General features: G+C 35.0%; 5 protein-coding genes across 8 annotated transcripts; 3 read left to right on the plus strand and 2 right to left on the minus strand.

The window, feature by feature from the left end:
• The first annotated feature begins 20,634 nt into the window (after positions 1 to 20,634).
• Positions 20,635 to 23,251, plus strand: LOC139858664 (myb family transcription factor PHL11-like). The gene is made up of 6 exons (XM_071847500.1): positions 20,635 to 20,934; positions 21,481 to 21,557; positions 21,692 to 21,755; positions 21,842 to 21,917; positions 22,412 to 22,481; positions 22,790 to 23,251. The coding sequence occupies exons 1-6, from the start codon at positions 20,778 to 20,780 to the stop codon at positions 23,180 to 23,182; spliced, it is 837 nt and encodes a 278-aa protein (XP_071703601.1). The 5' UTR covers positions 20,635 to 20,777; the 3' UTR covers positions 23,183 to 23,251.
• Positions 23,252 to 24,623: 1,372 nt separating this feature from the next.
• LOC139857063 (cyclin-T1-3-like) lies at positions 24,624 to 29,860 on the minus strand. Of its 4 annotated transcripts, none has more exons than XM_071845771.1 (7): positions 29,727 to 29,836; positions 28,512 to 28,771; positions 27,115 to 27,196; positions 26,497 to 26,631; positions 26,228 to 26,403; positions 26,000 to 26,151; positions 24,624 to 25,913 (listed from the first exon to the last, which is right to left on the minus strand). In XM_071845771.1, exons 2-7 carry the CDS (start codon positions 28,742 to 28,744, stop codon positions 25,090 to 25,092), a joined length of 1,602 nt encoding a protein of 533 aa, XP_071701872.1. In that variant the 5' UTR covers positions 28,745 to 28,771; positions 29,727 to 29,836; the 3' UTR covers positions 24,624 to 25,089. The 4 variants fall into 4 exon arrangements, with proteins under 4 accessions (XP_071701872.1, XP_071701873.1, XP_071701874.1 ...); XM_071845772.1 differs by having other exon boundaries at positions 28,512 to 28,794; positions 29,727 to 29,823; XM_071845773.1 differs by having other exon boundaries at positions 28,512 to 28,724; positions 29,727 to 29,775.
• A 3,070-nt stretch (positions 29,861 to 32,930) lies between these two features.
• Positions 32,931 to 36,333, minus strand: LOC139857132 (protein IWS1 homolog 1-like). Its single transcript, XM_071845861.1, has 11 exons — positions 36,274 to 36,333; positions 35,597 to 36,158; positions 35,039 to 35,158; positions 34,614 to 34,834; positions 34,398 to 34,527; positions 34,250 to 34,312; positions 34,076 to 34,153; positions 33,884 to 33,975; positions 33,731 to 33,796; positions 33,490 to 33,646; positions 32,931 to 33,393 (listed from the first exon to the last, which is right to left on the minus strand). The coding sequence occupies exons 1-11, from the start codon at positions 36,291 to 36,293 to the stop codon at positions 33,295 to 33,297; spliced, it is 1,608 nt and encodes a 535-aa protein (XP_071701962.1). The 5' UTR covers positions 36,294 to 36,333; the 3' UTR covers positions 32,931 to 33,294.
• A 4,688-nt stretch (positions 36,334 to 41,021) lies between these two features.
• On the plus strand, positions 41,022 to 42,762 carry LOC139860374 (putative pentatricopeptide repeat-containing protein At1g10330). Its single transcript, XM_071849137.1, has 3 exons — positions 41,022 to 41,673; positions 41,720 to 41,929; positions 41,975 to 42,762. Exons 1-3 carry the CDS (start codon positions 41,022 to 41,024, stop codon positions 42,760 to 42,762), a joined length of 1,650 nt encoding a protein of 549 aa, XP_071705238.1.
• Positions 42,763 to 45,166: 2,404 nt separating this feature from the next.
• LOC139860375 (uncharacterized) lies at positions 45,167 to 46,123 on the plus strand. Its single transcript, XM_071849139.1, has one exon. It carries the CDS (start codon positions 45,167 to 45,169, stop codon positions 46,121 to 46,123), a length of 957 nt encoding a protein of 318 aa, XP_071705240.1.
• Positions 46,124 to 72,089: the final 25,966 nt, after the last annotated feature.

A 72,089-nucleotide genomic window follows, 5' to 3' on the forward strand; every position in this document is an offset into this window, starting at 1 on the left:
TAAGGTTTAATTTATGTAAATATTAATCTTATAAGTATAGAACAATCGAAAAAGTGCGGGTCATTACAAATTGATAGACATCAAAATTTTCTGGTTCGTAGTAATAGTTAGATTTGTACGTGGACCGGGTTATTGGAGCCAAACAGTCCTCAATTATATTGAGACCAAACGAATCCTGCCCCTCTGCTGCATCTTTTGGCTATTCAAAACGTGGGCAAAATCAGAAAAGTCTATTGATTGGATAACTTATTATAATTTTTCTTTCCTTTTTAAAACTAATAGGATATTCAGTGAATGCACCGAGCAAGACGTTCACCACCTTTTGTACGTTCACCACCTGTAACTAGATCAAGACATTTAGCAAATATAACCGCCGTTGATTTCTCTTTAGAATCGTCATCCAGTCGACCAAGTACTTCAGTTCAAATTTCCGATAATCCATTTTTTGAACCCGACCTCACAATTGAGAATCCGGAGAATATTCAGGAACGGTTCGTAGATCCTGAACCACTAAACTTTTCCCCGGAACCACCAATCATTCAAACAGAGATTGTTGAGGAACGAACCATTAAATCAGAATCCTCTAGTGATTCTGATTCAATAAATTCAATTATGGAGAATCTGGAACCTTTAAGTATGGAAGACCGAATGAGAGCTAAACGCACTGGCCAAGGTCACGCAATTACTCATCCAGACATTAATGCGCCAGATTATGAAATTAAAGGACAAATTCTACACATGGTGACTAATCAATGCCAATTTAGTGGTGCGCCGAAGGAAGATCCAAATGAACATCTACGTACCTTTAATAGGATCTGCACACTATTTAAAATCCGAGAAGTGGAGGATGAACAGATATATCTCATGTTATTTCCCTGGACTTTAAAGGGAGAAGCCAAAGATTGGTTGGAATCGTTACCTGAAGGGGCGATTGATACATGGGATGTTTTAGTTGACAAATTTCTTAAACAATTCTTTCCTGCATCTAAAGCCGTAAGACTTCAAGCAGAAATTGTTACGTTTACACAGAAGCCAAATGAAACTCTATATGAGGCATGGACAAGATATGGAAAGTTGTTAAGAGGATGTCCGCAACATGGTTTAGACACCTGTCAAATAGTACAAATATTCTACCAAGGATGCGACATCACTACAAGGAAAGACATAGATATAGCAGCTGGTGGTTCTATTATGAAGAAAATCGAAACTGATGCTTACAAAATTATTGATAACACTGCTTCCCACTCACATGAGTGGCACCAAGAAAAAGATATCATTAGATCATCTAAAGCAGCTAGAGCCGATTCTAGCCATGACTTAGATTCCATTTCCGCAAAGATAGATGCTGTGGAGAGACGAATGGAAAAGATGACTAAAGATATTCACTCAATACGAATTAGTTGTGAGCAGTGTGGAGGACCACATTTGACAAAAGATTGTCTCAGTATTGAATTAACAATGGAACAAAGAGAGAATATTTCATACATAAACCAAAGGCCTGGAAATAATTATCAGAATAATTATCAACCGCCAAGACCGATTTACAATCAAAACCAGAATTATAACCGAAATATTCCATACAACAACCAACAAGGTCCTAGCAATCAACAAGTATCCAATAATAATTACAATCAGCAAAGACCGAATTTTCAAAACAAACCACCACAACAAACCGATGATAAAAAGCCGAATTTAGAAGATATGATGATGAAGCTAGTTGAAACTCAAACGCAGTTTTTCACCTCTCAGAAACAAACCAATGAACAAAATGCCCAAGCATTTAGAAATCAACAAGCTTCTATTCAAAATCTAGAACAAGAAGTAAGTAACCTAGCAAGGTTAATAGGTGAAAGAAAACCGGGAAGTCTACCTAGTGATACAAATGCTAAACCCCGGAATGAAACAGCTAAAGCCATTACCACAAGAAGTGGTACAACACTTAAACCACCTGAAATACCTGTAACTTCTGATGAAACTATTCCTACTCCACAAGAACCACAACCTGATCAAGATAAGGAAAAAGAACCGGTAGTTGAAAAGGTTAATGAAGATAACACAGTTAAGGATAAACCTTATGTTAAACCATACCAACCACCACTTCCTTACCCGAGTAAAATGAAGAAAGAGAAACTTGAAGCCGAGCAATCCAAATTCTTGGATATGTTTAAACAGATAAATGTAAATCTTCCTTTCATTGATGTGATTTCAGGAATGCCTAGATATGCTAAATTCTTGAAAGATCTAATCTCAAATAGAAAGAAAATGGAAGAGCTCTCGGCTGTTACTATGAATGCTAATTGTTCAGCAGTGCTGTTGAATAAGATACCAGAAAAATTATCTGATCCAGGAAGTTTCACAATTCCATGTTTTCTGGGTAGTCTTAGTTCAATAGAAGCATTGGCAGACTTAGGTGCTAGTATAAATTTAATGCCGTATTCACTATACACTAAACTAGACCTTGGAGAATTGAAACCAACCAGAATAAGCATACAACTAGCCGATAGATCAATAAAATATCCTAGAGGGATAATGGAGAACATGCTAGTTAAAGTTGGTACTTTAGTATTTCCAGTAGATTTTGTTGTTTTGGACATGGAAGAAGATTCTCAAGTTCCTCTCATATTAGGAAGACCATTCTTAAACACGGCTAAAGCAATGATAGACGTGTTCGGTAAGAAATTGACCCTAAGTATAGAGGATGAGAGTGTTACCTTTTCAGTTGATAGAGCAATGCAACAACCACAATCTGCAGATGATACATGTTATTATATTCAAACTATAGATGCACATGCAGAATTATTAGAAGAATTTCCAGAATTACAAGGAACAGGAGAATGTTCTTTAGGAGAAGGTAATGAACCAATTGATGAAGCTGAAATGTTAGCTACACTTATAGCTAATGGATATGAACCAACAACAGAAGAAATTCAAATGCTAAAAGAAGAAGACAGATATCGATACAAATCATCGATAGAAGAACCTCCGAAATTAGAGTTAAAGCCACTTCCAAACCATTTGGAATACGCTTATTTACATGGTGAATCTGAATTACCTGTAATAATATCGTCTACTCTTACTGAAAATGAGAAATCACAACACATTTCTGTGTTGAAAGCTCATAAACCAGCCATTGCATGGAAGATTCATGATATTAAAGGAATAAGTCCTTCGTATTGCACACATAAAATCCTTATGGAAGGAGGTCATAAAACGTATGTGCAACGCCAACGAAGACTAAATCCTAATATGCAAGATGTAGTTAAGAAAGAGATTATTAAACTGCTAGATGCAGGTCTAATTTATCCAATCTCTGATAGTCCATGGGTAAGCCCAGTTCAATGCGTACCTAAGAAGGGTGGCATGACTGTCATTACAAATGAGAAAAATGAGCTTATTCCTACTAGAACCGTAACAGGATGGCGTGTGTGTATTGATTATAGAAAATTAAATGACGCCACCAGAAAAGATCACTTTCCCTTACCTTTCATAGATCAAATGTTGGAAAGATTAGCCGGAAATAGTTACTATTGTTTTCTAGATGGATTTTCCGGATATTTTCAAATTCTAATAGCACCCGAAGATCAAGAGAAAACCACATTCACGTGCCCTTATGGTACTTTTGCTTACAAACGCATGCCATTTGGACTTTGCAACGCCCCTGCAACCTTTCAAAGGTGTATGATGGCTATTTTTCATGACATGATAGAAGAATGCATGGAAGTTTTCATGGATGACTTTTCAGTCTTCGGTGATACATTTGAATCATGTCTAGTTAATCTGGAACGAATGCTTATTAGATGCGAACAATCAAATCTAGTACTTAATTGGGAGAAATGCCATTTCATGGTTAAAGAAGGCATCGTTCTTGGTCATAAAATTTCAAAAGAAGGAATTGAAGTGGATAGAGCTAAAGTAGATGTAATTGCTAAACTTCCACATCCCACCAATGTTAGAGGAATTAGGAGTTTTCTAGGGCATGCCGGTTTTTACCGACGTTTCATAAAAGATTTTTCTAAAATTGCCACTCCTATGAATAAACTCCTAGAAAAGGATGCGCCATTCATCTTTTCAGATGAGTGTATCAAATCTTTTAATATTCTTAAAGAGAAACTCACTAATGCGCCGATCATGATAACACCAAATTGGAATCTACCATTTGAACTAATGTGCGATGCAAGTGATTTTGCAATGGGAGCCGTTTTAGGACAGAGGATTGAAAAACGATTTCAACCTATATATTATGCTAGTAAGACGTTACAAGGAGCACAAACAAACTATACAACTACTGAAAAAGAACTCCTTGCTATTGTCTTTGCTTTTGACAAATTTCGATCATATCTCGTTCTAGCAAAAACGGTGGTCTATACCGACCATTCTGCTCTTAGATACCTATTTTCAAAACAAGATGCTAAACCAAGATTAATCCGTTGGATCTTACTCTTACAAGAGTTTGATATTGAAATCCGAGATAAAAGAGGAGCAGAAAATCTCGCCGCTGATCATCTTTCTCGTCTTGAAAATCCCGAATTAGAAGTTCTAAATGAATCGGCCATACAAGACAACTTTCCTGATGAATATCTATTGAAGATAGATTATAAAGAAATCCCATGGTTTGCAGACTATGCAAACTACTTAGTTTGTGGATTCCTTGAAAAAGGATTATCGTACCAAAAACGAAAGAAATTCTTCAGTGATATAAAACACTATTTCTGGGAAGATCCACATTTGTTTAAAAATTGTCCCGATGGAATAATACGCCGATGTGTATTTGGAGATGAAGCTAATAAAATTTTAAACCATTGTCACACAGGACCAACAGGAGGGCATTATGGGCCTCAACTAACAGCAAGAAAAGTTTATGATGCTGGATTCTATTGGCCTACAATTTACAAAGACGCACACCTTCTTTGCAAATCCTGTGATGCTTGTCAAAGAGCCGGAAAAATAAGTCAACGTGATGAAATGCCACAAAATGTCATCCAAGTATGTGAAGTATTTGACATTTGGGGTATTGACTTTATGGGTCCATTTCCAAAATCTCATAATAATCTATATATACTCGTAGCCATTGATTATGTATCTAAATGGACGGAAGCACAAGCTCTCCCAACTAACGATGCACGAGTTGTAGTCAACTTTTTAAAACGTCTTTTTGCAAGGTTTGGAACACCGAAAGCTTTGATAAGTGATCGGGGTACTCATTTCTGTAATGATCAACTTGAGAAAGTTCTTAAAAGATATGGAGTAACTCATAAAATCTCCACCGCATATCATCCACAAACAAGTGGACAAGTTGAAAATACCAACCGAGCTTTAAAACGTATTCTAGAGAAAACCGTAGGATTAAATCCAAAGGAATGGTCCATTAAATTGGAGGATGCACTCTGGGCTTTTAGAACAGCCTACAAAACTCCGATTGAAACCACACCTTTTAGACTTGTTTATGGAAAAGCATGTCATCTTCCAGTAGAAATTGAACACAAAGTATTTTGGGCTTTGAAAACATGTAATCTTGATTTACATGAAGCTGGACGTCTACGATTAATTCAACTAAACGAATTAGAAGAATTAAGACATGAAGCATACGAAAATTCGTTAATCTATAAAGAAAGAACGAAGAAATGGCATGATAAAAGAATCAGAAGTTCAAAAGAATTTAAAGAAGGAGACAGAGTTCTTCTTTTCAATTCACGATTCAAGCTATTTCCTGGAAAATTGAAATCAAGATGGTCTGGACCATTCATAGTCAAAAGTGTTTTCCCATACGGAACGATAGAATTAATAAATTCAAATGGGATTGAATTTAAAGTTAATGGTCACAGAGTTAAACATTACATACATGGTCCAATGGAAGTCGATAACGAAGTTAATCACAATTTCGACACCACAGCTAACTAAGTGTGGGGAGAATCAAGTCTTTAAAGGATAATATGTATTTCTGTTAGAGTTAGATTGTCTGTTTTCGTGTAGTTCTCGAAAATGGAACCCGAATGGTCTTTCCCTAGCAGACCCTAAAGAACTAGTCTTCTCCCCCCATTCTGAATTTTTATTTTTTTTAGGTTTTTAGGAAATGAAGACTGCCTGTGAACTAAACCATGGTCTAATGCTACACGCTTTGATCACTAAACGTAATAATGACATACTACCGAGTGAATTAGTATCAGTAATCAGAGAAAGAATGGACGGAGTTAGAAAAGAATCTAGATGCGAAGATAATAAGTTACAATTTGGTAAAGGAAAATCAAAATCCGCAGCGAAAAGAAGAGCACGACACCTAGAAAGATGTCACAAATGCGGAAAATGGTCACATGGAGGTAAATGTTCAAATAATCAAACCTATTCAAATACCGAATTTGTTACTTTATGCAGAGACAGACCGTTCATATTTTTAGAAGAAAAGACACTGAATGCTCGAGGTTACGCCTATGTAGCTATGGAAAACCAATTAAACCGACTATCTTATGAATGGGATAGATCATATAACTAAGAAATCTATCTCACAGGTAAGTCTGTACAGTTTTTATTTTATTTTTTTTATTTTTAACCTTTTGATAATAAACGCTAATTTGTTCGCTATAAAGTATTAAATTGGTATTGAATAAAATTAGGTTTGGCGACCGAAATTATTGATATCATTCAAAAATCTATTACATCACTGCGAAATTTAACGTTTATTCTTAAGGCATAAATATCTTTAATCAATCAACCCAAAATATTTCAAAAATTCATCATGAGTTAAATTAGGTCTTGGAACCGAAATTACTTTACCGAAAAGAGGGGCGCATATTTTTGATAATATTTGATTGATTAAAGTGGGATAAAAAGCCAAAAAGATTTTTAATTTTATTTTTACCATGTTTTTAAAATTAATATTTAAATCTTAAATTAATATTGTAAACTTTGTAAAAACAATATTTTTAAAATTGTAAATATTTGAATTTTTAAATTAAGTTTGGTGTGAATTTTTAATTTTTAAAATATGAATTTTTAATTTTATGCATTTCAAATTTTAAGTTTGGTGTGAATTTTTAATATTAATTTTGAATTTTATATTTAAGTTGTGTGAATTTAAAAACAAAAATTTACTTTATCTCATTAAGTTAAAAATAAGTTTTTTAAAATTCTTCGTAAGTTGAAGACTAGGTCTTTGAACCGAAATTGCTTTACCCGAGGAAGGGACGAGAACTTTTATTATCATTATTTTTAATCTTATTGAATTAAAGTATGCCAAAAACATTAAAAAACCCAAAAATCTTTACTTTTAAAAAAAACCGCGCTTTGATTTGACAAATTTTAAAATTTTGTCGAGGGACAGACTAGGACAACGATCCGAAACGCCCTCGCTCCTAAAGGAAAACAAAATTTTTAAAATTTAATTAATTATAAGTTTTATAAAGCATAAGGTTTTATAATAAAAAAAAAAGCTGAAAACACTGTAGCCGGCACCCCATACGATCGCGTGGGGTTTGCACTTGGAACCCATGCGATCGCATGGGGACCAAATGCAGGTCAGAAACAAATACAGCAGCGGGTCTGTTCTTCACACAAAACACACACATACACCCGAAAAAACTCTCAAATCTTTACCAAATTTCGCCAAAATTCACCGTAATTCGTCATTTTTCTTGCTCTAATCATGCCCAGATTCTCATTCTTCAGCAAATTGGTTAAAATTACACCCCTAAACTCTATAAATTCCTAGTTTTTGTGATAATTACCAATTTTTTTACCTAATGCAATTTTGTTAATTTTTAGTGTAATTAGTGTTAAATTGTTAGTATTATATGCATGTATAACCTAGATTGATGCTATTTAACATGATTTGAAGCCAAAAACTTCAAAATTTTTAGAAATCTAGGGTTTGTGTTCTTGAGCAATTTGGGGCTTTTTGATATAAACAGGTTATGGCCGATTTTTGTCATGAATTATTGCTAAATTGAGTAGTGTAACATGTTTAGATAGTTAAATGATCCAAACAATGATCCTAAACATGATTTTTGGAGATTAAAGTGGACTTTTTAAGTCCAAAATTCATGAAATTGATTAATTTGATACATTTGCCATTTGAGACTTGTTTAATTATTAATAATAAATATTTTGACATGTTATTTGAGTTAAATGCTTATGAATTTTGTATATATTTTCATATGTGCTTATTTGAAAAGTGTAGAATTGTGAAAAATTGTGAAAATGTGTATAAGTTTAATTTTGATTTAACATGTTATAGTGATTGTTTTAAGTTGTTATTTTGCTAACACTAATGCATATTTGGATGCACAATTTTTGTGTTTAATGTGTTTTACAGAGAGCCGATACTGGAGGTTCAGGAGCATCATCATCTAGACGACCAGCACCAGCACCAGAACCAGAACCAGAAATGCAACACGAACAAGAACCACAACAGGAACAACAACAGCCTGATCAGCACATACCTTATTATGATCCAGTACAGTTTGTTGATGAATTCATAGTATTCCCAATGAGGCCGCCAGTAGAATTCCCAACGATTCCTGAGCACACTCTACATCCTAATCTGAGATTTGATAGAAGATGGAGAGATTACGAGACATATCAAAGGAAAAAATTCAAATTGGTAACAAAAAATGTAGAGGTGCCAAGGGTAATTGATTGGGCCCCTTTGGAAACGGTCCATCTAGCTGACCGTGTTAGACAGCTTTTAGTTCAAAGGTATGGCAGTTCTTCTTTTACAGATTGGGAACGTCTTTTCACCATTCGTAGACCTGTATATAAGGAATGGTGTGTTGAGTTGATGAGTACTGTATCACTTGATACAAATATAGTTAGGATAGATGATAGAAGATTTCTTAGGTTTATCCTTGGCGGTAGGATGTACAGAATGTCCATGCTGGACATGGCCAGGGCCTTACAGATATATACTCCTGGTGAGTTGCTATTACCCGATTGTACAAACTTGATTCATTCTGGTGAACGGGTAGATAGTAACTTTGACGCTGACGCCATTTGGAGGCGTATGTCACATTTTGATGTTTTTACACGAGCAGGAGGACACTCCTATACACATATTGACAGAGCTGAGCTTCATATTATTCATAGATTTTTGGCTAACTCGATTACACAAAGAGGTCATAATAAAGAAAAAATTACCTTATATGATTTATTCTACCTGAAGTGTATTCGGGATCCTAGAAGCTTTGTCAATATCCCTTACTGTGTTGCTTTTTATTTATCTAAAATGGTAGAGGGAATGCAGGACGGGAGTATAATAGGAGGAGGTATTTTTGTTACTCTCATTGGAGAGTATTTAGGTGTTGATAGGAACCAAGGGGGTCCATTACAGATTTGTAGAGAACAGGTTGAGCCCTTAGGATTGAAAGTTTATGTGGGTGCTAAGGTATTGAAAAGTAGACGTAACCAGGCAGTACCCTATGAGGGATCTCATCCTCAGGTAGAGAGAGGCTCAGACGAGGAAATGGAGGAGGCGGAAGACATTAGGGATGTCTTTCGAGATGCTATTCTTGACGTCCACATTCGTATAGATGAGGAAGCAATGACGAACGCGGCAAGACATAGTATGTATGAGCAGTGGAACTCCGAGCGAGTATACGAGGATTATAGGCGACGCCAACACGATAGCTGGTTAGTTCATCAGCACCAAATCATGAGCCAGCTATCATATCAGGTACCAAATAACTATGTACCTACTCGACCTGCTCATTTTCCGCCACATAGCCCCGATATCCGACCACCCTTTAACCGGTATGACTATAACCAAGCCTATCAGAACACCTATAACCAACAATGGAACCCACCCGATGAGATGAACTGGAACCCCTATCCAGACTGATTTAGTTCCATTTGGTTATTTTTATGATTATTATGTTTTTATCTTTTGACTTTTTCATGTTTAAACTTATGTTATTGGATAAATTTGTGTAATTTTTATTATTTTATTATTATTGTGTACTAATATTTCATATTTAGAATTTGAAAGTGGGATATTAAGTCCCATTTCAAATTGCCATGCATGATTATACTTGTATGTATGTATATTGTCGATTGTTCAAAACAGGGTAAAACAGCGCATTTTCAAAGACTGGCATTAAGTTCAGCAAAAGCTACTAATTTTGACGACAAGATGACAAATAAATGTGATGTAACAACAGACGAAATGAACAAATGCTATGCACCATTTATCATTCAGCAAACAAACGCCAATATATTTGGAAACTTTGGTAAAATTTAATCATTTCTACGCTAATCACCCTCAATAATTTAAATTGTACTGATTTCTTGCAAATGAGGGCATTGCAAGATCTAAAGTGTGGGAAGGGGTTAAATTATTTCGGATTTTTAAAATTTTTATCTTTATACACTTGGTTACCAATAAAAATACTAGTAACGTAGTAGTTGTATTAGAATCTAGTGCTCTCTGATAATAAAGAACAGCCCTAGTCTTATATACTGACTACCCAATTCTAGTAAAATTTTTCAAAATTTTCAATTAAATGAACTCAAAATCATGTTTATACATATTTATGAACGATAAAACTAGGTGTTAACACCGAAATTATTGTAACCTCGGAAAGGACATAAATTGAGAAACAAACCAAAATGTTGAAATTCATTTAAAATGGAATAGAGGACGATAAAAAGGAAAATAAAAGCCAAGTGTGGGAAAATTTACCAAGTTATCTTAAACATATGTCACATATATCTGTAACAAATAACTGAAAATACTTTTGCTTTGGACTAAACTAAACCATTTTACCCGATGAAAGAAAAGAAGAGATGGATCTACACGATGAATCAATTTCATCATTAAAAGGAAGTAAAGTCTTCCGAAAAAGACACGCGCTTCTTGATTTAGGTCAAGAAGTTGTCGTCTAGACCAGCTGTAGGTTGACGAAAAATCTAGAAAAGTCATCTCTAAAATCAGCAGGAAATCCACGGACCTCAGCATCAAACAGGGTCGCCAAGTGGTCAGATTTATCCTAACCATGAGAAGGATTTATCTCGTATAATGGGGGGGCACCGTGCAAATTAGCTTGATAAGACTAATGAATCAGATCTCCAGAAAGGATAATCTCCTTAAAAGATCAAAAATCAGCTTTTAAGACTGATATTACTCAATCCTTGAGATTGACTTTAAAGATTGAGAATTACAAACTCATGGAATTCGATGATATCTAAACTCGAGCTTGAACGAGAAAATATTTTGATCAAATTAAAACCGATTTGTTTTCTGAAAACCCATTTTCAATGCGTTCATTACCATTGAACGTAAAATCTTAGGAATTCACCTGGAATTCATTAGGTCACCTGAACCAAATCGGGTGTCAACCGTAAGAACGGTGGTTGCATAGCATGGTCAAAGACAGGACCTTGTGCCAGACCGAAAAATCATAAGGGTGAGCTTTACTATTGCTCCTACCAAGGATAGTAATTGCGTCCAACACGTTATAGACCATAATTAAAAGCATGTCAGGGGACATTGCCTTAACAGTTGCTTGTTTAACACTTTCCTTTACAACCGGACGGTAGTTTATCGAAAGGTAATATACGGGACAAGTAAACTGGACGTGTTGCTTTCCAAATACAAGGTTAGCAAGTGGGTGACACAAAACCGCAAGTTTTGAGCTAAAATTTTCAAATCTGAAACCCACCAAACCCACAAAAATATTTTGCAAACACCGGTGAAGGGTTATTCCGGAAAACTTATCTAGGGTAAAAGCTAGATTGAATTTTCAAAAGATCAAATATTTTCATAAAGATCCAATTTCCTTAAGGATCTACATTTTCATAGTCATGTGGGACTGTAAACCGCCTTTCAAATGTGCACTTTGCTTTGGAAACCGAAAGTAAATCGGCTATTTGATTGCAAGTGTCGTTGACCTAAACCCGAGGCAACTGTGGATGACACACCCACCTTTAACCATGGTTCTATCGTTACTATCATTGTTTATACCACCGTATAGAAATCACTGATGTACAAAGTGTGAAGAATAAAGAAGTGATTCTAGTATTTCAAGACGATATTGCTTGAGGACAAGCAACGCTCAAGTGTGGGAATATTTGATAATGCTAAAAACGAACATATATTTCATAGCATTATTCCTCAAGAAAGACAAGCTTTTAGTTGCAATTGTTCTATTTACAAGTGATATTCGTTTAAATAATAAAAGGTGAAGACAAAAGACAGATTCGACGAATTGAAGACGCAAACGACCAAAAAGCTCAAAAGTACAAAATACAATCAAAGAGGTTCCAATTATTGATAAGAAACGTCTCGAAATTACAAGAGTACAAGATTCAAAACGCAAAGTACAAGATATTAAATTATACGCAAGGACGTTCGAAAATCCGGAACCGGTACATGAGTCAACTCTCAACGCTCGACGCAACGGACTAAAAATTACAAGTCAACTATGCACATAAATATAATATAATATTTAAATAATTCTTATAATTATTTAATATATTATATTATTTATAAAACCGTCGGCAGAAGAAAACAATCAAATATGAGCCTCCCCAGCTGGCCATGCGATCGCATGGCCTGGAAGGCATAAATCCATGCGATCGCATGAGCCCCAGTTCCAGCCCACATGCCTATAAAAATCGAGCTTTGGTGCACCACAAATCAATCTATCTTTCTCTTTTCTCATTCATACGTAAAATATATATATATATTTATAATTTATATTTTAATTTTAATTATAATTCTAATAATAAGGGTATGTTAGCGAATGTTGTAAGGGTGTAAGTCGAAATTCTGTCCGTGTAACGCTACGCTATTTTTAATCATTGTAAGTTATGTTCAAACTTTTTAATTTAATGTCTCGTAGCTAAGTTATTATTATGCTTATTTAATCCGAAGTAATCATGATGTTGAGCTAATTACTAAAATTGGGTAATTGGGTGTTGTACCATAATTGGGGTTTGGACAAAAGAACGACACTTGTAGAAATTAGACTATGGGCTATTAATGGGCTTTATATTTGTTTAACTAAATGATAGTTTGTTAATGTTAATATAAAGATTTACAATTGGGCGTCCCTATAAATTACCATATACACTCGATCGGACACGATGGGCGGGGTATTTATATGTACGAATAATCGTTCATTTAACCGGACACGGGAATGGATTAATAGCCACTAGAATAATTAAAACAGGGGTGAAATTATGTAAAAGGACACTTGGTATAATTGATAACAAAATATTAAAACCTTGGGTTACACTCAGTCGACATCCTGGTGTAATTATTAAACAAAGTATTAAAATCTTGTTACAGTTTAAGTCCCCAATTAGTTGGAATATTTAACTTCGGGTATAAGAATAATTTGACGAGAACACTCGCACTTTATATTTATGACTGATGGACTGTTATGGACAAAAACCAGACGGACATATTAAATAATCCAGGACAAAGGACAATTAACCCATGGGCATAAAACTAAAATCAACACGTCAAACATCATGATTACGGAAGTTTAAATAAGCATAATTCTTTTATTTCATATTTAATTTCCTTTATTTTATATTTAATTGCACTTCTAATTATCATACTTTTTAATTATCGCAAGTTTATTTTATCGCACTTTTATTATTCGCAATTTCATTATCGTTATTTACTTTATGCTTTAATTTAAGTCTTGTATTTATTTTTAATATTTTACATTTGGTTTTAACTGCGACTAAAGTTTTAAAATCGACAAACCGGTCATTAAACGGTAAAAACCCCCCATTTATAATAATAATATTACTTATATATATATATATATATATATATATATATATATATATATATATATATATATATATATATATATATATATATTTGTATTTTTATAAAAGTAAACTAATATAGCGTTAAGCTTTGTTTAAAAAGATTCCCTGTGGAACGAACCGGACTTACTAAAAACTACACTACTGTACGATTAGGTACACTGCCTATAAGTGTTGTAGCAAGGTTTAAGTATATTCATTCTATAAATAAATAAATATCTTGTGTAAAATTGTATCGTATTTAATAGTATTTTCTGCAAAAATATAAGCTATTTTATATACTACTCTGCTAAAACATCATTCCTATATCTTTCAAAGTTATACTTTGACTTCAAAACTGTGCTAGAACATCGTGTGTATATTAACGATTACAATCTGTGTTCAAACCCTCCGAAATTCCTGAAGACACTTCAAATAATGAACAATCGAGATGATGATCCAACCACATGTTGCCCACAGTTATGTACCTGAAAAACTCTTGAAACCAAAGTCATAATTTAACACGTATCTGTGTCAGACCCTTTGGCATTTATTAGCTAAAATAACTTTTCAATCCCTTCTAAAAATAGACAGTTTTGTCACAGCTCCAACAAACCAACTTCAATTGTTCATTCGAATAAGCCTTATTATAATGATTACCTTTTCATCATTGTTACCGGAGAACCTTTTATATCTCGCCACATTAGCAGTAAACTTACCAGCAACTTCATTGATCTTTGAGCCTCTTCGAAAAATCACTATACTTATTCATTGGAACCCTATCATTTACTCATCCGCATCTTGTAACAATAATTGTCATACCAACTACCGGGAATTAGCAATCAGTATTTTGAATCTCGCAGTATTTCTACGCCAATAGTTATATATATGCATATAACGTCCATCTTCTAGACTTATATATTTCAAATGTGAAGTTTCTAAAAAACACCTCAATCTACGATTTAGTTCTTGAAATTTTGAAAAATGCTGATGAAGCAGCAAAAACTGTAAACGACCTTAACAGTAAAAAGTTTGATGATAAAGAATAGTATATTGGCAAAGCTCAGAAAAAAAAAGAGAAGTTTTGGAACTGGAAAACAGATTGAGCAAACTATGAAGGAGGCTGTGAATAAATCACAAAGACTAAACCTACTTTCAAAGAATCCAAATGATTCAGTATCTGCTGAAGTCATTAACAAATATCTTGCTCCTGACTCTAAACCCTTGCGAACAATATTCTTCATCATCCTCTGATATTAAAAATTCTAAGATATCATCATATCTTTCATTATAAATATCTTCAATGTTTCTGAAGATATCATCACAACTATTGTTATCCGAAATCATTTACTTCTTCGCGCTATCTGTGTAATATCATAAAAGAAACTATTTTAGTTTCTAAATTCTGAAACCTCCGAGTTTAAAATATGAATGTTATTGAAGTAGTGTTGGGAACTGAAGCATGAGTTAGTATAATATAATGACACTTGATCAACGTGATTATATTACAGTAAGTCATGCTGAGTTTCTAAATGAAACGTGATGATTCACAGATTATAACGTCATCATGTGCCATATTACACGACTCCTGTATTCTATTTAACCTCTAAAAATATCAAGAAAATATTTTCTTGATGATTCAGTCTTTTCCGGATATTCTGGTAATTTGACAAATCAAGATCGTGCCATTATAATTTCTTTCTTGGAACATTAATCATGTTCATTCCGAAATTCATATCTACGAATTCTGGACCATATTTCGCTTGACTTAAAGTCGGGAAGAGAAAACAAAAGCATGAAGCTTCAAAATATCAATGGGAGTATAAATCACAGTAAATTGGAGAGGGAATTAACTGTGGATGTCAATGATTACAGAAAGACAGAAGCAGAGACATCGAAATATAAGGGAAGATATAAAACCCAACAACAACCCAGAAGTTACAAACAGTATATATCGATGCATATAGCAATATAAAGGCACGGGAGAACTAAAAACACTATAAAACCAAGGGTATAGTAAAAGTAAATAGATTCTTCAGGAGGTAGATGAAAAAAAAGAATGACAGATATGAAAGTGAGGAGTATATCAAGAATTAGAACTGGATGGAGCATATCGATGAATGCTTTAAAGTATAAATTGGGAAAGAAAAAATAGAAGGTGTGAGTTGTAAGGAAACAAAGTGGGTGGATTTATAGAAAAATATTCGACAGAGCAATCAAAACAGATGATCGTATTTAAAGCGGATCCTAATTTCCTTGATTTTCGAAGAATCAAATCTTATTACGAAGATTTTCTCCAAATCCCTTGAACTCTGAAAAATCAATCCTATCTACATCAAAAGATAAGACGAATCTACACTTATTCATTTCACACTTTTGTGATAACTTCACGCGTACGCTTCACTTAAGCAATTTGTTTTATCCATATTACTCGCTGATGATAAAATTCTATTTTTCAGCTCGTATGCGTCATGAAAACATACTTATTGTCAGCCATGACCATCCCAATCAAATTTCGGGACGAAATTTCTTTAACGGGTAGGTACTGTGATAACCCGAAAATTTTCGAACAAATTTAAACTAAATCTTTATATGTTTCCGACACGATAAGCAAAGGCTGTAATGTTGAAATCTCAAAAACTTTGAACTATGTTCATGTATTCGTCTACCTTTCGACTGCTCTCAACGATTCACGAACAATTATGTGTAAATAGATATGTATGAACATATATATATGTGTGATTATTAAATTGAGAAATATTAATGAAACATTAAACGGTTTGATTAATATGAAAATAAGTTACGAAATCTATTATATGACTTGAGAACGTTAACAAGATATTAGATGAATAATACTTTACATGAACGTAATTATTTCAAGATATTTTTCAACGGAATTAAAAGATAATATCAAATGATTGATTTATCAGATACATTGTATGATTATGAGTCTCTGTTGAAAGGTCCACTTTGATTTAGGAAACCTTTCCTTTTTAACGGTATTCGGAATGATTGGTAAAGTGATTTACAAGTAAGAACAAAAGTGTCAATTAACGGTAACTGGACAAAAGTTAGTAGAGATTCCTGCTTAATTTTCAATGCATGCTTTACAATAACTTTCTCGTGACTCTTGATAAGTTAATTATTTAACTTCCATAAAATTTATAGTAAGAACATGAAATGTAAATGGATGTCGACAAAATAAGAAAATGGATATGTTGATTTAAAACAATTTCATACGTTTAATTGTCCATTGGACTTAATCCTACGATTCACGAATAAACTGTAAGTAAAAACTGGAAACCATTATAACTTATATATTATATGATTTTACTTTATGAAATGAAAATGTTTTAAGATATAACAATTTCTATTATTTAAACCTTTGAATAAAATAATTTTTAATATACGTAGTTTTGGAAAAACTAAACTTTATAGTATTATTTGATAACATTTTTTTTATATATAATAGAATTTGATTATAAAATATTTTTATGGATTTTCAATGATATGAAAATAAAAATAAAGATAAAATAAAGATTTCTAAAGAGCACCAAAAGACTATAATATTTCATCTCAAGATTTCAAGTTAAAATGATGGAAATCACTAAACCTGCGCACTTGCACGAGAAAAATCATAACTAAATCATACTGACTCGAAAAAAGGTGATTCCGGTGTCCAAACGACCGTAACTCAAAAATCTACAACTTTCGTGAAGACACCATACGCGGATCGCGTACCCATGTACGCGAAACGCGTAATGTTTCAAAACATTACGCAGAATTTGTAAACTTTACGCGAAACGCGTAATGTTTAAATAATTGAGGCGGCTTTACTGTTTTTCACTATTTTAACACGTTTTATATATATTATATTATTATATTATATTATATTATATTATATTATATTATATTATTATTTAAATTATTATCAATCATCGGTTATGTGAGAAAAATGTCTATAAGTTTGTCCGATTTCGTTCCAGTTTATCACTCCCTCTTCTATCTATCTCTGATCTCTCTATATATATAAATAAAAATAATAATAATTATTATTAATATTATTATTATTAATGAGATTAATATTATTATTATTAATCATTGTTGTTAGTAGTAGTATTATTATTTATACATAAAATACTACGACGGAGTGCTGTTCGGGTAATTTCAAAACGGGTTAGAGCTAAGGAAATTACGGGTTATAGCTAAGGAGGTTATGGGTATTGCTCGCGGGTTTTGATCATGAGTCAAAGGTCAACCTAGCGTTTATCATCTCCGTTGCGTCTACGTACCTTCCTACAATATTGAATCACAATATTGATACGTGAGCATTCATATCTTATCTTTTATATATTAATAGTGTATCCATGTCTAGTGCTCGAGTATATATGATTATGCATGCTTGTATGTTTAATTTTGTCATTAGATAGTTTATGATGAATCACGAATTCGATACATATGCTACTGATATAATGTATATGATATGCATGTTTTTGGAAAGCTGGCGAAAAATTATTAACTTTTCATTTAGAAATCGCGTGATTTCGATGAATGGATTAAAAGATATGGTCAACTGAATTATGTTTGACGTTAATTGAAATTGTGTTTGAAACTGTAAATTAATATTTAAACAGCTTGTCTATGAGATTGATAAATTGGATTTTTAGATATTACTAATCGAGTAAATGAATTTCTATATAAGGCACGTCTCGTTTTGTTGAACAATTGTCAAAGTTAATTGTCTTATCATGTTTTAAAGCTTTATAAACACTATAATATGATTTTACAAGTATTGGAAAACTATGTGAAATAATAAAATATTTTCGATTGCCATGATAATTCAAATATAATATAGCTCCTAAAATAAATAATATTTTGAGTTTGATAAACTGTAAATTCGTTTAATTATCAAGACTTATACTATGTTAATAAACATGTATAGATTTAAAGATCATATTGGGTCAGGTTGACTTTTGAGATGACCTTTGTTAACTTTTGCATGTCGGTCTCGAGCATTTGGATTGTGATACACTATGACCTGACCTAGCTTGTTAGACATGTATTGACCAACATATGTTCTCTAGGTTGAGATCTATGGTTAATTTGCATTCCGAGTTTCGGTCACATTTCGGTGAATGACCTTATGTGCTGCTAAGGTGAGTTTCATTTGCTCCCTTTTTTAATTGTTTTTGCAATCTATATTTTTGGGCTGAGAATACATGCACTTTATTTTAAACGCAATGGATACAAGTGCATACTAAATTCTACACCGAGTTTGAACCGAAAATCCCTTAGCTTTGGTAACTAGTAACTGCCGGTTATAAGAACTGGTGGGCGCGATTAGTTATATATGGATCCATAGGGCTTGACATCCCCATCTGTTCCAGGTATAGAAACCCTAGCCTGAACTATAAAACAAACGTATGCTATTTGAGGTTAGTACACGTTGGTTTGCGTGTATTGTACATGTTGGTTACATGTATGTTAAAACAGGGGTACTTATTATAACGTTAAAGTTTAGTTACCAGGGTACTCAATCTTGTAGAATAATTTGATAAACGTTTCTGGATGAAACAACTGAAATCTTGTGATCCACCTTTATATACAGATTATGCGCAAGATTAAAACTATGAACTCACCAACCTTTGTGTTGACACTTTTAAGCATGTTTATTCTCAGGTTCCTAGAAGTCTTCCGCTGTTTGCTTATATGTGATATAAGCTATGTGCATGGAGTCATACATGCTTTATTCGAGAAAACGTTGCATTCACAAAATCATCACCATGTATCTTATTTAGACTGCATTATCAACGGATGTAGTATTGTAAACTATTAATTACGGTGATTGTCTATATATAGAAATCATCAAACGTCAAAAACCCTGGAATTTGATATTCAATTATGGTGTGCCTTTTCAAAAGAATGCAATGTTTACAAAACGTATCATGTAGAGGTCAGTACCTCACTGTGAAATCGATGAATGATGTATTCGTCTAAAGAGATTTGGAAGGATCATCACAGGTGATAGAGTGAGGATACCAAGAAAATGGTGTGGGCAATATCGCGGTTGCATCACAATAAAGGGAATTTGATCTTTGGTCACATGTCATTAATTTAGAGAGTCAATTGGGGTCGGTCGCCTCCGACAACTCAAAATCTTTTTCAGTTTATGTGTCTTTATGTGCTCAAGTTTGACCTTTAGTGTATTTGTATGTTAAAAGGTCTGACATTTTGCCTCCGGTTTTATGTTTTTCTCAAAATTTTAACATTTTACACCCCTAAAAAAAAAGTTCCGAGTCCGTCAATGCATGAATTCTTGGTGAACTAAAAGACAGTAACTAGAGATGGTGAAAGCACAACAAGTGGCTTTTCACATGATCAAAATGAGCATAAAGGGTAGAAGGGACTTTTTGTATGATGGGTACCTCAGTGGAGTTGTGACTTATAGGTAGCAACTAGCAAGAATAGAGGATGCCTACATTCTCTTAAGAAGTTTGGGGGTATTAGTGAAATCATTAAACCTCATGGATAATTGTGTAATTATTAAAACTTAATTTGCCTTCATTGAACATGTATCAACTTCTTAATGTAAAACAATATTCTTTTAACATAAAAATGATTGTCTTTTTATAAGATTCTCATATCTAATAAGAAAACTACATTTCTTTGGATCTTAAATTATATTCTTGTTTCTAAGGCAAATTCGTACATGATTTAAGTTGAATATGTTCTCAAAAATTTATAAAAGATACATGGTATATATATGTTTGAAACTTTTAGCACTTTTTGCCTTTTGAGTGGGGGAATTCATTCTGTTGTTGCTTATTTCTTTCTGTCTTTGTTGTACAAAAGAAAGAACCCATCCATAAATAAACAAAATTCTAAAAGAAGACAAAGAATATAATAAATAAAGAAAGTTGATAGTGGGAGAAGTTGATTTTTTTTTTTTTGGAAAAGAGCATAATCAAGTATTGTAGTAATTTTTGGTGGGTGGTAGTAAGTAGTGGTGTAGTGATTGTTATACTACGATGGATGGGCGGTACAACGGTGGCGGTAGTGGCGGTTGTTACGAGTTTGAGGGTGGTGGTGTGGTGATGACAAGAGACCCAAAACCAAGGCTAAGATGGACTGCTGATCTTCATGAAAGATTTGTTGATGCTGTTACTAAACTTGGTGGCCCTGACAGTTAGTCCTCTTTTTATATCTTTTTCTTAATTATAATTAATTTTTTTTTTCTTAATTATAATTAATGGGTTGATCTTTTCCTTTTTGAAAAAAAAAGGTGATAAAAATGGGTTGGGTTGATCATTTTTTTAAGGTCAATGATTCAATTCTGAGTTTGAAATGGGTCAAAAGTATTGAGATTTTGAATCTTGATCACTAGTTTTTCAATGCCTATGATCAAAGATTGTTTAACAAAGTGAAAGTTTTGAACTTTATGATCCATTTTTTTTTTTAATCTTTTGATAAAGAAGTGGTTTAGGAAATTTTTGAATAAGTGGGAAGATGAAGCTAATTAGATTCCATTTTATTAATCTTGATGATATTAAAGAATCTTCTCTTCCAAGTCTTTATCAGATTGTATAATCAACCCTGTCAAGACTTGGAATTTTAAAGTCTTTTTGAACAAAAACTAATTAAATCTGATCAAATAATCTCATGTTCTAACTTACGTATTAATATTTACTATCTTGATCTGATTGACTATATATAATGGGACTTGGATTACAGAAGCAACCCCAAAATCAGTTTTGAGATTGATGGGCTTAAAGGGGTTGACATTATACCATTTGAAGAGCCATTTACAGGTAAACTTCAAGAATTGACCTTTTCCAGTTCAAATCTAGTTCATCACAAATCTAAACATTAATGAGTAATGAGATGATCTATATATAATTTGTAACTGGTGCTTAAATATTTGTTGTCTTGTCGATGTTTATAGAAGTATAGACTCGGACAGCAATCAAAGAAGCAGAATAATGGTGATCTCAACAATGAAAACAGCGGTGAGAATTGACCACATTTTGACTTTCGTTAGTTTCACTGCAGCAAAATTTATTTTTTAGGTTCTGATTAGTATTGAATCGTTTAGGTGATTCGTATGAACCCTACAATATGCATTCGACTGGAACAAGCTCTAGTTCCATGAGAGTAAACCATGAACCAGGGTACACATTCCATTCACATCTGTTCAATTACATAAATTTCAATTTGAACTAATCTTGTTAGATGATAGATAGGCCCAAGTCCAATATGTGGGCTTGAGTCCCTTAGAATTTTTTTTTAACCGTTTCTATATTTCTTGTATTGCTATAAATATGACATCATGGCCGGCCCATTGGGTGTGCAACCTGTGCAACAGCACAGGGCCCAACTTTTTTGGGGGCCCAAAATATATATCCAAGTTTCTTATATGAACGGTAGAGGTGTTATTTTTGATAACATAGGTTCCAGGTTCTATATAAACAAATACGGAGTACTTATCAATATCCAAGGCTTTTAAAAAACAAAATCTTGTGTTTGGGGCTCATAGTTTAATTTGGCACAGGGCCACTAAAATCATCGGGCCGGCCCTGTATGACATCAATAATATAATAATTCTTACGGGTTTCATTGTCTTACAAATCTAAACCTGAGACGTGTTTTTTTTTTTTTTATACAGTGATATCCCTATTGCAGATGCATTGTTGTGCCAAATTGAAGCACAAAAGAGGTTACAAGAGCAGTTTGAGGTACATATCCCTCACTCCCATCTAAAGTACACCAGTTTTTTCTTTTAATATGTCACATGAAAATTGTAAAATTTCTTTTTTAGGAAAGATTTAAACTCTCTATAAAATGAAGGTATATCGAAATTGAAATACTTTTAAAAACAAGATTTGCTATTATAGGACTTAAACCTTTATTAACTTTGTTTTGTGAGTAGGATTTCCAACTTAATTGCCTGTTATGATCATGGCATTGATATGTATTAGCAGGAACTATTGTTAAGTGTAGGTTGGAGGGCATTTTAGTCATTTAACACGTATCGTTTTCGCAGGTACAAAAGAAACTACAAATGAGAATAGAAACTCAAGGGAAATACTTGCAAGGAATATTAGAGAATGCTCAAAAAAGCCTTTCACTTGACATGAACTCAAATGGCAACCTTGAAACAACAAGAAATGAGCTAACCAACTTTAATTTAGCGCTCACGGGTCTCATGGAAAACCTAAATGGCGAAGAAAACGTTAACAAATTTAGCCTCAATTACGGTAAAAAAGGAATTACAAACGTAAACGAAGGTATTAAGATCAAAACAGAAGGCGGCGGTGGTGGTGGTGGTGGTGGTGGCGGCGGTTCTATCAGTTTTGATTTGAACACGGGAGGCAATTACGACTTTATTGGGACAAATCAAGATTTACTAGCACTCGGTTTTACTAGACAAAACTAGAGAAGATAAGAATGTTGATATGTTCTACAATAATAATTCATCTAAATTTTTTGATGCAAACTGTGATGTAGATGGATGCTTTCATGGTAGATGTGCATCCTATATTGGTATAAATCACTTTGGAATAATATTGTAGATTTAAAATTTATTTATAAAAACGTTAACATGTATTATGAGGAACTCTGTATAATGAGTCCTCTTGAATTTGTTTTGGTAAACATATTTTAAATGTATTTTTTAAGTGAACAAAATAGTATAAAGTTATTTTGGTCTACGAACTCTTCGGCTGTTTATGGTTACAATCTTGATTTTCTTCAAAAGCTTCAAGAAAAACATAACTGCAGAAGTAGTTGGCTACAAAAATAACTGATTCGTTGTTTGTAACATCGAATAAAATTATAATCATGAATAAACGAGATGAAGCTACAAATAAAATAAGTAAACATTCATCCACATTTTTACAAAAAGCCTCTGGACCTGTAGGTATACCATTGCTATACTTTATAAACCAAACTTAATACTCCATTCATCTCAAATTAAAGTACACAAAGTTTAAACCATTAGGCATTTTAATATCCTGATACAAGATCTTACGTTTAAATCTCACTAGTCTCAAATTTTAAGATGATCAAGTTAGAAACCAATAGAAAAATTTTCATGAGATAACCTCTTTATACCACAGACATCAAATAGAAAAAACTTGCCCTCCCGGAGTAACCTTAACAGAAAAAACCTCATCCATTTACCGGTTTAAACTTTTAATAAAAGTGAGAAAAAACTTGCCCTCCCGGAGTAACCTTAACAGAAAAAACCTCATCCATTTACCGGTTTAAACTTTTAATAAAAGTGAAAACCATGTAGAATACAGTTCAACACAAACACTGATGTTTAAGATATCGAACTCAAAATCCAGATCATGCAAATCTACTCCAAAATTCTAAACAGTGTGAAAATCAAATATTATGTTCTAATTTGACAACAAAATCCTGGAAAATATAGTCGTATCGACATCTATAAAATTACTACGAGCGTGAATGAGATGTGCAGAATTAGTGATATAGAGTTAAATTCGACATGATTCATTGTTGAAATTGCTGAACATGATTAATTGTTAAATTCGACATTTTACTGATATAGGGACCTCAACTACAAAACATTCAAAGATTGATTATAGTCTACAAGTTCTTTGCATTTCGTCCTATCAAAGGTTAGCAAGATCTCCAAGTCATATCTATAGCTACCATCACTAGATAGCCCAGTGGTTGGGGCCCTAAGTTCCTTGCAAAAGGTCTCAGGTTCGAATCCCGTCTAGGGCGAATATTTAGTGGTGGCCAGGGATGGGTTGGAAACAGCCAGGGAGTAATCCTGTTGGGCTGCATACATGAGAGTATGGGGTCGGATTACTCGCCCTCCCGGGTAGCCCGAACAGGGAAAACCTTCTCCCTTTTTACCTACAGAGACCATTAAGTCGCAATACAAAACATCGGACCAACTACTTAACATTCTAAAAAAACGCTTCGGAACTAATTTGATCCACTTCACATCACAAGACCAAAATTTTATATTCGAATAGAACTCACAAGTCAACACTAACAAATTTGTCAATTTAGGTCTACGTGGTGCATGCAGTTGAATTCGGTTTAGGATGCCCCATCAGTAAATAAATATTTAGAACAGTAATAATGTAATATACATGGGTTGTACACAATATGCCGACTAAGGTGTGCGGTTAACGAGGCTCTTCGAAATAGGGAAATCTCAAGTTTCATGGCCGAAATTATAAGCATTAGGAAACCAAAATTTAGTATAAACAAGAACAGTAACCACATACCAGATGTTTTCTCAGAAACACGATTATATAGAATCCAAGAAACGTTCAAGAATGATAAACGAGATTTTGACTTCTACTAGTTTCTCCTTCGTTTCTCAGGTGGGGTCCCACCACCCTTCCTTTTCCGATTACTGGACTTAGGTGACCTATACTCCCTCTCTCCGTCATCCAACATTCCTACCTCTCCTTCAACGGGGACGAAATCTTGACCATGTTGACCATCTTCCAGATCATCGTCATTGACCTCATTTGACTGCTTTGACCAACTATGTTTTTTATCTCGCTTGCTTTTCTCTGATTCAGCGGCCAACTCTATACCATCTTCCAGCTCTCGTTCAATTAAATCATCATCATCCATAAAATCCATTCTTCGAGTTACATCATCACCACGTGCCTTTTTTCGTTTCTCAAGAGCCGCTTTAACCTTATCTTTATCGATCTTTTTTATAACATCTTGAGGTGACTGTCCTTTGAAATCCAGATTTCGTGATATATATTTCTCCTTTACTTCCCCTGTCTCCCGTCTTTCTCGAGTTTCCTCCGCGCGTCCTTCAGAACCGTGACCATCTTCTGGTCCATGATGACGTTGACTTTGACCGACTTCAACGTCTCCTTTGATGTATGCGGTTCCACGATAATTACTTCGGTTCTGGGATGCTCTTGGTGGGCCACTGTGATTATCCGAGTATGCTTCATCAGGTGGGGGTCTGGACGATGTAGGGTTCGAGGACCCAGGTCTGGAATTACTGTTTTTTGTACCGTCTTCCTCAGCAATAAGAGGTCTCGTGGGGACCACCTTCTGAGTGGCCCCACGACCATTACTGCCATCGACTACTTCACTCGTTTGAGATGGTGCCTCCCTATTTTGTTCATACAGTTCTAACATCTGGTTACTCACTACTGCAAAAAAAAAAAAAAAAAATGATATTAACTAGCAATTAAAACATAAAAAAATAACGGAACACACGAGATGATAACGGGCCCACCCTCCAATTGGCGTGGGGTGACATCAAACTCTTGCCACCAAACTTTTTCACCGTCGGAAGGGAGTTTTACTTTGAGGAACTTGGCGGCAAGAAAAATAGCCCCGGCGGCAATATGATGTGGTTTAAATTGCAAACAGAGAGATGTCCGAAGCCTGCATGCCTCTTTTGCATGTCAAAATGGACAAAACGAAGACCCGAAACCACAAAAAGAAATACACAGCAGCGTACCCATCGTTAACAAAATTCCATGCAACTTGAGCAAGGGCATTTTGGGCAACTTTGAACTTCTTTATCGCCTCTACTAACGGTTTATATGGATGATGCACATTAAAATCGAAACCGAGAGTTGCAAGAACTACGCGTTCTCCGAGTAAGATTAATTCCTTTTGTTGTTCATACACTTCCTGAAAAAGAAACAAAAATGATTTAAATCAAAATGGAACACTAAATTAAAACAGGAACAGGAACATGAATTTGAAATAATTAATGATATATACCTTCTGTTTGATTCTTTGTATTGCATCGGGATCCTTTTTGTTATTGATTTCGTATGAAACAAGGATAACATCCTTCAACGGACGAGGAGTTTCTTCAACCTTGCCTGCAAGAAACATGCAGACAGTTGCAACTGTCTGCAATGCAAACATGTTACTCAATTGGTGAATGAATATGACCATTAATATGATGATAAAGACGAAAATGCCGATGAACATGTGTCGACGATGTTATGAAGCGACAGCCTTCAACAAGTGAAGATAGCTACGAGAATGTTGTTTCATTCTCCTAACTCCTCCGAGTTCACGAGTAAAGTCAACTCAGTCCAAGTCACTAATTGCAAGTCAAGGTTGACCACAAGCATGTGCAAATAGTGTCTAAGTTGCTTCATTTGAGTCATATTTTGACTAAATTCGAATGATACGACTCAAGACTCGTCCGAGTATAACAGATTTACATAACACATGTGAATGAGAGTTTATTTGAGAACCATATAGAGCTTGTTTGTCAAAAATTACGAAACCATGGCTAATTTCTTCAGTTCATAGTACAGTAAAAACAAACCACATTTATTAAAATAGGCCCTAGATCATGATAAATTTAATTAATACAAAACTCACCCTCCTATCATTCTTTGCATGTGATTGACGAAGGAAAAAACGGTGACAAAAGATTATAGCCGTTGCAATGGTTACCTGGGGCCTGCAGAAAAATACAACTCAGTCCATGTATGCAAATCAAACACTGTTTGCTCTATTATTCTGAGAGGAAGAGTATTCTTTTGGCTTACAACTAATGACTACCCAGAAAAAAAAAAAAAAAAAAAAACATGTGAGCATGACATCTAACCAAACTGTTGCAGAAATCGGAAGTAATCTCTGATTAATCGGTTTATGAGAGGGGTCCGATGCGATTAATCATATCAGTTCAGCAAGTCGGTGAACCATTGTTCGACAGGGATTAATCAGGATATTAGTCAAAGTAGCAATTAATCGATCAACATAAATTGGGAACTAATCGGTCTAACATCGATCAAAGTCAATCTTAGCCAACAGCCGCTTAATCACATTCGACCGGTTAATCCCTCCAAGGTCCCGACTGACTAATTCCCGACTAGGGACTTTTACAACCTTGTACCATGTTAGTACCCAAACTAAACACTTGCCCAGATACTTATTAACTTAAAACTTGTAAAGATGATCGATTTTATATACTATGAACAAGAAAGCAATACAATGGAAACTGACAGTCGTTTAAAGATCAAAACCTTGCATCTAGACATCGAGGCTGAGGGAAAAAAAATGTAAGCTGGAAGAAAGTAAGGAAGAGAGCATGTTTTAGAAAAAGGGGGAGGGGCGATATTGTAATTATGCGTTTAACATGTGTGTATGATCCAGGTGCCAAAAAATGGCACCTACTCAAATTCAAGCAAGAAAAAATGGGTCCTACAAATAAAATCTTAACATTAAAGTTCTGGTCACAAACACCCTAGATATGCCAATGATCAGTATACGAAAGTCTTTAGCGTCATTAAATTCCATATGAATCAACCAAGGAAGAAAACATTCTTGATTTTGTGTAATGAAGGCAAGCAATGTTGTAAAAGTCGCTAGTCGGGGACTGGGACTAATCGGTCAAGTCGGAGACTAGTCAGACGTTAACCATCTCTGACATTGACTGTATTTGACCAAATTTTACCGATTTTGACTGAATAAATCTGAATTTAAACTAATTAATCTGACTTTGACCGAGTACATTGGAATTCTGACAACTTTGACATAATAAACAGGCCAAGTCGAACCCTAGTCGAGTACTAGTCGGACCAGTTCAATATCCCGACTAGTTTGGGACTAGTCGGTCTAGTCGGAGACTTTTAAAACCATATTGGCAAGCTATCCATGTGATTATATGATAGTGGCATGTCCACTTTCAATACAAATTAACAAAGTCAGCATTAATAAGAATGCTAATTTGAGTTGAACAAAAGAAAGGAAAAAATAAAGGAAAAAGAGCTTACACTTTGAGCCTCATACCCAAGTCTTGCAAGAATGTGCAATATGATTTACGAAGATAAGTCTCCTTTTTCAAATCAATTCCATCTGGTCTTGAAGGCGAGTTTTCTTCAATTTCTTTTCGCGAAAAATACCACCGGCCCCCACCATTTTCTTCCACCTTATCATCCGAATGTCTATGTGGACCCCCTTCATACATGCCAATATGCATAGGATCACTAGACAACAAACCAGTCATTGCCGGCCCCTGCTCTCTCTACAGATACTATCAAAAATTGCAGGCAAAGTCTGGTTCAAGCAATGTATTAAACTAACATACACTGCCTGCACGCTGTACGAATAATAACATAACCACGTATTACAAAATCAAGTTTTGTGAGCATAAAAACAACAACCTACCATTATAAACCCTAACTACCGTCCGCTTCCAAAGCTGCACTGTGCAGTAAAAAGCTAGCTTTTTTTGATATATATATATATGTAAAATGAGACTATGCATTTAACTAAGTCCCACAACATAAGACTGAGCACATACAGGCCATTACATACAAAACAAGCATTAAACCAGTACCACAAAATCGCATTTCCAAACGTTTAGAATCCACCATAATCCGCATATACAGCTTGTGAGTAATTTCATTTAACTAATAGCATGATACGATCAACTATGTCCTAGATAAAAGTTTAGATGCACCCCGGAACCCCAACTCATTAACTTTTTTGTTATCCTGAGAAAATAATATCATAAACTATAACTACGAAAAGCCTAATGTATATAATAAGCAAAAATCGTAACTTTGACCATTAAAAGTCTGTCATTATACAGATGGGCATAGAAAAGATATATATTTTTGTCGATATATTCATATGTACTAGTTAGTTCATTTAAAGCCTATAATTAATATTTATATCAATCACTGAAGAATGATAACCGAAACCCTAGCTCTCCAATTAGAAATAAAATATAATAAATACGTTTCAAAAAAGAAATTTTTTTACTTATATGACGTAAGAGTGTGATTATAATTATATTATATTATAATTATAATTATTATAACTATAACTGTCGTATAACAACAGAAATTTACTTTTGCCCTGATTGTAAACGGTGTCAACAAATAAGAAAACGGTTGTGCATATCTACGGAAACATATTAGGGCAGAAAAAAGAAGCGAATGAGATGACGCAATAAAGAAATAATAATTAAAATAAGAAATTACCGGCGAGAGGTAGCGGAATCGATGTCGGAGAAAAGATTGCGGCGTTGATAAGCGTTTATCGTCGTCTTTTGTTATTTTAAGCTGCGGTACCTTTGTTCCAGAAACAATTATGAAATGAAAGAGAGAAAGTGAAACGTGTTTTCAAGTGAGAGACTTCAAGATTTTTATTTTTCTTACACTAAATATACAAAGTATATATAAATATAAACATTATAATTATGATTATAATTATTAATCATATAAATTTTATAAATTATAAATTATAAATATAAATGTATATGTATGTATATACGTTTTAAAGGAAAAGGAATTTTATTAATCAAATAGAAGAATACTAACAGCCGAACATCTATCAACAAAAAGATGATGAAACAAATTCTAAACTAAACATAAACCAGAAACCAAAAACCCAAAAACAATCCCCCTAACATCATTTGAAATAAGCTAAGATAGACAATGCCATCTTTCATGACTCGCCACACTCGAGTAGCTTATCCGGCTGTGAAAAACTGCGTTACTAATGTTTGGAAGAAGTTTGGATTGGAGAAAATAATGATGAACTCTAAGGGTTTCTTTTTCTTTAAGTTTTCTTCGAAAATTGGATTGCAAGGAGTGCTAGAATCAGGCCCGTGGATTATTCGTTCAATCCCTATCATTCTCAATGCATGGTCGCCAGATGTTCCATTAACAAAGGAGGACTTAACACGAGTCCCGGTATGGGTGAAAATCCATGATATTCCAATAGCAGGATTTACTGAAACCGGGTTGAGTGTAATAGCTTCTAATATTGGGACTCCGATGAGGTTGGACTCTTACACGAGCACAATGTGTCTAGAGTCATGGGGTAGGCCTAATTTTGCTCGAGCATTGATTGAAGTCTCGTCAGACAAGGATTTTAAGAATACTATCAAAATTGCGATTCCAAGTATCGATGGTAAGAGCAAAACCATATGTACTTTAAAGATAGAGTATGAATGGAAACCCCCACGTTGTAAGTGTTGTAGTACTTTTGGGCATTCTGATGCCCAGTGTCCAAAAGTGGAGACTCCAAAAGTGGTGACTATTATCGAGGGTTATCAGTCGATCGATGAAGATGGGTTTCAGGTAGTTGGCAAGAATGTGGCTAAAGAGATGCCAAAGGGTAATAACAAGCAGAAGGTTACTTTTAATGTAAGTAAACCGAAGCAAAAATTGGTCTATAGGCCCAAGACGAATACTGATTCTAATAATGGTTTGCACAAGGGTGGTCCGGGTAACAAAAAGAAGCCGGAGGTTGGGACAAGTAAAAGTTCTCAAGTGAAGACTCAGAATGCGTTCGAAGCTTTGAACAAAGAGGCGTTTAGATTAATTGATGAAGAAAGCGATGTTGAAGCTGATAACGATGAAACTGCTGAGTTTATGGCTTCGAAAACTTGCTCTAAGGAAAGAACTACGTTTGGCTTGAAATCAGGCTGGTTATAGGTAGTGTCAGTGGTTAGGCAGGTTGTTTAGTGTGATAGTTTTGATAGTGTTTTGTATGTTTACGTCCTAGCGTGGTTGTCTGGTTGTTTGTGAGGCCTCAAGGTGCGCTTGAGGTCGTTTGCGCGTTCTTGTATTCTTTATTATTATTTTTAATAATATTTACCGGGTAAAATCCTTTACCCAAAAAAAAAAAAACATACTCAAGTTGAAGTTGCATATTGCATATTGACCAATTTCAAATTTCATATTTCAGTAGTCTTGATAACTGCTTTTGATCTTTTACTAAGCTAGCCAATTTAAGCTTCACATTCACCATTTAGCCAATTTAATCAACTTTGAAAGGATTTAAAAGTTCTCGAGTTGAAGGCAAATTTATTAATTTTAATGCGGTTTCTAAATCAAAAAGGGTATGAACATAAAAATGCACGACGACGAGTTAAAATATTTTTACGCTGACGGCATGTGACTTCCTCGTGTGTTTTGGTGTTCTTTGATATTGTAGGTTTGTGGTTAGGTTTTGTTGTTTGGATGCTGGCTTCTACTCTTTAGTTTAGTAGTGTTTAGCTTTACTTTGTTATCCTAGTTTTTTTTTGGATGTTTGGCTTTGTTTTACTTGGATGTTAGCCTATGAGTGTGTTTGGCACACAAGCTTCTTGAAGCTTATGTGAGCTTACTGAAGTTTGAGTTTATGATTTTAATAAGCTTCGAGTCATAAGTTTTGTTTGGTAGACATAAAATGTAGAGTTTATGAAATTCATAAGCTCTTAAAGAATAAACTACTTCTAGTAGCTTATGAAAAAAGTAGAGTTTATGAACTGAAAAATTAAACTCCAGCTAGTTTACCAAACACTTATAAAAAGAATAAGCTCCAACAACAAGCTTTAAAAATAAGCTCCATCTCCAGCTATAAGCTCCAGCTAGTTTCATCGAAACAGACTCTAAGTTTAGTTTGTTTTGAGCTTGTATTTATTATGTGTTTTGTTGTTTAATAGAGTATTTAAGTTATTTTGCCCAAAAAATATATACAAACGATTATTCATTTTTATACTAGTTCCAAATCTATACAAATTTCATCCCAAAAAAATTATCCACCATACTATATATATGCATTTATTATAAAATATTATCCATTTACAAAAGAATTACCAAACACCATTAAAACTCCAAATCTACATTCATTATTACTTCCAATTATTTTTTTTAAAAATAAATTCAATAAGACTTGCCTTGAATATAAAGACAAAAGAATATTTATCAAATATAGCGTAATAATAAAAAATACATTGAAAGACTGAAAGTTCCTATGAGACCCTTATCCAGAGACGCAGGGATTATGTTTTGAAGTATGTATGAATTTTGTATGATTTTATGTAAAAATCCTTATCAACCTTTTATTTCAATATAACTGAACCTACATTATTCCAATTACCCTAGAACAGGTGTAGTTGTAATGACTGTGTGCAATGATTGTGGGTGATACGATGAGTCGTTGTAATAAGTCTATTAAGGAGAGGCTGTGAGTAATGTGCTACTACTTTTCTAAGAGACATCTTTTACCAAATATGGGCAACAAGAGAGAGAAAAGGTTTTGGGTCATGTTTGCTACCCTTTCTTAGCCCATGCTCGGATCCCACACACTCCAGAACGCCCACCACTAGAGGCGTTGTGGAAGGTTGTGTATAGCATCCTGAATTGAGAACACTACATTACAAATGGTCCAAGGATTTGCCAGCAATAAATAAATTCTATGTTAAATGCATAGATGTAACATTAAAAACAACATTATTATACAAGAATAAGATCATTCGGACGCCTTAAAACATACATTATACAAAAAATAATCATTCAGACACCAGGAAAAGCGATGCAGCTTAGTTGTATTTAAAAAAACAGAGTGACTGATAACATAAACCATCAAGTAAAACCCCAACAGTTGAGAAGTAATATCTTTTTTTTTTTTTTTATCACAGTTTACATTCCAATCTGTAAACAATCAACTGGCACGAACATAAGTAACAACAGAAAGACCAAAACGCCCTGCCTTGACCCATAATTTATCTGGGTGATCAAAATTCGGTCATCTTTGAAACAAAGCCTCAACTCTGGTCTACAAGTACTTGACCATACCTCGACCCTCAACACTAAGCTTAGTGGCTTGAAGCTGCTTCTTTTTAGGTGCTTTTAACTGTTGCAACCTCTTGTTCATCTGCCATCAAATGAAAAAAGATTGTCAACTACCCACAAATAAAAGATGGTCAACTACCATAAACAGAAACTTGTATGGCAAGTAAAGGGTGCAGACCTTAAGCCGACGCTGATCGTGAACAACTTGTTTGGCACGGGCCCTGATTTCATCTGGATCGATCTTAGATTGGGGACGCACCACAAAATCAAGAGACATTGCTTCAGGCCTTGATGTTAGTCTTGAAGATGAACTTCCAGTTCCAGACTTTGGTTCCCTGCATTGACCACTCAAAAAAGTCAAACAAGAAACAGTTGCTTAACCAGAAAGCAACTGTAATTTAAGAAATGAAGCAACTTACTGGGAATATTCAGCCAAATCCAAATCATCATCTCTAGAGTTCATCCTTGAAGCTTTATTCATTGGCCTGTCAAAAAAGAACAACAGATCACAACTTACAACTTACAGTTAATTAACAAAACGTTAAGAAGTTGAATGCAAATATGCAATATACTTTTTATTTGATGGCCGACGGATTGGGGCCCGCTCATCTTCATAGTTCCGCATGTCCTCAAATCTTGTGCTTTTATTGAATATTGGCCGACTCTGCATTACAACCAAACCGTTAATACTAATCAAGATCATTAACATTCTCAAAAGACAAACATAAGCAATCAATCGGTATACAATTTATTTCCATACATACCCATTTGTCAACCAACTCTTTAGCAAGCTTTCGGTTGGCTGTAGTCTCTTCATCAGACTTCGACAAGAACATAATGACCTGAATAAACAAGATGATAACTTAAACTAATCCTACCACCAAACAGGAAAAAAAAAAAAAAACAACAACACTACTATTATATAAAACAGGCCAAACCTTTCCAAGTCCACTTTTTTTCAGTTGTTCTCTTCTATCATATTGATCTAAATCAATTGGGAACTGCAGAATAAAACAACAAACAAGATTAATTGAAGCAAATAATTAATATTTATATATTTAAATCAAATTAAAACCAAGTTAATACCTCGGAAAGTATTTTCAAAATTGCTGCACGAATATTTATATTAGGCAGGCTTCCATCTGGGAGGGGTTCAAGCCATATTTTCAAAAGAGTTAAAACTCCATGATCCAAGAACTCTAACTGAAGTTGTTTCCTGTATTAATAATTGTCAAGGGCAAATGAATTAAACATATAATGGATGATGTATTACTTCTGAAAATGATATGCACGTGCACTTACTTGGATAATGCTTCAGTTAGTAGAGGCAGTTTTTTTAGCTTATTAATAGCTGGTTGCGACTTTCTATTTAGTTCTGCATCTAATTCTGCTACAACTTCAAGCTCAGCCACAACACTTTCAACAGTTAATGCAATCTCTGCAGAACTTTTCTCAGTCTTCTTCTTCTTCTTACCCACCTTGAAAAGGTTTTCAACTTCATCATCTTCTTCACCCTCCTCAGCCTACAACATTACAATACAAAGCTAAGAAAATGGTAACAGTAAAACATATATACATCCCCCGTCTACAATCTTTAGTAAACCTAAACTAGGAAACAGTTCAGGCAACTTAAAAAGTTATCAACTCTAGCAAAGATGAATAAAAACAAAACACAATGTTACAATAGCCAACAAAATACACTTTGTATATATGACCGAAATATTCACCTGAGGAGCACGACTAGGAGAATAACCTCCTTGATCACTTCCATAACGATCTGCTGGATCAACACCAGTATCATCTATAAAGTTGTCATCATCTAGCATCCTTGGACCCTCTTTGTCATCCTACACCAGTAGAGCAATGCTCCATCAAAAAAGTAAACATTTATTTGGTTTGGCAACCGACATCCGGTTTAAAGCAACAACACAACACCATAACGACACCTTAAAAACCCTTGGGAATAAAAAACAACAAAAAGATTGTTACTTTACCAAGCCTTCATAACAAAAGTCAACTAGTTTACCCAGAACATAACTAGAAAGGAAAACCAAAAGCTGTGGCAAACAAACTGCATAACCACATGCTTCAAGATTCAAAGATTACTTGATGCAATAAAAATCCCAAAGTTAAAGGGAATTTGTTGTGTGATTACAGAACCATATACTCAACAATGTCATTGTTAATAACAAAATTATCCCACTATCAACAATCAACAACACAAATTAAACGAAAATGATTAAAAAAGTAGTAATAAATTTTCGATTAAAATATGCAGTGTATACCTCTGAATCACCACCAGCAATTGTATCCCACATCTCTTTAACTTCAGCATCATCACCACCACCACCACCACCACCAGATCTCCCACTCCTTTTACTACCACTACTCCCCTTAAATTTCATACCACTTTTTTCACTACCACCTCTCCCTGCTTTTTCCGAAAACTTCGAAAAACTCGACTTCTTCTCCTTCCTCTTACTCCCACTCCCACCGTCACCGGAAAACTTCCTCTTACCACCACCACCAGAATACTCATCATCTCTAACAAACGCCGCCATCTCATCTTCCACGTCATCATCAACCGGAAAACCTGGTGACGGTTCATCCGCCGTACTCTTCTTAATCAACCGCTTCCGTGGCTTCGATTTCGAATCGGATTCGTTAAACACCGGCGTTGATTCTCGATTGCTCTGCCAATCGGTATCATCAATTTCATCTTCGAGATTATCGTCAAAAAGCTGATGATGTTGTTCATCGTTGTTGTTGTTGTCGTTATCATCGCCGTGATCTGATTGAAATCCGTCGTCGTAATCCATCAATGGCTCGCCGTCTTCATCTCGGTACCTGCAATTTTAACAAAAAATGTAAAATTGAAATCGGTTACTTAACCCTAACCCTAACCCTAACCCTAGGGGTATTGCGGAATATGAAACCCTAAATTAGAGAAACGGGGACTTACGGATCGTTTTCGTAGCCCATTATATGAGGTGAATTGTGAATTTACGAAGTTATATGTGTGTATGTATATATAGAGAGAGAGTTAGATATAAAATGAATTGAATCGAAAGTAGATTTAGATTGATGAAGAAATTGGAAGAGAAAGAGATGAGAAGTTGGAAGAATGTGAGCCCGATTACAAGAGAGGGAAAGGGGGTTTTAAGAATTAAATAGAAACATGAGTGACGAATATTGTGAATGAGAGTTGATTTTTTTTTTTGTAAAGACAAACTCAACACACTTACATAAATATTTATAATAATTTACGAAACATGTTTACAAACAGACTTGAAATCTCAACCTCTTGGTTAAAAGGGCCACCACGATACCGTCAGACTAATGGTCCTTTGGTATGAGAGTTGATATTTGCAAGTATGATTTTGATAGATACATTAGAATTGACTAAATTACTATTAATGATGTGTTACACAAAATTTTTATTACAAATTATTAAAGGGCAAAACTGAAAAGTAGCAACAAAGATCGGTGGATGTATCAAAATTATAGTTGAAAATATCGCTTTCCATTGTGAATTGTGATCGCTACTTTTATAACAAAGAAGGTTAAAACGATATTAAGGTATATTTAATATTTAATTTTAATATTAATATCTAATTTAAAAGGTTTTTAATTTTCTTCCATCATCTGAACTAGTTAAAATTGATTTAAAACTTAACTGAATTTAGAGAATGGTAATAACTAGAGTTGGAGCTCAAGCTACGTGAGTAAACTTTTAAATCGAACTCGAGTTTTAAAAGACTCAAATCGAGAGACTTACTAGCCTAAATGAGCTTTCTCGAAAATGTCAGTTAGCTTGAAGATATGAGTCCGATCAAGCTCTAGCCAAGTTTCTAGCTTTGAGTTTTTAATTGAGTCGAGCTTGAACTTGACACTTTGTCAACTCTGATTACACCCATAAACCCCAATGAAGCCATGAGATGTTTAACCATGATACCCAAGAATGGAGATGTTCAAGGTTAGTGATGGATCGTGGTCTCCCGAAATAAAAATGAAACTTGTAGTGCTTTGAGTTATGAAAATTTGAGCTTTTGAATATTAAGCATAAAAATTTGTTGTAATGGATTTAATACATTCAAAAACTAAATTTTTCTTCTATTAAGTGACATGATATACATAACTTTAAACAGACATATTTTTTAGATCACTTTTAACCGTGCTTGTGATATCGCAGGCAGCGGGTGCGCTTTTTGGTAGGAATGGCAATGGGTGAGAAAAACCCCGTAACCCGCGGGTACCCGATCCGCGATGGACAGGTAAAATCATTAAATCTTACCCGCGGGCACGGGTACGGGGAAAAATTTATACCCGCCAACGGGTCGCGGGCGGGTCGCAGGTATATACTACACGTCACGGGTAAAACCCGACCCGTGAATACATGAGACTTTTTCGTAATTTACCCACGAATTAATATTTATTATAATTATTAAATTTAAAAGCTATTTTACTAGTATTTTAATAATGATTAATAATATAATATTATATACAAGTAAAAAACTAAATTTCCACGCCATTATACATATAGTTTGCTTGTACATATAGTTTTATAATTAACAAAATTAGTTAAATTTTCTAATAAAAAGTTGTATATTATTATTACCTGCGGGTCACGGGTATCCGCGGGTCATGGGCATGAGCGAAAAGTTTTTACCCGTGGGCGAGTAACGGGTCTCAACGTGCAAAAAAAAACCCAACGGGTGAGTCGCGGGTATATAGAACCCGTGCCCGTTACCCGCGGGCGGCATCCCTACTTTTTGGGTGATATGGCAATGTCATGGATTGAAGGTAAATAATGAGGCGTCACTTTTTTTAGTGTTAAATTTGTGGTAAGTGATGTGGTAAAATGTGATTGGAAGTTAGGGATAAAAAATAAATTAATAATATATAAAATAATTTAGTCAAATCTGATTGGTCCAAAAAAAACTGACCCTTTCGCTGACGCTCGGTTAATCCCAAACAATTAAGCAACTTCAAAAGTAGATATTAAATCAATTGTTAATTTAAGTTTATCTGATGATCTGAAAGAAAAAAAAAACACACTTATGACACATCATAATACATACAAATACAAATCATCAATCAATCAATCAATGAAAGGTAATAAATCAAAGTAAATGTAGACATTGAGTTTATTTTTTTTTGACAAAAAGTAACATAATTATTATGTCTTTATTTTTTTAGTGTTTAAAGAGTAAGTATACGATTTTACATTTTACATTTATATTTAGTTTCAATTTTCAATTCAATTTTTTTTTTTTTTTTTTTTTTTTTTTTTTTTTTTTTTTGGCAAAAAACAAGGAACCTTAAATATAAATAATTGAGGCTAGCCATCAAAATTACCGGATTCGTTCACGGACCTCTACCCGGACCACTGCCCGAATGGAGGTGTTTCCGGGTACTGTCTGATGCAGCTGGTAGAACTAAGAATGATGCATGTGTGTGGCCTAACCCAATTATTATTTCACATGAGAATGTAATGGGCCTATTTTTAAATATGGAGCTGGCCAAACGAGTTGGCGTCGGAGACGAGCAAAATTTCCAGAAGCATCTTTGAAGTTAAAACCTTATCTATTAGTTTAGTTAAAAGTCTTATCTATTATTTTTAAATTTGAATCCATGTTCTTATCTATTACTAAGTATTTACGTATTAGTATTTAAGGATAACAAGAGTGCTATGTGGGATGAGTTTTGGTGATTTGATTAATATTGTTTTTTATTCATCGTGAATAAACAGAAGACCGAGAAGGTTTTCACACTATCTTGTTAAGTTTCATTCTGTTTAAGTCATCGATCCCCCCTATTCCGCATTATGTGGTATCAGATTTCAGGCATGACTAAACAAGAACGAAGTGATCGGTATTACAGGGGAACGAGTCATAGATTCGCCGAGAGAGGCAATGATAGTGATCCTCGTGATGCTGAGATTGAGCGTTTGCAACGAAGGATAGCAAAATTAGAGTTGGGCCTACATCATAAATATGATGCACGTTATGCTTCGGACCAAACAAATGACCAATGGGAAAGTATGAATCCATTTGCTGATGCGCCTAGCGGATTCGGACGGGACCATCATGATGATCCCTTACGGACCATTGGTATGAAGGTTGAACAACTTTTTAATCTAGAGTACGTTCCTGAACCTATTGTTGATGAAGATTCTGAACCCATCTATGATACGGATGGTGAGAATGAAGAACCTATTTATGATACGGATTGTGAAGAGGATGCAGATTTTCTGAATTTCAGTGATGTTGATAATATTGGCATCAATTATGAAATCGTTGAATTTGGCACTCCGGTCACTAATAAAGACACGAACGTGTCCAACGAAGTTGTTAAAATTTCCTCAGGTGAAGATGTTGATGTTAATTTGAAAAACGAGTTAAAAAGCGAGTTCAATAAAATTTGTGTAGTTCTTGAGGATCAGATGGATGCTGTGGTCATTCATGTTGTAGACTCGAGGACGAGTCTTTTTGAAGAAGGGGAGAATGATGCAGCTGGTAGAACTAAGAATGATGCATGTGTGTGGCCTAACCCAATTATTATTTCACATGAGAGTGTAATGGGCCTATTTTTAAATATGGAGCTGGCCAAACGAGTTGGCGTCGGAGACAAGCAAAACTTCCAGAAGCATCTTTGAAGTTAAAACCTTATCTATTAGTTTAGTTAAAAGTCTTATCTATTATTTTTAAATTTGAATCCATGTTCTTATCTATTACTAAGTATTTACGTATTAGTATTTAAGGATAACAAGAGTGCTATGTCGGATGAGTTTTGGTGATTTGATTAATATTGTTTTTTATTCATCGTGAATAAACAGAAGACCGAGAAGGTTTTCACACTATCTTGTTAAGTTTCATTCTGTTTAAGTCATCGATCCCCCCTATTCCGCACTGTCGATCGGGTTCGGGTTTCCGCCCGAACGTGTGTCTTACGTGCAAATGATGAGGGTCAATGAAATAAATGATCTGATGCCAAAAAATCGCCGTTAAAAAAAAAAAAACATGCTAATGATCGAAACTAACAATAAACAAGATGCTTATAACTTTGACGTATAAATCCAGCTAACTGTATTGCAGAAATCGAGCTAAGGCCCAAAGAGACCCAATTAATTTCTTGTAGATGATATAGAACAGTTGGAATGAAAAACACACACATTTTCAAAATACCCCAGCACTTGTTATTTAACCAAAGGTTGGAACATCCTCCCTCCCAAGAACCATTAATTAGGCATGCCATCGAAACTTGAAGATTGAAAATGTATATGACACATTAGGTGAAAAAACTTGAAAATTTTATCTCCGACCTTTAGCCAATTTATTCGTGATTGAACTATCCTTCTTGATTCTTCTTTTGTTTCAAAACTCGTCTCCGTAACTCGGTTAACTCATTTCTCCATACAATGACTTCCAAAGAATGCCAACATAAGCTCTTCTTTGAACCGATACAATTGTACGTTGTACAATAAAAGCTCAAACAACGAATTTATAAACTTGAAAGGTTTTGGGCCCCAAGACACTAGGGTTTTGGCCCAAATTGAGGGCTTTTAATCAGCAGAGTCTGGGTCAGCAGCAAAAAGGAAAGAATCGGCCCAATACAAAACCTAAACTCCATAATCCCAAACAAACGCAAAACAAAAAGAGTTGAAAATTCAAGGGGGTTTCGCTTCTTCTGTCTGTCTGTCTGTCGGAGATGGCGGATTTCAGAATCCCTGGTTTTGTGAAAGCTTCAATTAAAAAAGGTAATTTTACTAATAATCCCATGATGAGTCGTAGTTTTAGTGTTCCAAATCCTTCATTGTCGTGTTTCAAATATGACTCGAAAGAAGTTGTTAAAGTGTTTGATGATATGATTCAGCAGACAAGACCTGTGCGACCTGTTGATGAGTTTAATTCCATATTGGACGATGTTGTTAGTACTGAAAAAACATATTACTCTTGTTCCCTTGTTGTTGATATGTTTCAAAAAATGTGTGCAGCTAGGGTTCCTATTAACACATGCACTGCCCATAGTCTAATAAAGTGTTATTGTCATTTGCAACACACCAATCTTAGTTTCAGTGTTTTAGGCTGTTTGTTTAAACAAGGGATTGTATGTAACGACAATGTATCAATATACAATACCATCTTAGACGGGTTTATAGGTGAAGATAGGACTCACGAGGCCGAAAGATTGTTCAAAAAGATGTTCAACAACGTTGATGATCAATTACTACTTTGCGAGCCCGATATTGTGAGCTACAACACTATACTCAAAGGGTTATGTAAGGTTGGTAATAACTCGACTGCCATTGCATTGCTTAGAATAATGGAGGGAAGAGGTGGTTGTTATAAACCGGATATAGGTTCGTATAATACGGTCATCGATAGTCTTTGTTTGTGGTGACCCAGGGGCAGTAATTACGATAGGTGAGGCTTTTAAGCTCTTTAAAGAAATGGTTTTTGTTAATATACGTCCTGATGCGGATACATACGGCTCCTTGATATACGCCTTATCTAAGTTGGGTCGTTGGGATAAAGTGTGTAAGATGCTAAAAGAAATTGAGGAGGCCGATTTGGATATGAAAATGAAAACGTGCAATACAATAGTTGATGCGTTATGTAAAAAAAAAAAAAAAAAAAAAAAAAAAAAAAAAAAAAAAATAGTTGATGCGTTATGTAAAAAGTATAAGTTTGAAGAGGCTTGTAATGTTTTTGCCTTGATGAGTAGAAATAAAAAGTATCATCCTGACATAGTCACATTCAATTCATTTATTCAGTTGTTATGTTGTCAACGTCGAATTAAAAGAGCGCGGAAAGTGTTTGACATGTTGAGTAGTTTAGGGTTGGAAGCTAATAGGGTTACGTACAACACGTTAATAGACGGGTATGTGAAGGATATGAATGTAGACGAGGCTATAGAATTGTCTACTTGGATACCTGAACGACTACTTGTGAACAACAACAACAACAACAACAACAACAACAACAACAAAGTGACTAAGTTCATTTTAGCAGGGGGGTTAGTCTTAGAAGACACTAACCTTTACTTAAATCATCTATATCATACGTATGACAACTCCAGCAGCTCGTATGATGATTTAAAGGCAGCACTCGAGTTGTTTGATTTCGTGGAGGATGGAAATTTAAACTCACAAATTCAAGTATACAATGTCCTAATCTATGGTGCAAACAAATGCAAAAAGTTTGATATAGCAAGGAGGTTTTTCCATGAGCTAAATGCTAAAGGTTTGCAACCTGATAAGGTGACGTATACACTAATGGTTTGTGGTTTTGGTCAGGCAGGTCTAGTTAAGGATGCGAAAAGGATGTTTGTTAAAATGAAAACAAGCTGTTTCTTGCCTGGTGATGATGTCAGAGATGATATCGATCAGATGATGTCAGACTATATGGAGGAACATGCGGACTTTTATGATTTATCAACTTTGTTATGATTTTAAATGGAACACTTTTGTTTAAACCTCGCACCAGCAGCAGTTTACTTCCGCTGTTAGTTCATCCCTAGCCACCATGATCTATTTTACTTTGCCCAGAGTAGTAGTCATTCTTGATTGCTCTTTTATTAAATTAATTTGTTATTATTATTAATTATTAATTTTTATCACTATGAGTAATGACCCATGATCGATCGAGCATTAGCTGATTGATGTGAAATATCAGGAAGCTAGACCATAGTCATCATAGATAATTATTACTTACCGGATATTATAGGATAACAAACAAATTAAGGATCAAGACAGCCTACCCAACTCCTTAAAAGTAAGTAATTAGATGCATCTGGGACGATATCTAGTATTATTGTAATGCTAAATACCTATCACAAAATAGCATGATGAATTTTATTTTTTTTCGGCGAAAATAACTAAAACTCATATAGAAACGAGGTCGTTTTCCAAAGGAAAACGCCCTCAACAAGAATACAAAAGAAACAGGGGAAACGGAACCTCGCGTCTAAAAAGCTAACAAAAAGACTATCTATAAACGAACCTCCTATAACTACCCGGAAAAATCTTAAAACAAGCTAAACACTGATCCAACATCCAACTAAACAATCTAAATAGAAATCAACAACTAGAAAAAGGAAAACAAAGGAACACAATACAAAGATCTCAACCTCTAGGTTCCGCTCTCTTCAACTTACCATTAACCGTTTCTTTCAAAGTGTTCTTTCCGGATCAATTATCTATCTTGTAAGATAACACATTGGCGGATCCGTCACCCGGTGCACTCTCCCCGGCCAAACGTGTCATCATATCATCAAAAGCCGCAAAAGCCTCCACGAACATATTTCCTATCATGTTTGCCGATGAACCGCCGTCTTTTCCCTCATGAGCACCCATAAACAAGTTTTGGACCGCGTCCCCATAATCCAAGTCATCGATATGATCTCTAAGCTTAAAAGTACCGGAAGTGGAAGCCATAAATAGCATGATGAATGATATCCGACAACTTGACAAACATAAAGTTACTAGCTAACATGCACCTGCTGGGACCCACCCGGGATGGAAGTACTTCGAATCACTTTGAAGGTGAAGGGGAAATTTATTAAAATTAATACTTACTTATTTTCAATCTAAACATGAAATATATTTGTTCTGTACTTATTTCTGGGTTAAGGTGTTTCAGGTTGTAGCTTTCAAGTGTTGTTGATGATACTCAAGTCATATCTGGTGATTCTGAAGTGTTGATGATGATTATCAAATGCTGATCCAGAAGAGTATATCTGCAAGTTATGCAAGTTATGCTGCTGTTCGTTTAATTTATTAAGTTATTCTTTGATACTGGGCTGCTCTACATAAAAGGCGTGTTGATACTGGGCTAGTTTCATATTGGATAAAGCTTATTGGAACAAGAGGTTGCTGAAGCCCAACTACATAAGCCCAACTGAAGCCCAATCTTAATTTATGAGTTTATTTAATTTATTCATGGTATAAAAGGATTTATCTTTTTATTTTATTCATTTAGTTTTTCGATCAAGATATTTTTTGTATTCTTTTCTCTCTCTCTCGTTCTATTTCTTCAGATACAGAAACTAGGGTTTCTTGTTATTGTAAAATTGGTGAGATTGAGAGGTTAGAAGTTCATCTGTTTATGAACTTCAGTTATTGTACACTGTTCGTTTTGTGATTCTGTGATTGAGATCATTCTGAATCTTAATTTGTTTGTGTTCTTCTGAAGAGATTGGTTTCTGTGATTGATATTGTACTTAATCACTATTTTCTACATGGTATCAGAGCGACAAGGTGTTAAATCGTTCGATCTGGTGTGTGTTTAACTCCGATTTTTCAGATCTGAAAAATTAGGGTTTCTGGTCTTCAATTAATTCTTTCAAGATTTGTTGAAAGATCGATTGTTTCTACTGTGTTTGGGTTCGAATACGACTTGTGAATTCTATTTTTGGGCCAGATCTGCTGTTATACAAAAGAATTTAAGAAACTCTAAATTAGGGTTTCTTCTTCTTGTCTTCCGCTGCAATCTTGTCTACAAAGGGGAGTCTCGTGTTTATTCGTGTTTTTTAATTACCCTAACGTGATCTCTACGTCCAACTCTTGATCTAGATCCTTGAGATCTATGAAAACCTGATCAAGCGTAGATTGATCTTGACCTTTTTTTTTTTTACTGTAAATCATCTCTACAGGTTGCCTGGTTAGTAACCAGTCCAGTGGGGTTTGTTTCTCTTCCTTACAGGTGTCTGGACCGTGGATTTGTTGCGGTTTTATGTGCTAATTGGCTCTTTGCATGCTAATTGTTTACTGTTTGGCTTAAACTGCATGATTTTTTGTGTAATTGTTTTTTGATTCTTCTCTGTTTCTATTGGTTGTTTAATTCTTTGTCATCATGAGTGAATCTGATAGTAGCCAAGTGGTTACTAAAATCAGTTCTCTTGAGTTTAATGACCCTTTGTATCTTCATCCAAGTGACACCACTGGTGCTACACTTATTACACAGAAATTAAAAGGGACTGAAAACTATAATGTGTGGAGTTGTGCAATTAAATTGGCTTTACAAACTAAAAATAAAGTTGGATTTATTGATGGTTCTTGTCCTAGGTTTCAATTTGAGGATGATGATGATGTGTTACTTAACCAATGGGATAGATGTAATTCTGTAGTTCTATCTTGGATACTTGTGTCTTTAAGTGAAGAAGTATATAATGGTCAAATATTCTCAAAAACTGCAGAAACTGTTTGGCAAGAATTAAAAGAAACATATGATAAGGTTGATGCTTCTGTGACTTTTAATCTATATCAACAGATTAATTCTTGTAGTCAAAATGGTCAGTCATTATCAGATTATTATCACAAGTTAAATGCAATGTGTAGGCAGTTTGATGAAATGATTAAAATTGATGATACTGTTAAGGCATCTAAGTCTTTTCAGGATCATAATCAGATTTTAAAGTTAATGCAATTTTTAATGGGATTGGATGAAGTATATACTCCCATAAGGAGTCATATACTTACTTCTGATCCTGTACCTACTGTTAAAACTGCTTTTTCAATTATTTCAAGAGATGAATCACATAGGTTACACTCATCACATGGCAACATACCAAAAGGTCAGACTTCTGCTTTTGTTGGGAAGGTGGGTAACACTGGGCCTAAAAGAAAATATAAAAACGCACCTCTTAAGTGCTCAAATTGTAATATGCTTGGTCATACTGTTGACAGATGTTATGAACTAATAGGTTATCCACCAGGATATATTAAAAAACCATTTAATCAAGGATCACCTAGGTTTAATAGTAATAACTGTTCTACTGACAAAAGTGATGGTTGTAGTTCTTCTGTTTAACTTACTAGTGATCAAATCATGATGCTTTTGAGTCTTATTAAGGATCAACCTGTTACTGGAAATGTGGATGCCAATATGGCAGGTAACTTCATTAATAATAATACATTTTTCAATGACAATATTGATAAATTTTTTTCAAGTAATGAAGTTCAAAAATCTGAAAATTCTAAAAATGGCTGGATAATAGATTCAGATGCTAATCAACACATGGTTTCTTCTAGTCAAAGTTCAGTAAATGTTGTTGATGTATTAGACTTGAATCTAACTGTTAATCATCCAAATGGGACTGCTGCTGTTATAAAACAGATGGGAAATTTAAAGCTTTCAGATAAAATTGAACTTAATGATGTTTTGGTTATACCACAATACTGTGTTAGTTTACTGTCTGTAAATAAATTAATAAAAGATAACAATTTAATTGTTAGTTTTGACATGAATAAATGTTATAATCAGGATTTAGCTCAAAGAAAATTGATGGGGACTGGTAGTGAGTCTGGTGGTTTGTATTTCTTTGATGAGTTGTGTGAAAGTAAGTTGTTTTCTTCAAATATGTCTTCTAAAACTAGTCAACTATGTCATCTTTGGCATAGAAGACTTGGTCACCATCTGACCAAGTTATGAGTGTTTTAAAAAACAGACTTAATCTTGATAAAATTACCTATAACAGTCCTTGTGATGTTTGCCATAAGGCAAAACAAACTAGGGAACCTTTTCCATTAAGTGATCATAAAACTAATAAAGTAGGTGAATTGATACACTTAGATGTTTGGGGACCTTATAAGGTCAAAAGTAAAGAAGGTTTTAAGTACTTTCTTACCATTGTAGATGACTACTCCAGGGCTGTGTGGGTTTATTTACTTAAGTCTAAAGATGAAGTTTTTGACTGTTTTGAACTTTTTTACAACATGCTTTTAACACAGTTTGAAATAGCTGTTAAGATTATAAGAAGTGATAATGGAACTGAATTTGTTAATCATAAGATGAATTTTTTTGCTAAAACCAAAGGAATAATACACCAAACTTCTTGTGCTTATACACCTCAACAAAATGGAATAGCTGAAAGAAAACACAGACATCTACTTAATGTTGCTGGGTCTCTTTTATTTCAAGGGGGAGTTCCCTTATATTTATGGTCTGAGTGTGTATTAACTGCAACTTCCAGTGATGAGATTACATATGCTGAGCATACTGTCCCTGAGGGTAATATTAGTAATAATAAAGAAACTGACACTGTTTTAAGAAGAACAAGCAGAAAGAGTAGTTTACCATCTAAATTAAAAGATTTTGTGCTAGATGGAAAAGTTAAATATGGTTTAAATAGATATATAAACTACTCTAAACTTGGTTCAAAAAATTGTTGTTTTGTTTCAAGTTTAAATAAGGGCTTTGAACCAACAACATACTCTGAGGCTGCACTTGATCCAAACTGGGTTAGTGCAATGTATGAGGAAATGGAGGCCTTAAACAGAAATGGCACATGGTATTTAACTGAATTACCTGTTGGTAGAAAACCAATAGGTTGTAAATGGGTTTTTAGGATTAAATATAAGTCAACTGGTGAAATTGATAGATACAAAGCTAGGTTAGTGGCTAAGGGGTTTAATCAAAGAGAAGGTCTAGATTTTGATGAAAAATTTAGTCCTGTTGTAAAAATGGTTACTATTAGAACTCTTGTTTCAATAGCTGTAAATAAAAGCTGGCCACTATACCAACTTGATATAAATAATGCATTCTTGTATGGTGATTTAACTGAAGATGTTTATATGTCTCTACCTGAAGGTTTCTTTGATAAAAGTGACAAAAGAGTATGTGTTAAGTCTTTGTATGATTTAAAACAAGCTCCTAGGAAGTGGAATGAGAAATTTTGTGATGCTTTATTTGAATTTGGTTTTGTTAAAAGTTTAAATGACTACTCATTGTTTGTTAAATGTAAAGAAGATGTGTGTACTTTTTTGCTTGTTTATGTTGATGATATTGTGTTAACAGGATGTAGTCAATCTGAAATTCAAAAATGTAAAGATTTTTTGAACACCAAATTCAAAGTTAAAGATCTAGGAAATTTAAAATACTTTCTTGGAATTGAACTTGTTGATCAATCAAATGGAATTTGTTTGTCACAAAGAAAATATTGTCTAGAAGTAATTTCTGAGTTTGGATTGCTTGCAAGTAAACCTGCAATAACACCTATGGAAAGTGGTGTTGTGTTAGCTAATGCTGGTGAACATAGTAGTTCAGATTTTATGTTAACAAACATAAGTGAATTTCAAAAGCTTGTTGGAAAATTAATTTACATAACACTTACCAGACCTGATATATCATATGTTGTTCATTGTCTGAGTCAACATATGCATGCTCCTCTTGATTTACATCTTAAAGCTGCTCTAAGGGTTTTAAGATACTTGAAGGGAACACCTGGAAATGGTATTTACATTTCCAAGTCTGAAAGGTATAATTTGACTGCTTATATTGATTCTGATTATGGTAAGTGTAATTTTTCAAGGAAATCTGTTACTGGCTTTTGCATTTATTTTGGTAACTCATTAATTTCATGGAAGTCAAAGAAACAATCAACTGTTTCTAGGTCTTCTACAGAAGCTGAATACAGAGCATTAGCTTCAGTTTCTTGTGAAGTTATTTGGATCTTAAAATTGTTAAAAGATTTTCAAATAACTTATGAATTACCAGTTAAAATTTTTTGTGATAGCAAGTCTGCACTTCAAATTGCTAAAAAACCTGTGTTTCATGAAAGAACTAAGCATTTTGAAATTGATCTACATTTTGTAAGAGAAAAAATTACAAAGGGTGTTATTGCTACTGAGCAAATTATTTCATCTGAAAATATTTCAGATATATTTACAAAAAGTTTAACCAGAAATCAGCATAATTTGCTATGTAACAAGCTCACAATGTGTGATCCTTACTCATGTTTAAATTGAGGGGGAGTATTAAAATTAATACTTACTTATTTTCAATCTAAACATGAAATATATTTGTTCTGTACTTATTTCTGGGTTAAGGTGTTTCAGGTTGTAGCTTTCAAGTGTTGTTGATGATACTCAAGTCATATCTGGTAATTCTGAATTGTTGATGATGATTATCAAATGCTGATCCAGAAGAGTATATCTGCAAGTTATGCTACTGTTCGTTTAATTTATTAAGTTATTCTTTGATACTGGGCTGCTCTACATAAAAGGCGTGTTGATACTGGGCTAGTTTCATATTGGATAAAGCTTATTGGAACAAGAGTTTGCTGAAGCCCAATCTTAATTTATGAGTTTATTTAATTTATTCATGGTATAAAAGGATTTATCCTTTTATTTTATTCATTCAGTTTTTCGATCAAGATATTTTCTGTATTCTTTTCTCTCTCTCGTTCTATTTCTTCAGATACAAAAACTAGGGTTTCTTGTTATTGTAAAATTGGTGAGATTGAGAGGTTAGAAGTTCATCTGTTTATGAACTTCAGTTATTGTACACTGTTCGTTTTATGATTCTGTGATTGAGATCATTCTGAATCTTAATTTGTTTGTGTTCTTCTGAAGAGATTGGTTTCTGTGATTGATATTGTACTTAATCACTATTTTCTACAAAATTGTAGAATGAATGGCTAACCTTGTAAATTAATAGGGAGGTTAAAAGAGGTTAAAATGCTAAACCAAAGTTAAAGTGTAATTGAGTACAGTAATTTCTAAACAAATCCTATCAGGCTATCAACAAATATAGACATAACAGAATATGCAATAAAAGGAACATATAGTCATCATAGATAATTAATTACTGGATATAGCTAGGATAACAAACAAGGGATCAAGACAGCCTACCAAACTCCTTATTAAGCTGCTAATAATTATTTATTTATTTTTTTCTTTTTAATAATGCCAGCTAAAACAACCACCAACAAACTTTAAGTAATTAACTAATAGCAGCATGATATCAAACTACAAAAAGTAATTAGATGCATCTGGGGACAGAGTATGTTTTCATGCTAAATAACTAAAACTACAAATTGTTTAACTGATAATTGATAATAGCATGATGAATGATATCCAACAACTTAACAATTTAACAAACAAAAAGTTACTAGCTTAGATGCTGCACCTGCTGGGACCTGAAGTACTTCACTTTTTTGATGTATGTGGAAGGTGCTTCTCAAGAATACCCTGTTGTTCACTGTCGAGATCGAGAAGATGATCTTTATGATCAGCTAACAACTTCACTACAATATTTTATGTGATCTTGTTTAGATGTCATCTCTTCTATATACCCCAAAGCAGTCCGTATCTCGTTGTTTTTAGCGAATTTTTTAATCAGCATATTAGACCATTCTTATCGCTGCCACCGTTGGAGCTGCATCGGGCCGTCGTTGGATCGGTGTCGTTGCTAGTTACCGCGGTTGGTGGCGCCCTTGAAACACCATCCACCAAAATGCTATGCAACGACATTTTGTACCATGGAGGTGGTGCCTTTATGCGTTTGTACCACAAGTATTAAAACTTATACATTGTATTAATTAATTAGGTGGATACATTTGGTGGTAATGGGTATGTCATGGATCTTAAGGAGAGTGATGGGTTAAGTGATATGAAGAAGTTGTTGAGGTGACGCTGATGTGGCACAATGTGGTTGTTTGACGGGTGTCATGGACATACCTGGCAAACGGGCCGAGATGGGTCGGGTTGGGTCAAAGATCAGATGGGTTTGGGTCAAAACAGGTCATGGGTCACAACGGGTCATGGGTCGAATGTAAGACCCAAATATTTATTTTACATAATGTATTTATGGTGTACGATGCATGTATGAAGTGTACAAAGCATGTACGTGTTGCTTGCTCGAACGTCGAAGGAAACTGGACGTCTGAAGTGACAAGGTGTGTACGTATCTTTTCAAACCCAAATAAAGTTTGAGTTGATGTTTCAAAGCCTTACCATTTGAAAGAAAATCTTATTACGTTTCCAACGATATTTAATTCATCGAAAACGGAGCTACGGTCAAAAAGTTATGGCCAAAACAAGTTACTGAAAACTGTTTTTCCTCGACTGCCAGCACCTGAAGGTTGGAGCGGCGCTCTGATTGCATCTGATGCAATTTTCAGCATTTTTAAAGGGTTTAAATGAGGGGTACTTTGGTCTTTTCACTTGGGGTCGGTTTGGGATCATCAAAACTGATCCATGGGCTATCTTATCCTCATTTCACCTCTTTTCACTCACCAACACTCTCATCCTCAAACCCTAGAGAGAGAGGAGAGATTTAGAGAGAGAGAGAGAGCTCCAATTAGAGAAGAAGAAGAGTGTTTCGGGTCAAACCTCAAGTATTAAAGTTGTTCATCTCGTCAACGGCATCATTTTGGCAGTATTGGTAAGTTCTAACTCCGAGTTTCATTGTTTGATTTGAGATTTAATGTTAGGGTTTTGAGATTGTTAGTTGTAAAACCCATTTAGTTGATGAAGAGGGTTTATGGAAACTTGCTATTTTGATATTTGGCGGGTTATGGGTTGGTTAATGATTTAACCATATTTAAGGCTTGTAAGTAATGTGTAATCACTAGTATTAGTGATTATGGAAGTGTTGGAACCACTTTAGGTGAATTTGGGTTGACTAATTTTGAAATGGGTCAAAATTAGGGTTTAGGTGTCAATTTGGGCAAGTTTGGTGTTTAACACTTACGATTGGGTTTAATTGGCGTATTAGGACCATTCTCACTTGTGTTAGTGATTATTGGCTAGTTTGGGCGCGGTTTGAGCTTGGAAGTGCAATTGGGTCGAAATTGCACTAGTTGTCAAATTTGGTTGGTTTATAAATCCATTCTAATTGTGTTGTTGTATTTGTGATAATGAAATAGGTACATTCCATTGGCGAGTTGCGGATTATTTTCGGTTGCATTCATCAAGGCGACAATGTGAGTGTTAATATACTATATGCATATATATGTGTAGGATGGGTGCGGGTCGGGTGAAGTGATTCTCGGTTATAGAGCTCACTTCACATATAGGTGGATTTGATGGACTTGTGTATAGGTCCAAGTGGCACGGTTGTGCATTTTGGTTGACCACCTTTGGCGAGGTGCACATTTTGTGTGCACGTTGTCACACGTGGTTGTGATGTGGATGATATAACCCCAATGGCGAAAGGTTTTGGATATTGAGAAGTGAGTCACGTGTGGATGCGGATTCACGATGACGCATGTAGTTTCGGTCATCTTATTGAGAAAGTGAGTCTCGTGTAGTTCGGATTCACGATGACTCGTGTAGTTCGGTCATCTTATTGAGGTAGTGATCTCGTGTGGTTGCGGATTCACTAAGGCTCGTGTAGTTCGGCCAACCTCGATGTTGTTGTGTTATTGAAGATAGTAGTCTCGTGTGTATGCGGATTTACTAAGGCTCATGTAGTTCGACCAATCTTCATTGTGGTATTTGGTTTTCGGTATTGGGTTAAGGGGTTAACCTTGGGCGTTTATATATTGCTGTATATATATATATTAACGTATTGTTGTGATGTAGCTAACCCTCCGGGTATAGCTTATTGGCGTTGTTCACATCGTCGTTGGTGAACTTATCTTATTGTTGGTATTATTAGCTTGATGCTTAGTGATCGTACGGTATGCTTAGTTTAGCTTGCCCTATACTTGGATGCTCCGGTATGCGCTATTTGATTATTTGTGTGGCGTGTCCATTTTATGCATATATATATGTACGTAGTATATTCTCACTCACTAAGCATTAGCTTACCCTCTCGTTGTTTACATTTTTATAGATTGCATGGAGACGATGGATCGGATAAGCATGGGGACTAGTGGACTTGCGTAGTTTGCTTTAGAGGATGTGCTTTTGGATCGATTAGGATTGGGTAGCGTATCCCCAATCACCATGCTCGGTCTTTATTTTGTATTAAAATCATGTGGTCGAACTTGTATTTTGTACTTAAAGGGTAATTTGGGCATATGTGAGCCCGGTGTCGTATAACTCATTTTATTATTGAAACGTGTTAGTTTTAACTATTATTAAATGTTGTGAAAACCGTTTCGTCTAAAAGTGTCGGGAAGCGGGAGATCTTTTTGCGGGAAAACTACTTTTGGGACAGCAGGGATCGGAGCGGCACGTCCCTATATGGAGCGGCACTCCATTTGCCTGTAAACTTGATCTGTGTAAAAAAAAAGTAAGCGTGTTTTGGTTGGATAACGGGTTGGGTTGTTACAAGTGGTATCAGAGCATGGTCTAAGGGATTTAGGTGACTTGAGATAGGTGCCTAGACTTAGACTTTTGTGTGTGCTTAATTGTTGCGGGACTTGTAGGTGAACGGGTCAGACGGGGACTTGGTTAGTGCCTTAGCGCGTAGGTGAACTAACTAGGGTATTGGCTTGTGTTGTGACATTATTCATGCGTGTGTTTATGTCGCGTAGAATAATTGGTTGTGTTGTTTATATCATCGAGCGAGGCGGTCGTTGTACTAACAAGTTGATACGGCGTGTGTGCGTAATAAGGACTTGCAAACCTTATTACGGGTGCAAATCGTGTCTAACAAGTGATGTACGATGAGTGTTTAGCAAGATGGGGCGGTGTTGTGCGTGTGGTTTTATACGTTCGTGGACTAATCGTTTTGCATTCTTTAGAATGACAACACGAAACGAGATCGAGACGAATGACATTGAGTTTAACGCTAGAGTTGCGACCGCCGTTGCGGAGCAAATGAGTGCGTTTCGAGAAGAAATGGATAGGAAGTATTCCGAATCTCGGAGTAGTGGTGAAATGGAGCATTGTCTTAAGATCTTCATGAGGAGTAAACCCCCGATGTACGACGGAAAACCGGATCCTTTGGTAAGTACAACTTGGATCTCGGATGTCGAAGAGTGTTTTCGTACTATTGAATGCCCTCCCGAGAAAAAGACAAGACTCGCTACTAGTTTGTTGCGGAGTAGGGCGAAGGATTGGTTGGATGGTAAGATTGATCTTGTCGGTGGCGAAACGTTTATGGCGTTATCGTGGGACGAGTTTAAGAGAGAATTCTTCAAGGAGTTCTAAACTTCAGCCGATTTGTCAGAAATGCGTAATGAGTTGCGAAATTTGCAACAGGGTTCTATGGATTTGAATACTCTTAAGACGACCTTTATGGCGAAGGCTCGTTTTTGCTCGGAGTATTTGGGGAATGACCATTTGTTGATGCAAGATTTCTATCGAACTTTGAATGATGACTTGAAGAATAAGATTAGCAGGGGTTACGCGAAATCGTTTTCGGAATTATTTGCCGTGGCTAGAGGTTTCGAGTCGTATTCGCGATCAAAGATGGGTGAACCTTCAAGTGAGAGAATGGTTGTTTCTTATGGTTCTCCAAGTAAGAGGACTAAGGGTCCGAGTGTGAGCACGGGTGGTACGCGGATGAGTATATCGGATTCTAGTGCGTCTAGATGTTACAATTGTGGCGTGAGGGGTCACAAGTCTTGGAAATGTTCGGTGCCAAAGGGTGATGGCATGGTGTGCTTCATTTGCCAAGAAGAAGGACATCGTAAGTCATAATGTCCCAAGTTATCGGGGACAGTGCGGCAAGGAGACGTTAAGGTACGTTTCATTTTAATAAATATGTCCTTTGATTATTTATCATGCGCCGTTGAGTTTGAGTTTATTAGATGCATTGTTTGTGCATGTTATTGATATGGGTGACGTTCCTAATGGAAGTACCCTATGGTGACGTTTGATTGTCGGGCGAAGGGCGTAAGACTTGGTGCAACCAAGCATTCCTTAGTATTTGGGAAATGTTTCTACCAAGCCATGGAAATAGGTTTTGGTGTTCGGTTGTTAAGTGCGTGTTCGCTTTTGTGTTGAAGTTGATGAACCATGAGGTTCGACGGGTGGGATGAAACCCGAGAAATCGAGTTTTGATCTCGATGTATGTTGGTAAAAGAGTCTGCATGATGCGATATTAGGTGCCTCTTTCATACCTACTAGCGTGGTGTTCGACTCCGATTGTGTTGTGGTTACATTGTACTTAGGGTGCCGGAGAGAAACCCTTAGGTACATGAGTGACTAGGTGAAATTTGACAAGCTAAAGCAATTGGATGATTGCGAGAGTATAGTTTGTGTAATTTGTGGTACACTTTTCGTTCGAAGTGTTTAAGGATAAGTTAAGATCCTTAGTATGCTCAAGGTTGGAGCAAGATATGGTGATGGGTCATGTGAACCCAATTGTTGGTAAAGTCTACCTTTGGTAGCATTATACAGTTGTACAAGATACGGTTATGGAACGTAGTTCCCAGTGGGGGAGTTACACTCCTGCACGAGGAAGTTCTAGTGTGAGATTTCGGATGACGTTTTAGTAGATCCGGAATTTGTGTCGGGACCAAGATTTGGTCAATTGTGGTAGAGTACAATTTCGGTTAAATTGTACTTATGATTTTGGATTTGAATTATCACCGAGGTGGTAATGTGGTAAATCTCGTTGAGAGATAATGGACGTGTTTGACGAGCAAGGTGAAATCCCTCGGTTAAGGGATGTGAGTATCGGATTCTCTTCTAGAGAATTATTGTTTTGTGCCTATGTTTGATATAGGTGGTTCTTGCTTGATTGTGTGAATGGTTAGTGGTATCCGTTAGGATTCATTATGGCGTAGCAGAGCGCGATGTTACGTTACTCGTTGTATGAGGCCAAAAGAGCGTCGATTGGTGAAGCATGACCGTTGACGGGGTCCGCTGACTTCATCATGGGAGTAGTGTTATATCGGTATGGTATAACGTTATCGGGAAATTCGAGTACCGTTGGGTATGGGATTACCATTCCTGTGTTGAGATTGGGAAGTGGATCGTGTGTGGATGCGGATTCACGATGACGAGTGTAGTTTCGGTCATCTTATTTTGGAAGTGAGTCGCGTGTAGTTCGGATTCACAAATGACACGTGTGGTTGCGGTCATTATATTGTGGGAGTGAGTCGCGTGTAGTTCGGATTCACAAATGACACGTGTGGTTGCGGTCATTCTATTGGGATAGTGATCTCGTGTAGTTCGGATTCACTAAGGCGCGTGTAGTTCGGCCAATCCCGATTGTTGTGCGGTGGAGGTAGTGAGTCGCGTGTGGTGCGGATTCACTAAGGCGCGTGTAGTTTTCGGCTAGCCTTCATGTTGTTGGATGTGTGATCTATCGGTTGTTTTATACGCCGATGGTGGGGTCGTAAGGACCATGTTGTGTGAACTATTGGTTGTTTTATACACCGATGGTGGGGTTGTGAGGACCATGCTGTGGGAGTAGTGATGCAATAGCCGTATTTCGCTCACATGTTGTTACGGGTGTGACAATAGTCGATTTTGTACACCTTGAGTTTAGCGTTGCCATAGTCGTTTGGGCACTAACGGTTTTTAGCCGTTTGATTATGTTGTACGGTAGTTGAGTAGTAGCCGTGTTTGCGCACTACAAGGATTATTAAGTATGGATTCGCCTTTTCGGTCTTCATCGGTCGGATGGTTGACTTTATTATGGTTGTTACTAGCGATGTACTTGGTATGGTATGCTAGGGGTTGATATCTCGGTTCGAGATTGGTTGAGTTTTTCCCGATGTGAGGGATTGAGCATGGTTTTAGTGCTCGGATTTGTGGATTTGATAAATCGCGGGTGACGATTTTGTTGTTAAAGGTGATTCATTAGGAAATTGTCTAGGAAAGTTGGATTGGGACTCATGTTGAGGACCGTGAAGTGTAGGTCCGGATGGTTAAGTGACGAGGATCACGAGGACGTGATCGAGTTTAAGTGGGGGAGAGTTGTAAGACCCAAATATTTATTGTACATAATGTATTTATGGTGTACGATGCGTGTATGAAGTGTACGAAGCATGTACGTATTGCTTGCTCGAACGTCGAAGGAAACTGGACGTTGTCTGAAGTGACAAGGTGTGTACGTATCTTTTCAACCCCAAATAAAATTTGAGTTGATGTTTCAAAGCCTTACCATTAGAAAGAAAATCTTATTACGTTTCCAACGATATTTGATTCATCAAAAACGGAGCTACGGTCAAAAAGTTATGGCCAAAACAAGTTACTGAAAACTGTTTTTCCTCGACTGCCAGCACCTAAAGGTTGGAGCGGCGCTCCACCCTATGGAGCGGCGCTCCGATTGCGTCTGATGCAATTTTCAGCATTTTTAAAGCGTTTAAATGAGGGGTACTTTGGTCTTTTCACTTGGGGTTGGTTTGGGATCATCAAAACTGATCCATGGTCTATCTTATCCTCATTTCACCTCTTTTCACTCACCAACACTCTCATCCTCAAACCCTAGAGAGAGAGAGGAGATATTTAGAGAGAGAGAACTCCAATTGGAGAAGAAGAAGAGTGTTTCGGGTCAAACCTCAAGTATTAAAGTTGTTCATCTCGTCAACGACATCATTTTGGCGGTATTGGTAAGTTCTAACTCCGAGTTTCATTGTTTGATTTGAGATTTAATGTTAGGGTTTTGAGATTGTTAGTTGTAAAACCCATTTAGTTGATGAAGAGGGTTTATGGAAACTTGCTATTTTGATATTTGGCGGGTTATGGGTTGGTTAATGATTTAACCATGTTTAAGGCTTGTAAGTAATGTGTAATCACTAGTGTTAGTGATTATGGAAGTGTTGGAACCACTTTAGGTGAATTTAGGTTGACTAATTTTGAAATGGGTCAAAATTAGGGTTTAGGTGTCAATTTGGGCAAGTTTGGTGTTTAACACTTACGATTGGGTTTAATTGGCGTATTAGGACCATTCTCACTTGTGTTAGTGATTATTGGCTAGTTTGAGCGCGGTTTGAGCTTGGAAGTGTAATTGGGTCGAAATTGTACTAGTTGTCAAATTGGGTTGGTTTATAAATCCATCCTAATTGTGTTGTTGTATTTATGATGATGGAATAGGTACATTCCATTGGCGAGTTGCGGATTATTTTCTGTTGCATTCATCAAGGCGACAAGGTGGGTGTTAATATACTATGTGCATATATATGTGTAGGATGGGTGCGGGTCGGGTGAAGTGATTCTCAGTTATAGAGCTCACTTCACATATAGGTGGATTTGATGGACTTGTGTATAGGTCCAAGTGGCACGGTTGTGCATTGTGGTTGACCACCTTTGGCGAGGTGCACATTTTATGTGCACATTGTCACACGTGGTTGTGATGTGGATGATATAACCCCAATGGCGAAAGGTTTTGGATATTGAGAAGTGAGTCACGTGTGGATGCGGATTCACGATGACGCGTGTAGTTTCGGTCATCTTATTGAGATAGTGAGTCTCGTGTAGTTCGGATTCACGATGACTCGTGTAGTTCGGTCATCTTATTGAGGTAGTGATCTCGTGTGGTTGCGGATTCACTAAGACTCGTGTAGTTCGGCCAACCTTGATGTTGTTGTGTTATTGAAGATAGTAGTCTCGTGTGTATGCGGATTTACTAAGGCTCGTGTAGTTCGGCCAATCTTCATTGTGGTATTTGGTTTTCGGTATTGGGTTAAGGGGTTAACCTTGGGCGTTTATATATATATATATATATATATATATATATATATATATATATATATATATATATATATATATATATATATATATATATATATATATATATATATATTAACGTATTGTTGTGATGTAGCTAACCCTCCGGGTATAGCTTATTGGCGTTGTTCACATCGTCGTTGGTGAACTTATCTTATTGTTGGTATTATTAGCTTAATGCTTAGTGATCGTACGGTATGCTTAGTTTAGCTTGCCCTATACTTGGATGCTCCGGTATGCGCTATTTGATTATTTGTGTGGCGTGTCCATTTTATGCATATATATGTATGTAGTATATTCTCACTCACTAAGCGTTAGCTTACCCTCTCGTTGTTTACATTTTTATAGATTGCATGGAGACGATGGATCGGGTAAGCGTGGGGACTAGTGGACTTGCGTAGTTTGCTTTAGAGGATGTCCTTTTGGATCGATTAGGATTGGGTAGCGTATCCCCAATCACCATGCTCGGTCTTTATTTTGTATTAAAATCATGTGGTCGAACTTGTATTTTGTACTTAAAGGGTAATTTGGGCATATGTGAGCCCGGTGTCGTATAACTCATTTTATTATTGAAACGTGTTAGTTTTAACTATTATTAATTGTTGTGAAAACCGTTTCGTCTAAAAGTGTCGGGAAACGGGAGATCTTTTTGAGGGAAAACAACTTTTGCGACAGCAGGGATCGGAGCGGCGCGCCCCTATATGGAGCGGCGCTCCATTTGCCTGTAAACTTGATCTGTGTAAAAAAAAAAGTAAGCGTGTTTTGGTTGGATAACTGATAATGCTAAAAACGAACATATATTTCATAGCATTATTCCTCAAGAAAGACAAGCTTTTAGTTGCAATTGTTCTATTTACAAGTGATATTCGTTTAAATAATAAAAGGTGAAGACAAAAGACAGATTCGACGAATTGAAGACGCAAACGACCAAAAAGCTCAAAAGTACAAAATACAATCAAAGAGGTTCCAATTATTGATAAGAAACGTCTCGAAATTACAAGAGTACAAGATTCAAAACACAAAGTACAAGATATTAAATTGTACGCAAGGACGTTCGAAAATCCAGAACCGGGACCAGAGTCAACTCTCAACGCTCGACGCAACGGACTAAAAATTACAAGTCAACTATGCACATAAATATAATATAATATTTAAATAATTCTTATAATTATTTAATATATTATATTTATTTATAAAACCGTCGGCAGAAGAAAACAACCAAATATGAGCCTCCCCAGCTGGCCATGCGATCGCATGGCCTGGAAGGCATAAATCCATGCGATCGCATGAGCCCCAGTTCCAGCCCACATGCCTATAAAAATTGAGCTTTGGTGCACCACAAAATCAATCTATCTTTCTCTTCTCTCATATACGTAAATATATATATATATAATTTATATTTTAATTTTAATTTTAATTTTAAATCCTAATAATAAGGGTATGTTAGCGAATGTTGTAAGGGTGTAAGTCGAAATTCTGTCCGTGTAACGCTACGCTATTTTTAATCATTGTAAGTTATGTTCAACCTTTTTAATTTAATGTCTCGTAGCTAAGTTATTATTATGCTTATTTAATCCGAAGTAATCATGATGTTGGGTTAATTACTAAAATTGGGTAATTGGGCTTTGTACGATAATTGGAGTTTGGACAAAAGAACGACACTTGTGGAAATTAGACTATGGGCTATTAATGGGCTTTATATTTGTTTAACTAAATGATAGTTTGTTAATGTTAATATAAAGATTTACAATTGGGCGTCCCTATAAATTACCATATACACTCGATCGGACACGATGGGCGGGGTATTTATATGTACGAATAATCGTTCATTTAACCGGACACGGGAATGGATTAATAGCCACTAGAATAATTAAAACAGGGGTGAAATTATGTACAAGGACACTTGGTATAATTGATAACAAAATATTAAAACCTTGGGTTACACTCAGTCGACATCCTGGTGTAATTATTAAACAAAGTATTAAAATCTTGTTACAGTTTAAGTCCCCAATTAGTTGGAATATTTAACTTCGGGTATAAGGATAATTTGACGAGGACACTCGCACTTTATATTTATGACTGATGAACTGTTATGGATAAAAACCAGACGGACATATTAAATAATCCAGGACAAAGGACAATTAACCCATGGGCATAAAACTAAAATCAACACGTCAAACATCATGATTACGGAAGTTTAAATAAGCATAATTCTTTTATTTCATATTTAATTTCCTTTATTTTATATTTAATTGCACTTCTAATTATCGCATTTTTATTGTTATTGTATTTAATTGCACTTTTAATTATCGTACTTTTTAATTATCGCAAGTTTATTTTATCGCATTTTTATTATTCGCAATTTCATTATCGTTATTTACTTTACGCTTTAATTTAAGTCTTGTATTTATGTTTATTATTTTACATTTGGTTTTAACTGCGACTAAAGTTTTAAAATCGACAAACCGGTCATTAAACGGTAAAAACCCCCCTTTATAATAATAATATTACTTATATATATATTTGTATTTTTATAAAAGTAAACTAATATAGCGTTAAGCTTTGTTTAAAAAGATTCCCTGTGGAACGAACCGGACTTACTAAAAACTACACTACTGTACGATTAGGTACACTGCCTATAAGTGTTATAGCAAGGTTTAAGTATATCCATTCTCTAAATAAATAAATATCTTGTGTAAAATTGTATCGTATTTAATAGTATTTTCTGTAAAAATATAAGCTATTTTATATACACCTCGCGAAACATCAAGTTATTTTTGGCGCCGCTGCCGGGGAATCTCTTAAACGCCGGAAGCGCAACGCTAATATAAAAAAAAAAGATTTTTAGTTTACTTTTATTAAAATTCGTTTTTATAAAAATACGTTTTAAATATTCGAAAATATAAAAAAGAAAAACAAAAATATAAATATTTTTTTTTTAGAGTTTGGTAAATATTTAAGTTTTATAAAGTTTATTTATTTCTATTTTTTTTATTTTGTAAAAATATAAGTTTTATTTAATTAATAAATATATTTTATAATTTACAGCAAAAACAAAAAAAAAATTTATTAATTCAGCTTGTACTGTAGCAGCCCACTCTGTGGCCCGAAACCCTAGCCCATGCGATCGCATGGCTGGGCAACTGAGGACTCATGCGATCGCATGAGTCCATCTGACACGCCAGACTGCAGCCTGCATTAATTACGGATAATTATTATTATTATTATATTTAAACCCTAATTAGGGTTATATATTATATAAATTAATTTAGTTTTTATTATTAATTTGTATTTTTAGTTTAATTAGTTTATTTAAATTGTAAAATTAATAGTTTTAATAAATAAATAATATAAAAATAATATTTTTATAAAAATTGTACTTTTTACAACTTTTTATATATTTTTATATTTTTTCCCTTTTTAATCGTTTTAGCATAACTTTTGTATTTTTCGCTCATATTTAGTTTTAATTCATAGTCTTTGCCATAGTTATTTTTACTTCTAGATTTTTAGGCTTTGCCGTAGAATTCCTTAAGTGCTTTTTCTTTAGACTAAGATTTAAGTGCTTTAGAATTTTGCGACGCAGTTTTTAGATTTTAGTACCTTTTTAAGTTATTTCCATTTGGGATTTAGTTTTTCCTATAAGCTTTAATATTTTTAGACGACTTTTACCTATGTATCAATTATCATTCCAATTAGTAATCTCAATTTGCGATTATAATTTTAAGTTAGTTGTAGTAATAAGGTTAGGTTAGTCAAGTATTTTTAAGTTTTATAAGTTTCTTTTATTTTTCCGTCACCTTTTATTTTTCAACCATTTTTCTTTTTCGACCTTTTTCGACGAACTCTTTTTCTTTCTTATTCTCGCTATTCTAGTTTTAGGACATAGATTTTTATTCTATTTCTTATCTAAATTTCTTAAAATTACGAAAATTTATTTTAAGTGGTTAAATTGATAGACATCAAAATTTTCTGGTTCGTAGTAATAGTTGGATTTGTACGTGGACCGGGTTATTGGAGCCAAACAGTCCTCAATTATATTGAGACCAAACGAATCCTGCCCCTCTTCTGCATCTTTTGGCTATTCGAAACGTGGGCAAAATCAGAAAAGTCTATTGATTGAATAACTTATTATAATTTTTCTTTCCTTTTAAAAACTAATAGGATATTCAGTGAATGCACCGAGCAAGACGTTCACCACCTTTTGTACGTTCACCACCTGTAACTAGATCAAGACATTTAGCAAATATTACCGCCGTTGATTTTTCTTTAGAATCATCATCCAGTCGACCAAGTACTTCAGTTCAAATTTCCGATAATCCATTTTTTGAACCCGACCTCACAATTGAGAATCCGGAGAATATTCAGGGACGATTCGTAGATCCTGAACCATTAAATTTTCCTCCGGAACCACCAATCATTCAAACAGAGATTGTTGAGGAACGAACAATTAAATCAGAATCCTCTAGTGATTCCGATTCAACAAATTCAATTATGGAGAATCTGGAACCTTTAAGTATGGAAGACCGAATGAGAGCTAAACGCACTGGCCAAGGTCACGCAATTACTCATCCAGACATTAATGCGCCAGATTATGAAATTAAAGGACAAATTCTACACATGGTGACTAATCAATGCCAATTTAGTGGTGCGCCGAAGGAAGATCCAAATGAACATCTACGTACCTTTAATAGGATCTGCACACTATTTAAAATCCGAGAAGTGGAGGATGAACAGATATATCTCATGTTATTTCCCTGGACTTTAAAGGGAGAAGCCAAAGATTGGTTGGAATCGTTACCTGAAGGGGCGATCGATACATGGGATGTTTTAGTTGACAAATTTCTTAAACAATTCTTTCCGGCATCTAAAGCCGTAAGACTTCAAGCAGAAATTGTTACGTTTACACAGAAACCAAATGAAACTCTATATGAGGCGTGGACTAGATATGGAAAGTTATTAAGAGGATGTCCGCAACATGGTTTAGATACCTGTCAAATAGTACAAATATTCTACCAAGGATGCGACATCACTACAAGGAAAGACATAGATATAGCAGCTGGTGGTTCTATTATGAAGAAAACCGAAACTGATGCTTACAAAATTATTGATAACACTGCTTCCCACTCACATGAGTGGCACCAAGAAAAAGATATCGTTAGATCATCTAAAGCAGCTAGAGCCGATTCTAGCCATGACTTAGATTCCATTTCCGCAAAGATAGATGCTGTGGAGAGACGAATGGAAAAGATGACTAAAGATATTCACTCAATACGAATTAGTTGTGAGCAGTGTGGAGGACCACATTTGACAAAAGATTGTCTCAGTATTGAATTAACAATGGAACAAAGAGAGAATATTTCATACATAAACCAAAGGCCTGGAAATAATTATCAGAATAATTATCAACCGCCAAGACCAATTTACAATCAAAACCAGAATTATAACATAAATATTCCATACAACAACCAACAAGGTCCTAGCAATCAACAAGCATCCAATAATACTTACAACCAACAAAGACCTAATTTTCAAAACAAACCACCACAACAAACCGATGATAAAAAGCCGAATTTAGAAGATATGATGACGAAGCTAGTTGAAACTCAAACACAGTTTTTCACATCTCAGAAACAAACTAATGAACAAAATGCTCAAGCATTTAGAAATCAACAAGCTTCTATTCAAAATCTGGAACAAGAAGTAAGTAACCTAGCAAGGTTAATAGGTGAAAGAAAACCGGGAAGTCTACCTAGTGATACAAATGCTAACCCCCGGAATGAAACAGCTAAAGCTATTACCACAAGAAGTGGTACAACACTTAAACCACCTGAAATACCTGTAACTTCTGATGAAGCTATTCCTACTCCACAAGAACCACAACCTAATCAAGATAAGGAAAAAGAACCGGTAGTTGAAAAGGTTAATGAAGATAACACAGTTAAGGATAAACCTTATGTTAAACCATACCAACCACCACTTCCTTACCCGAGTAAAATGAAGAAAGAAAAACTTAAAGCCGAGCAATCCAAATTCTTGGATATGTTTAAACAGATAAATGTAAATCTTCCTTTCATTGATGTGATTTCAGGAATGCCTAGATATGCTAAATTCTTGAAAGATCTAATTTCAAATAGAAAGAAAATGGAAGAACTCTCGGCTGTTACTATGAATGCTAATTGTTCAGCAGTGCTGTTGAATAAGATACCAGAAAAATTATCTGATCCAGGAAGTTTCACAATTCCATATTTTCTGGGTAGTCTTAGTTCAATAGAAGCATTGGCAGACTTAGGTGCTAGTATAAATCTAATGCCGTATTCACTATACGCTAAACTAGACCTTGGAGAATTGAAACCAACCAGAATAAGCATACAACTAGCCGATAGATCAATAAAATATCCTAGAGGGATAATGGAGAACATGCTAGTTAAAGTTGGTACTTTAGTATTTCCAGTAGATTTTGTTGTTTTGGACATGGAAGAAGATTCTTAAGTTCCTCTTATATTAGGAAGACCATTCTTAAACACGGCTAAAGCAATGATAGACGTGTTCGGTAAGAAATTGACCCTAAGTATAGAGGATGAGAGTGTTACCTTTTCAGTTGATAGAGCAATGCAACAACCGCAATCTGCAGATGATACATGTTATTATATTCAAACTATAGATGCACATGCAGAATTATTAGAAGAATTCTCAGAATTATAAGGAACAGGAGAATGTTCTTTAGGAGAAGGTAGTGAACCAATTGATGAAGCTAAAATTTTAGCTACACTTATAGCTAATGGATATGAACCAACAACAGAAGAAATTCAAATGCTAAAAGAAGAAGACAGATATCGATATAAATCATCGATAGAAGAACCTCCGAAATTAGAGTTAAAGCCACTTCCAAACCATTTGGAATACGCTTATTTACATGGTGAATCTGAATTACCTGTAATAATATCGTCTTCTCTTACTGAAAATGAGAAATCACAACTCATTTCTGTGTTGAAAGCTCATAAACCAGCCATTGCATGGAAGATTCATGATATTAAAGGAATAAGTCCTTCGTATTGCACACATAAAATTCTTATGGAAGAAGGTCATAAAACGTATGTGCAACGCCAATGAAGACTAAATCCTAATATGCAAGATGTAGTTAAGAAAGAGATTATTAAACTGCTAGATGCAGGTTTGATATATCCAATCTCTGATAGTCCATGGGTAAGCCCAGTTCAATGCGTGCCTAAGAAGGGTGGCATGACTGTCATTACAAATGAGAAAAATGAGCTTATTCCTACTAGGACTGTAACAGGATGGCGTGTGTGTATTGATTATAGAAAATTAAATGACGCCACCAGAAAAGATCACTTTCCCTTACCTTTCATAGATCAAATGTTGGAAAGATTAGCCGGAAATAGTTACTATTGTTTTCTAGATGGATTTTCCGGATATTTTCAAATTCCAATAGCACCCGAAGATCAAGAGAAAACCACGTTCACGTGCCCTTATGGTACTTTTGCTTACAAACGCATGCCATTTGGACTTTGTAACGCCCCTGCAACCTTTCAAAGGTGTATGATGGCGATTTTTCATGACATGATAGAAGAATGCATGGAAGTTTTCATGGATGACTTTTCAGTCTTCGGTGATACATTTGAATCATGTCTAGTTAATCTGGAACGAATGCTTATTAGATGCGAACAATCAAATCTAGTTCTTAATTGGGTGAAATGCCATTTCATGGTTAAAGAAGGCATCGTTCTTGGTCATAAAATTTCAAAAGAAGGAATTGAAGTGGATAGAGCTAAAGTAGATGTAATTGCTAAACTTCCACATCCCACCAATGTTAGAGGAGTTAGGAGTTTTCTAGGGCATGCCGGTTTTTACCGACGTTTCATAAAAGATTTTTCTAAAATTGCCACTCCTATGAATAAACTCCTAGAAAAGGATGCTCCATTCATCTTTTCCGATGAGTGTATCAAATCTTTTAATATTTTTAAAGAGAAACTCACTAATGCGCCAATCATGATAACACCAAATTGGAATCTACCATTTGAACTAATGTGCGATGCAAGTGATTTTGCAATGGGAGCCGTTTTAGGACAAAGGATTGAAAAACGATTTCAACCTATATATTATGCTAGTAAGACGTTACAAGGAGCACAAACGAACTATACAACTACTGAAAAAGAACTCCTTGCTATTGTCTTTGCTTTTGACAAATTTCGATCATATCTCGTTCTAGCAAAAACGGTGGTCTATACCGACCATTCTGCTCTTAGATACCTATTTTTGAAACAAGATGCTAAACCAAGATTAATCCGTTGGATCTTACTCTTACAAGAGTTTGATATTGAAATCCGAGATAAAAGAGGAGCAGAAAATCTCGCCGCTGATCATCTTTCTCGTCTTGAAAATCCCGAATTAGAAGTTCTAAATGAATCGGCCATACAAGACAACTTTCCTGATGAATATCTATTGAAGATAGATTATAAAGAAATTCCATGGTTTGCAGACTATGCAAACTACTTAGTTTGTGGATTTCTTGAAAAAGGATTATCGTACCAAAGACGAAAGAAATTCTTCAGTGATATAAAACACTATTTTTGGGAAGATCCACATCTGTTTAAAAGTTGTCCCGATGGAATAATACGCCGATGTGTATTTGGAAATGAAGCCAGTAAAATATTAAACCATTGTCACACAGGACCAACAGGAGGGCATTATGGGCCTCAACTAACAGCAAGAAAAGTTTATGATGCTGGATTCTATTGGCCTACAATTTACAAAGACGCACACCTTCTTTGCAAATCCTGTGATGCTTGTCAAAGGGCCAGAAAAATAAGTCAACGTGATGAAATGCCACAAAATGTCATCCAAGTATGTGAAGTATTTGACATTTGGGGTATTGACTTTATGGGTCCATTTCCAAAATCTCATAATAATCTCTATATTCTCGTAGCCATTGATTATGTATCTAAATGGGCGGAAGCACAAGCTCTCCCAACTAACGATGCACGAGTTGTAGTCAACTTTTTAAAACGTCTTTTTGCAAGGTTTGGAACACCGAAAGCTTTAATAAGTGATCGGGGTACTCATTTCTGTAATAATCAACTTGAGAAAGTTCTTAAAAGATATGGAGTAACTCATAAAATCTCCACCGCATATCATCCACAAACAAGTGGACAAGTTGAAAATACCAACCGAGCTTTAAAACGTATTCTAGAGAAAACCGTAGGATCAAATCCGAAGGAATGGTCCATTAAATTGAAGGATGCACTCTGGGCTTTTAGAACAGCCTACAAAACTCCAATTGGAACCACACCTTTTAGACTTGTTTATGGAAAAGCATGTCATCTTCCAGTAGAAATTGAACACAAAGCATTTTGGGCTTTGAAGACATGTAATCTTGATTTACATGAAGCCGGAAGTCTACGATTAAGTCAACTAAACGAATTAGAAGAATTAAGACATGAAGCATACGATAATTCGTTAATCTATAAGGAAAGAACGAAGAAATGGCATGATAAAAGAATCAGAAGTTCAAAAGAATTTAAAGAAGGAGACAAAGTTCTTCTTTTCAATTCACGATTCAAGCTATTTCCTGGAAAATTAAAATCAAGATGGTCTGGACCATTCATAGTCAAAAGAGTTTTCCCATACGGAACGATAGAATTAATAAATTCAAATGGGATTGAATTTAAAGTTAATGGTCACAGAGTTAAACACTACATAGATAGTCCGATGGAAGTCGACAATGAAGTTAATCACAATTTCGACACCACATCTAACTAAGTGTGGGGAGAATAAAGGGGTTTATGTATTTCTGTTAGAGTTAGATGTCTGTTTTCGTGTAGTTCTCGAAAATGGAACCCGAATGGTCTTTCCCTAGCAGACCCTAAAGAACTAGTCTTCTCCCCCCATTCTGAATTTTTATTTTTTTAGGAAATGAAGACTGCCTGTGAACTAAACCATGGTCTAATGCTACACGCTTTGATCACTAAACGTAATAATGACACACTTCCGAGTGAAATAGTATCAGTAATCAGAGAAAGAATGGACGGAGTTAGAAAAGAATCCAGATGCGAAGATAATAAGTTACAATTTGGTAAAGGAAAATCAAAATCCGCAGCGAAAAGAAGAGCACGACACCTAGAAAGATGTCACAAATGCGGAAAATGGTCACATGGAGGTAAATGTTCAAATAATCAAACCTATTCAAACACCGAATTTGTTACTTTATGCAGAGACGGACCGTTCATATGTTTAGAAGAAAAGACACTGAATGCTCGAGGTTACGCCTATGTAGCCATGGAAAACCAATTAAACCGACTATCTTATGAATGGGATAGATCATATAACTAAGAAATCTATTTCACAGGTATGTTTGTACAGTTTTTATTTTATTTTTATTTTTATTTTTAACCTTTTGATAATAAACGCTAATTTGTTCGCTATAAAGTATTAAATTGGTATTGAATAAAATTAGGTTTGGCGACCGAAATTATTGATATCATTCAAAAATTTATTACATCACTGCGAAATTTAACGTTTATTCTTAAGGTATAAATATCTTTAATCAATCAACCCAAAATATTTCAAAAATTCGTCATGAGTTAAATTAGGTCTTGGAACCGAAATTACTTTACCGAAAAGAGGGGCGCATATTTTTGATAATATTTGATTGATTAAAGTGGGATAAAAAGCCAAAAAGATTTTTAATTTTATTTTTACCATGTTTTTAAAATTAATATATAAATCTTAAATTAATATTGTAAACTTTGTAAAATCAATATATTTAAAATTGTAAATATTTGAAAAAATTAATATAAGTTTGGTGTGAATTTATAATATGAATTTTTAAATTAAGTTTGGTGTGAATTTTTAATTTTTAAAAAATGAATTTTTAATTTTATGCAATTCAAATTTTAAATTTGGTGTGAATTTTTAATATTAATTTTGAATTTTATATTTAAGTTATGTGAATTTAAAAACAAAAATTTACTTTATCTCATTAAGTTAAAAATATGATTTTTAAAATCGTCGTAAGTTGAAGACTAGGTCTTTGAACCGAAATTGCTTTACCCGAGGGAGGGACGAGAACTTTTATTATCATTATTTTTAATCTTATTGAATTAAAGTATGCCAAAAACATTAAAAAAAAACCCAAAAATCTTTACTTTTAAAAACCGCGCTTTGATTTGACAAATTTTAAAATTTTGTCGAGGGACAGACTAGGACAAAGATCCAAAACGCCCTCGCTCCTAAAGGAAAACAAAATTTTTAAAATTTAATTAATTATAAGTTTTATAAAGTATAAGGTTTTATAAAAAAAAAAAAAAAAAAAAAGCTGAAAACACTGTACCCGGACCCCCATGCGATCGCATGGTATTTTCACTATACCTCCATGCGATCGCATGGAGGCAAAAATCAGACCTGATACATACAGCAGCCTGTTCTGTCTTCCTCACCACAACACACACACACATTCACGAAACTCACCCAAAAATTCACCAATTTTCGCCATTTTTCCACCGTAATTCGTCATTTTTCTTGCTCTAATCATGCCTAGATTCTCATTCTTCAGCAAATTGGTAAAAATTACACCCCTAAACTCTATAAATTCCAAGTTTTTGTGATAATTACCAATTTTTTACCTAATGCAATTTTGTTAATTTCTAGTGTAATTAGTGTTAAATTGTTAGTATTTTATGTATGTATAACCTAAATTGATGCTATTTAACATGATTTGAAGCCAAAAACTTCAAAATTTTTAGAAATCTAGGGTTTGTGTTCTTGAGCAATTTGGGGCTTTTTGATATAAACAGGTTATGGACGATTTTTGTCATGAATTATTGCTAAATTGAGTAGTGTAACATGTTTTGATAGTTAAATGATCCAAACAATGATCCTAAACATGATTTTTGGAGATTAAAGTGGACTTTTTAAGTCCAAAATTCATGAACTTGATTAATTTGATATATTTGCCATTTGAGACTTGTTTAATTATTAGTAATGAATATTTTGACATGTTATTTGAGTTAAATGCTTATGAATTTTGTATACATTTTCATATGTGCTTATTTGAAAAGTGTAGAATTGTGAAAAATTGTGAAAATGTGTATAAGTTTAATTTTGATTTAACATGTTATAGTGATTGTTTTAAGTTGTTATTTTGCTAACACTAATGCATATTTGGATGCACAAATTTTGTGTTTAATGTGTTTTGCAGAAAGCCGATACTGGAGGTTCAGGAGCATCATCATCTAGACGACTAGCACCAGCACCAGAACCAGAACCAGAAATGCAACATGAATAAGAACCACAACAGGAACAACAACAGCCTGATCAGCACATACCTTATTATGATCCGGTACAGTTTGTTGATGAATTCATAGTATTCCCAATGAGGCCGCCAGTAGAATTCCCAACGATTCCTGAGCACACTCTACATCCTAATCTGAGATTTGATAGAAGATGGAGAGATTACGAGACATATCAAAGGAACAAATTCAAATTGGTAACAAAAAATGTAGAGGTGCCAAGGGTAATTGATTGGGCCCCTTTGGAAACGGTCCATCTAGCTGACCGTGTTAGACAGCTTTTAGTTCAAAGGTATGGCAGTTCTTCTTTTACAGATTGGGAACGTCTTTTCACCATTCGTAGACCTGTATATAAGGAATGGTGTGTTGAATTGATGAGTACTGTATCACTTGATACAAATATAGTTAGAATAGATGATAGAAGATTTCTTAGGTTTATCCTTGGTGGTAGGATGTACAGAATGTCCATGCTGGACATGGCCAGGGCCTTACAGATATATACTCCTGGTGAGTTGCTATTACCCGATTGTACAAACTTGATTCATTATGGTGAACGGGTAGATAGTAACTTTGACGCTGACGCCATTTGGAGGCGTATGTCACATTTTGATGTTTTTACACGAGCAGGAGGACACTCCTATACACATATTGACAGAGCTGAGCTTCGTATTATTCATAGATTTTTGGCTAACTCGATTACACAAAGAGGTCATAATAAAGAAAAAATTACCTTATATGATTTATTCTACCTAAAGTGTATTCGGGATGCTAGAAGCTTTGTCAATATCCCTTACTGTGTTGCTTTTTATTTATCTAAAATGGTAGAGGGAATGCAGGACGGGAGTATAATAGGAGGAGGTATTTTTGTTACTCTCATTGGAGAGTATTTAGGTGTTGATAGGAACCAAGGAGGTCCATTACAGATTTGTAGAGAACAGGTTGAGCCCTTAGGATTGAAAGTTTATGTGGGTGCTAAGGTATTGAAAAGTAGACGTAACCAGGCAGTACCCTATGAGGGATCTCATCCTCAGGTAGAGAGAGGCTCAGACGAGGAAATGGAGGAGGCGGAAGACATTAGGGATGTCTTTCGAGATGCTATTCTTGACGTCCACGTTCGTATAGATGAGGAAGCAATGACGAACGTGGCCAGACATAGTATGTATGAGCAGT

The sequence above is a fragment of the Rutidosis leptorrhynchoides genome, chromosome 7 (genome assembly GCF_046630445.1).
Source record: "Rutidosis leptorrhynchoides isolate AG116_Rl617_1_P2 chromosome 7, CSIRO_AGI_Rlap_v1, whole genome shotgun sequence".
NCBI lineage: Eukaryota > Viridiplantae > Streptophyta > Magnoliopsida > Asterales > Asteraceae > Rutidosis > Rutidosis leptorrhynchoides.

What these genes read in the sequence shown, in the direction of transcription:
- LOC139858664 (XM_071847500.1), top strand. Translation starts at nt 20,778, where the DNA reads ATGGATGGGCGGTACAACGGTGGCGGTAGTGGCGGTTGTTACGAGTTT. An exon ending in ATTTGAAGAGCCATTTACAG is followed by an intron (nt 21,558 to 21,691) that starts GTAAACTTCAAG and finishes CGATGTTTATAG; the next exon opens with AAGTATAGACTCGGACAGCA. An exon ending in TCTCAACAATGAAAACAGCG is followed by an intron (nt 21,756 to 21,841) that starts GTGAGAATTGAC and finishes TGAATCGTTTAG; the next exon opens with GTGATTCGTATGAACCCTAC.
- LOC139857063 (XM_071845771.1), bottom strand. Translation starts at nt 28,744, where the DNA reads ATGACTGGTTTGTTGTCTAGTGATCCTATGCATATTGGCATGTATGAA. An exon ending in TACAAAGAATCAAACAGAAG is followed by an intron (nt 26,404 to 26,496) that starts GTATATATCATT and finishes TTTCTTTTTCAG; the next exon opens with GAAGTGTATGAACAACAAAA. An exon ending in TGGAATTTTGTTAACGATGG is followed by an intron (nt 26,152 to 26,227) that starts GTACGCTGCTGT and finishes AGAGGCATGCAG; the next exon opens with GCTTCGGACATCTCTCTGTT.
- LOC139857132 (XM_071845861.1), bottom strand. Translation starts at nt 36,293, where the DNA reads ATGGGCTACGAAAACGATCC. An exon ending in ATGGGCTACGAAAACGATCC is followed by an intron (nt 36,159 to 36,273) that starts GTAAGTCCCCGT and finishes TTAAAATTGCAG; the next exon opens with GTACCGAGATGAAGACGGCG. An exon ending in ACGATCAGCGTCGGCTTAAG is followed by an intron (nt 33,394 to 33,489) that starts GTCTGCACCCTT and finishes ATTTGATGGCAG; the next exon opens with ATGAACAAGAGGTTGCAACA.
- LOC139860374 (XM_071849137.1), top strand. Translation starts at nt 41,022, where the DNA reads ATGGCGGATTTCAGAATCCCTGGTTTTGTGAAAGCTTCAATTAAAAAA. An exon ending in TTGTTATAAACCGGATATAG is followed by an intron (nt 41,674 to 41,719) that starts GTTCGTATAATA and finishes GTGGTGACCCAG; the next exon opens with GGGCAGTAATTACGATAGGT. An exon ending in TACAATAGTTGATGCGTTAT is followed by an intron (nt 41,930 to 41,974) that starts GTAAAAAAAAAA and finishes AAAAAAAAATAG; the next exon opens with TTGATGCGTTATGTAAAAAG.
- LOC139860375 (XM_071849139.1), top strand. Translation starts at nt 45,167, where the DNA reads ATGAGTGAATCTGATAGTAGCCAAGTGGTTACTAAAATCAGTTCTCTT.